We start from the raw sequence: 72089 nt of genomic DNA on the forward strand, positions 1-72089 counted from the left end.
GGCTGAGCACATCTAGTGAGGCAGGCAGGGTCTGGCTGCAGCCCACAGTCATCCCACCGGCTTCAAGGCCTGCTGGCAACTGAAAGTTCACTGACGCACCTGAGCCCTCCGCCTCTTCCTTCTTTGAACGACAGGTCCTGGTCTTCTGGGACAGGTGCTGTCGCATTTCCTCTGCACACCCAGTCTCATTCCTGAGAATGAGACTCCCCTCTGCTCCTGGTGGACTGAGCCCCTGGAACTTTGGGCCCGCTGCTAGATCCCAGGCCTTCTTTGATTTTCCCTGGCATTCATGGCAAGGTCACCTGTGCCCCCCTTCCACCGGGCACATGCCTGGACACCATTGTTGCGTTCGCCATCGCCCCGTGTGCCCTCAGTGGCACACGTTCACACCATCTGCTCTAGGCTACGCCTGTGCCACGCGTTGGTTCCACCTCGGATTGGTCCCTGGACCTGTTTCTACGTGTCCTGGAAAGCGGGATCAGCTTGAAGGAGCCCCAGGCCCTTGAGAATCACGGCAGGTCACCGCTCTTGGAGGGGAGGGAGGCAGAGGGCTCACGGGTCAGTGACTTCTCAGCTGACTCCACGCCTTGAGGCCCATGGGATGATTGTGGGCTGCAGCCAGGCCCTGCCTGCCTCAGTCGATGTGCTCAGTCCATGCATTCTCACTCGGAGGGGTCCAGAATCGGATCTGATGGGGGGTCACGAGATGACCCCAGCAGGCGCCCTGAAGATGAATCCGCCATCCCCCGGTGGAAATCGGCTCAAGGAGAGGTCCTGGAGACGGGACTCCCGGGGGTTTGATCCCGGGAGGCCGCCCGCGGCCGCCTATCCCACGCGGCCCCCCTAGTGGACCCCGGATGCAGCCGCTGCCAAGGCTGCAGCAGGAGAGCCCCTGGCGCCCAGCGGCCACCGTCGTTTAAAGGGGACGCAGCCTGACTGCAGGCAGCGGAGCGCGGGGCGGCCCAGCCAATGCGCATGCGCGAGTGGCGAAGGGGTGCGCTTGCGTCACAGTGGTTCCCACGGTTGTCAGGGAAACCACGCCCTGAGGCCTGGCAGACAGGAGCCCTCCGTGGCAGTGCTTGGGTGGCGGGGCTCCGAGGCTCCAGCCTGACCTCTTCACGGGGTCGACAGGACTGTCTCCGGACGCCAGGAGTCGTGGCAAAAAGGCTGACCAGGATGTGGAAAGCACAGGCGGAGTCCGGGGGAAGCAGCGCCGCATCCCAGCCTCAGGCCCGCCGGGACGCTGTTCGGGTGAGTCTCCCCAGAAGTCGAGCCCCCGTGATCTCGAGGACGGGTCGGCCTGCAGGCCTGTGGGCTGCTCTCTCTACCGAGGGTCGTTCTGCTCCAGAGCCGAGCCCCGTAGCCTCAGGGGCTGCCTGGGGGTGTTTGTTTCGGCGCCACTGCTGTATGACTGTCTGTGGGTGTATGTGTTTGTGTGTCTCCCGTTTTCGCTTCTCTGTCTGCCTGTCACACTGTGTGAGTTTCTTGCCCTCTCTCTGTCGGTTGGGGTGTGTGTGTGCGTGTGTGTGTGTGTGTGTGTGTGTTTGGAGGAACGTGCCCTATGCGCCAAAAACCGATTTCTTTCATGTCGGCCTGTCTTTGGTGAGCTTACCTCTGCGTCTGTACCTGAATCATGTGTCCGCTTGTCAATCGTTTTCCCGACGGTTCCACTTTGAGTTTGCCAAGGCTTGAACCACGTGCGGAGTTACGTTCCTTCCGCAGCCGTTGAAATCTCATCCCTATCCCCTGGGTTACGGGATCCCCATTATCCTCGGTAAGAAAGGCATCGCCAGCGCTGGCTCACCAACAGCTGGGCCCCGGTGTCGCAAGTGGATGTGAGTGATGCCTCCTTGGGGCCAGAGGGTTCCCAGAATGGCTGCAGACCACGGCTGACTGCAGGCAGCGTGGTGGCCGCGATCGAAGGTGACGAGGTTCGCAGGGATAGGCGACCAAGCAGAGCCCCAGCCGTTGCATCCTGCATCACCAGCAGCACCGCGAGGAGGCCCAGCCCTGGTGACGCTGCGGCCAGAGCATAAGTCCCATGACCCAGTCCCAGACGCCAGCCCATCGTCAGCTAATTTCAGGAACCGTGGGCCAGCTGAAGCCTGGGTCCCATGGTCAAAACAAAGGACAGAGGGTCCACAGGCAGGGCGGAGAGCCTGCAGTGTCGGCCTGTCTCCACCACCGCGGAGCTCGCAGGGTGCACCAGGCACATGGCAGTGATGAAGGCTTGCAGATGAGGCTGCGCGGGTCCGCTAAGTCTAGCCTGCCTTAGGGAGGAGATTCCAGCCCTTCCGCGGAGACTCCACGTGCACCGCCTCCTCATTGTCCTTGTCTAGGGCCGTGGCAAAGAACTTCGCTCCCATGGCACCACTCCAGGGGCGCAGGAACCTGGAATGAGCAGGTGGAGCAGGGCGAACACCGCTAAGAACCCAGCTAGAGAGGCACCCCAGGGCGGCACAAGAGGCCGCATTGAACGTGTCAATCATCTCATAGATTTTATGACTTTTTTTGATATCTCATAATATCTATAGTGTCTGTTATATCTTGTGATATAATTATTAGCACCACTTTATTGTGATTATTATGATTATTTTTATACCAACACATCTTCAATTATTAATATTCCTAGTTGCTAGAGAAAAATGAGAACAACTAGTTTTGAAAGCCTTACTTCTGCCAATGGAGGCACATTCCAGCAGTTCGCCAAAGGAATCCACTTTGCACCACTTTCACAAAAACGTTATTGCACAATTATACTATCCTACTCTTATATACTTTGTGTGTGTACTTGTGTGTATGTATGTCATATATGTTATATGTGTGTGTGTGTATATATATATATATAAAGTATGCCAGAGATGAACAAGTGTTAGAAAATTAAATGCACACATGTCATGCCAGTGCTATGTATAATGTAGTGTAGTACCTACAGATGTTCAACAGTGTGGGATGCAGACTGGAACAACACTACTAGTCTTAAATAATTCTTTCTAGGTTCAGTGTCTGGAAATAATGCTTTGGATCAAACGTGCAAGAAAATTAATGGGTTTTAAAGACTATTCTAAGTCAACTATAACATTTCATTTGGGGATTTCTGTCCCTTATAGTATCTAACTGATTTTGGATGGATTCCTTGAGGCCTGGTTTTTCTTTTCCTCTCTGCACATTGCTGCTCAGAGTGATAAATGAAGTTGTATTTTGAATAAAATAGCTAAGCATCCTTTTGTGTGCAATGAGCATGATGGTATTTAGACCTACAATTTCTCGGTATGGTGGTTACGGTTATGGTGGGGCTGGGGTATTTACCTGGAGCCTGGATGTCCACTGGGAAGTGACACCCCTGGGAATTTTTTGTGTCAGCTTGGCCTCTGATGTCTGCCTGGGGATTGGGTATCCACCTAAGGCCCGATGTTTACCTGGAGCCAGATGTGCACCTGAGGCCTGATGTCCATCTCTGACCTATGTTCACCTGGGTACTGATGAACACCTGAAGCATAAGTATTCACCTGGGGCCTGATATCCACCTGTAGTATGGGTGTCAACCTTGGGGCTGATGTTCAGGTGGCATCCACTGTATACTTGGGGCCTGGTGTATACATGGAGCCTGGGCATCCACCTGGGACTTGATGTTTAAATATGGTCTGGAGTTCTCTTAGGGCCTACTGTTCACCTGGGGCCCGGGCGTACACCTCGTGCCTGATGTCCCAGGTGGACACCTGGGTACCAGGTGATCTTCAGGGCCTAAGTGAAAACTCCAGTCTCTAAATGGACAACTAGGCCCCAGGCTGATGTTTACTGGGGTCAGATGGACCCAAGTCCCTGGGAACACCGAGGCCACAGGTGGACATCAGCTCCCAGGTTAATTCCAGGCCCAAGATGGACCTCAGGCCCCAGCTGGACACAAGTCCCTGGGTAGATGCATAGGCCCTGGGGAACATCAAGCCTTAGGTGAAGTTCTAGGCTACAGGTAGACATCTTGCTCCAGTTGGACATCTGGTCCCAGGTGGACATCAGTCTCCAGGTGGAAACAAAGTTCCAAGTTGGACATCAGGCACCAGGAGGATTTCAGGCCTCCAGCAAACACCAGCTCCCAGGCTGACATCAGGCTACAAATGAACACTGGGCATCTGATGTACATCAGGCCCCAAGTTGACACCAAGGGCCCAGATGGACATGTGGCCCCATATGAACACTAGTCCCCAGTCAGCTTGGGCCTGGGTCCACCTGGAGCCTGATGTTTAGCTAGATACTGGATATCCACCTGAGGCCTAGGTATCTATCCAGGGACTGAAGTCAAACTGGGGCCTGATATCCACCTGGGGACTAGGTATCCACCAGGGGTTGATGTCCACCTCAGGCCAGATGACCTTCTGGGGTCTGATGTTCACCTCAGGTCTGGATGTCCATCTGGGGCCTGGTGCTGATTTGGATTCCAGTGTCTACCTGGAACCTGGGGCCAGGTGTTCACTTGGAGCCTGGAGTTTTCCCCTGGGGCCTGGTAGCCACCTGGGCCCTGAGTGTCCACATAGGTTCTGATTTCTACTTTTGGCCTGAGTGTTCTTCTAGGGCCTGGGTGCCACCTGGGTCCTGATGTTCACCAGGAACCTAGGTGTCAACTTGGGGCTTGATGTTCACCTGGGGCCTGATGTCCACGTGAGACCTGATATTCACCAAGAGCCTGGGCATCCACCTGCGGCCTGATGTTCAGGTGACTAGGAATTCCCCTAAGGCTTGATGTCCACCTGGGGTATAGATAACCACCTGTAGCCTAGTGTCCACCTGGAGCCTAGGTGTCAACCTGGGGCATAATGGGCATAATGTCCTTTTGGGGACCTGCTGTCCACCTGCAGACTGGTGTCTGCCTAGGGCCTGGTATCCACCTGGGGTCTGGTGTCTGCCTGGGGCCTAGTGTTCCCCTGAAGACTAAGTATGAACCTTGGACCTGATATATGCCTGGGGACTATTTATCCACCTGGGGACTAGCATTCATCTGGGGCCTCATGTCCACCTAAGCCCTGGGAGTCAACCTGGTGCCTAATGGCCACCAGGGATCTATGTACTCACTTGGGGCCTGGTGCTCCCATAGGGCCTAGGTATACACTTGGGGAATGATGTCCAGATGGAGGTGGATGTCTTCCTTGGTGTTGGTGTTCACCTGGGGACAAGGGTGGCCCTGGGGACCGGTGTTCACCTGGAACCTCATGTGCACCTTGGGCCTGCTGTCTACCTAGGGCCTGATGTCCATGTTAAGGCTGGTTGTCCACTTGGGGCCTAATGTCCACCTAACACCCTGTGTTCACCTAGGGCCTGGGTGTCCACCTGGAGCCTGATGTTCAGCTGGAGACTATGCATCTACCTGAGATCTAGGTATCCACCCAGGGTGTGGTGTCAAACTGGGCCCTTATTTCCACCTGAGGACTATCTACCTGAGGCTTGATGTCCACCTGGATCCCCACCCGGGGCCTGGTGTTCATCTGGGGCCCAGTGCCCACCTGGAACCTGGGTATCAACTTGGGTCTTGGGTGTCCACTTGGAGAGTGATGTGCACCTGGGGCCTGAGTTTCCACCTAGGGCCTGATGACCACCTGAGGCCCAGGTGTCCACCTGGGGTCTGATGTCCACCTGAAGCCTAGGTAACCACCTAGGGCATGGTGTTACCTGTGCCTTGATTTCCACCCGAGCCTGGTGTACACCTGAGCCCTGGGTGTCCATCTGAGGCCTGATGTACACCTCAAGCCCAGTGTCCACTTGTGGCCTGATGTCAACTTGGAAGCTGATATCCACCTGGGGACGGATGTGCTCCTGGGGCCTGATATCCAACTGGGACCAGATGTTCACCTAAGACCTGGAGTTAATCTGGGACCTGACGGTCACCAGGGTCCCAGGTGTCTACCTAGGGCCTAGTGTCCAACTAGGGCCTGATGTCCACCTAGAGTCTAGTATCCACTTTGGCCCTGATGCTACCTGAGGCTTGGTGTCTACCTAGAACCTGAGTGCCCAATTGGGCCCTGATGCCCACCTGGGGCCTGGTGTCCTGTTAGGGCTTGATAGCTACCTAATGCCTGGATATCCTCCTGGAACCTGATGCTCACCTATAGGTTGGTGTCCATATGGGGCCTGGGTGTCCACCTGTGAGCCTGATGTACACCTTATGTACCAGAAAAATGGTTATACCTAGGGCCTGATATATACCTGGAACCTGTGTGTCCACTTGACCCCTGATGTCCACCTGGGGTCTGGTGTTTACCTGGGGCCTATATCCACCTGGGGTCTGAGTGTCCTCATAGGCCTGGATATTCTCCTGGAAACTGGTAGCAACCTGGGGCTTAGCTATACACCTGAGACCCGTGGTCTGTCAGGGGCCTATGTCCACCTTGGGCCTGGTTTTCATCTGAAGCCTCGTGTTCACCTGGGCCCTGGGTGTCAACCTGGGGGTTGATGTTCACCAAGGGCCTTTTTATCCACCTGAGACTTAATGTCCACCTGGGGCCTGAGTGTCAACCTAGAGCCTGATGTCCACCTCAGGCCTGATGTCTACTTGTGGCCTAAGTGTGCGTCTGGGGCCTGTTGTTTGCATGTGTCCAGGATATTCTTCTGGAGCATGGGTGACTACTTGGTCCCTGATGTCTCCCTGAGGCCTGGGGGGTCCACCTAGAGCTAGATACCCTGCATATCCTCCAGTGGCCTGATGTCCACCTATTACCTGGTGTCGATCTGGGGCCTGGAGATCAAACTGGTCCTGATGTACACCTTGAGTCCAGTGTCCACTTGAAGTCTGATGTTTGCCAGGTATCCAAAATTCACCTGGGATGTGATACCAACCTGACTCCTGGATTTTTATGTGGGGCCTCATTTCCATCAAGGGCCTTGGTGCTCACCTGAGCCTGTGTGTCTCTCAGGGACCTGATGTTTCTCGTGGGTCTAGATTTCCACCTGGGCCTTCTGTCCACATGGGACCTGATGTGCTCCTGAGGTTTGATGTTCAGCTGGGGACCAAGTATTCACCTGGGGACTTGTGTCCAGCTGAGGACGGATGTCCAGCTGATGACTGATGTCCAGCTGGGACCTTATGTTTACTTGACGTTTGGTGTCCACCTGAGGCTTAGGTGTCCCTCTAGGGCCTGAAGTAAACTTGGGGCCTGGTGTCTACCCGGGGCTGGATGTTCATCTGTGGACTATCTATCTGGGGACTGATGTCTCCCTGTGGCTTGTTGTTCATGCTGGGCATGAGGTCCATTTGGGGCACTGGTGTTGACCTGGGGCCGGATGTGGATCTGGGGCTTGAATCTAAGATCAACTTGATTTTTTTTTTTTTTTTTTTTTGTAAGTGACTTGGTCTTTACACTTGAAGATTCACACACCACATAATTTTTAAGGTTTAATTTTTGTTACAATATATTTTTGAATTTTGTCTCTGGGCCAAAACGTTCAGGTGTATGATAGGTGCCTCTCAATATGTAAATTCAAATTTTGTTTTATTTCAAGTAAGTGTGTGTGTGCCTGCATGTGTGTACATGTGTGCCTGTGTGTGTCTATGAAACTGTTATAGTCTTAAAATTAATTCTATTTCAACTTTTCGTATTTCCTCAAAGAAAAAAAATGAAGGAAATAAGTTACTCCAATTACACCTCTGCCAGATTCTCTTTACATACCTTATCTTCCACACCTATTCCTAATTCTTTTGATAACCTGGAACCTGGTGTCTGCCTAAGTCCTGGGAATATAACTGTGGCCTGATGTAAACCTATAAACAGATATTCACCTGGGGACAGATGTCCACTGGGGGCCTGAGTGTCCACATGGTGCCTGATGTCTACCTGGGGTCTGGTGTTCACCTGAGGCCTGATATCCACCAGGAGCCTAGGTATCCACCTGAGTCCTGGTTTCTATCTGGGGCCTGATGTCCACCTAGGTCTGGTATTCTCCTAAGGTGTACTGCCCACCTGGTCCTGGGTGTCAACTTGAGGACTGATGTAGAATTCAAGTTCAGAGTCCACCTGGGGCCTTATGTCAACCTTGAGCCTGAAGTTCACCTGGGGACTGATGTTCACCTTTGACCTAATGTCCACCTGGGGACTGGATATCCACCCACAGCCAAAAGTCCACCTGAGGCCAGAGGACCAACTGTGGCCAGATGTGCAACTGAGGCTTCAGTATTCCCTTGGGACCTGATGTTCAGCTGGGGCCTAAGGTTAACCTGGGCCACGATGTTCACCTGAAGCTTGATGTCCACCTGGGGCCTGGGTGGCCAGATGTGCAACTGGGGCCTGGGTATCCACCTGGGGCCTAAGTATCTTTCTCATGCCATCTGATATCCACCAGTTGGCCTCGTGTTCATCTGGAGAAGCGGGGTCAACCAGCAGCCTGATGTACACATAGATTCCAAAGTCCTCTTGGGGCCTGATGTACACCTGGGGCCTAGTATCCACTTGGTGCCTGGGTTTTCACTGTGGGCCTGATGTTCACCTAGATCCTAGGAATTTTTGCTGACTGGTATCCACCTGGGTCCTGATGTTCAGCTTGGGACTTGAGTACCTACCTGGGGCCTGATGCCCACTTGGGGCATAAGTATTCACCTGGTCTGGTGTTCACCTGGGGCCTGATGTACACCTGGGGCTTGATGTCAACCTTGAATCTAGGTGTTCATTTGGGGACTACTGTCCACGTGGTGCATGGTTGTCAACCTAGGACCTGATGCTCACCTGGAGTTCAGTGTCCACCTTGGGCCTGTTGTGCAACTGGGACCTGTGTGTCTATTGGCTATCTACTTAAACCTGATGTTTACCTAGGGCTAGATGTGCACCTGAGGCCTGATGTCCACCTGTGGTCTTATGCTCACCTGAGGACTGATGTACATCTGGAGCACAAGTATACCCATGGGGCCTTGTGTCCACCTGGAGTGTGTGTGTCAAACTCAGGGCCGATGTGCACCTGGAATCCAGTATCTAACTAGAGTCTAATGTATACATGGGGCTCTGGCAGTCACCTGGGACATGATGTTCAGATATGGTCTTGGGTTTACCTGGGGCCTGGTATCTACCTAGGGCCTGGGTGTACACCTGGAACCAGATACCCCAGGGGGGTACCTGGGTCCCAGATGGTCATTAGGTCCTAGCTGGAAACTCAGGCTCCAGATGCACATCAGGCTGCAAGTGGACACACAGGTCACACAGTGATACCCAGGTTCCAGGTGGACACTGGGCTCAGGAGGAACACAATGGCTTAGGTGGAGATCCAGGCCTGAGGTGGACATCAGGCTTCATATAGACATCTGGCCCCAGCTGGATACCTAGGCCCCAGTCTTTGGCCCTAGGTAGACCCAGCCATAGGTGACTAAGATCATCTAGAATCTAATGTCTGCCTGGACCCTGGGTGTCCACATAGGGCCACATGTCTGTATGGGGCCTGAGCATCCACTAGGGCCTGATGTTCACCAAAGGCCTAGATATCCACCTGAGGCCTGGTGTCCACCTGGGGCCTGATGTCCACCTAATACCTGGTGTTTAGCTGGGGCCTGGGTGACATCCGGGGATCTGATGTTCAGCTGAGGGCCAGATTTCAGCTGGTACCTGTGTGTCAACCCGATGCCTGATGCACACCTGGAGATGAGGTATACACCTAGGGTCTGCTGTTCACTCGGGACAGGTGTCCAGCTGTGGCCTGGTGGCCATATGGGTCCTAGTGTTTATCAAGTGCCTGGTGTCCACCTAGGACTGGGTTTCCACCTGGGGCCTGATGTTAATGGCAGTGGGGAGGCCTGTTGTGCACTTGAGATGTGGGGGGTCCACCAGGGGCCTGATGTCCACTTTGGGCCTTGCATTTACCTATGGCCTGGGCATCCACCTTGGGGCCAGGGTATATGTCTGTGGCCCGATGTCCACCTTGAGACAGATGTCTAACTGGGGACATACATTCACGTGGGGCCTGATATGGTTTGGGTGCATCCCTACCTAAATCTCATCTTGAATTGTAGCTCCCATAATTTTCATGTGTCATGGGAGGGACCCAATGGGAGGTAATTGAATCACGAGGGTGGATCTTTCCTGTGCTGTGTTCATGATTATGAATAGGTCTCATGAGATCTGATGGTTTTGTAAAGGGGACTTCCCCTAAACAAGCTCTCTTGCCTGTCACCATATAAGATGTGACTTTGCTCCTCATTCACCTTCAGCCATGATTGTGAGGCCTCCCCAGCCATGTGGAACTGTGAGTGCATTAAACCTCTTACCTTTATAAATTTCCCAGTCTCAGGCATGTCTTTGTTAGAAGCATGAAAACAGACTAACAGTAAATTGGTACCAAGAGTGAGGTGCTGCTGCAAAGATACCCAAAAATAGAAAAAGGACCTTGGAACTGGATAACAGGCAGAGGTTGGAATAGTGTGGAGGGCTCACAAGAGGACAGGAAGATGTGGGAATGTTTGGAACTTCCTAGAGACTTGTTGACTGGCAATGGCTTTGATCAAAATGCTGACAGGAACTTGTTGGGAACTGAAATAAAGGTGACTCTTGCTATGTTTTAGCAAAGAGGCTGGCAGCATTTTGCCCCTGCCCCAGAGATTTGTGAAACTTTGGGATTGAGAGAGGTGATTTAAGGCACCTAGTGGAAGAAATTTCTAAGCAGTAAAGCGTTCAAATGGTGGCTTGGGTACTGTTAAAAGCACTCAGTTTTATGTATTCACAAAGCTATGGTTTGTAATTGGAAATTATGTTTAAAAGGGAAGCAGAGCATGAAAGTTTGGAAAAATTTCCAGCCTGATGATGCAGGAGAAATGCAAAACACATTTTCTGAGGAGAAATTCAAGCTGGAAGTAGTAATTTGCATACGTAACCCTGAGCCAAATGTTAATTACCAATACAATGGGGAAAATGTCTTCAGGGCACATCAGAGGTCTTCACAGTAGTCCCTCGAATCAAAAGCCTGGAGACCTAGGAAGAACACATGGTTTCATGGGCCTGGCCCAGGACCTTGCTGCTTTGTGCACTCTCTAGACTTGGTGTCCCGCATCCCAGGCATGGCTAAAAGGAGCCAACGTAGATTTCAAGCCATTGCTTCAGAGGGTGCAAGCCCCAAGCCTTGGTGGCTTACATGTGTTGTTGGGCCTGCAAGTGCACAGAAATCAAGAACTGAGATTTGGGAACCTCCACCTAGATTTCAGAGGATGTACAGAAATGGCTGGATGTCCATGTAGAGGTGTGCTGCAGGAATGAAACTCTCATGGAGAATCTCTGCTAGGGTGGTGTAGAAGGAAAATGTGAGATGCGAGCCCCCACACAGAGTCCCCACTGGGGCACTGCTTAGTGGAGCTGTGAGAAGATGGCCACCATCCTCCAAACCCCAGAATGGTAGATCCACTGACAGCTTGCTCTGTGTGCCTAGAAAAGCCAGTCACTCAACACCAGCCCACGAAATCAGCCAGGAGGGGCAGCTGTGCCCTGCAAAGCCACAGGGGCAGAGCTGCTCAAGACCATGGGGACCCACCTCTTGCATGAGCATGTCCTGGATGTGAGACATGAAGTCAAAGAAAATCATTTTGGAGCTTTAAGACATGGGCAAGAACTTCATGTCTAAAATACCAAAAGCAATGGCAACAAAAACCAGAATGGAAGAGTGGGACCTAATTAAACTAAAGAGCTTCTGCACAGCAAAAGAAACTACCATCAGAGTCAACAGGCAACCTACAGAATGGGAGAAAATGTTTGCCATCTACTCATCTGACAAAGGGCTAATATCCAGAATCTACAAAGAACTCAAATAAATTTACAAGAAAAAACAAACAACCCCATCAAAAAGTGGGCAAAGGATATGAAGAGACACTTCTCAAAAGAAGACATTTATGCAGCCAACAGACATATGAAAAAATGCTCATCATCGCCGGCCAGCAGAGAAACGCGAATCAAAACTACAATGAGATACCATCTCACACCAGTTAGAATGGCGATCATTAAACATTCAGGAAACAACAGGTGCTGGAGAGGCTGTGGAGAAATAGGAACACTTTTACACTGTTGGTGGGACTGTAAACTAGTTCAACTGTTGTGGAAGACAGTGTGGTGATTCCTCAAGGATCTAGAACTAGAAATACCATTTGACTCAGCCATCCCATTATTGGGTATATACCCAAAGGATTATAAATCATGCTGCTATAAAAACACATGCACACGTATGTTCATTGTGACACTATTCACAATAGCAAAGACTTGGAATCAACCCAAATGTCCATCAATGATAGACCGGATTACGAAAAAGTGGTACATATACACTATGGAATACTATGCAGCCATAAAAAATTATGAGTTCATGTCCTTTGTAGGGACATGGATGAAGCTGGAAACCATCATTCTCAGCAAACTATCACAAGGCCAAAAAAAGCCAAACACGGCATGTTCTCACTCATAGATGGGAATTGAACAATGAGAACACTTGGACACAGGAAGGGGAACATCACACACTGGGACCTGTCTTGGGGTGGGGGAAGTGGGGAGGGATAGCATTAGGAGATACACCTAATGTAAATGATGAGTTAATGGGTGCAGCACACCAACATTGCACATGTATACATATGTAACCTTCATGTTGTGCACATGTACCCTAGAACTTAAAGTATTAAAAAAAAAAAAAAAAAGATTTGACTACCCTACAGGATTTTAGACTTGCATGGAGCCTGTAGCCCCTTGGTTTTGGCCAATTTCTCTCTTTTGGAACAGCTGTACCCCTACTGTATCTAGGAAGTAACTAACTTGCTTTTGGTTTCACAGGGTCATAGGTGGAAAGCACCTGCCTTATTTTAGACTATGGACTTGGACTTTTGAGTTAATGCTGAAATGAGATAAGACTTTGGAAAATGTTGAGAGGCATGATTTGTTTTGAAATGTAAGGACATGAGATTTGGGAGGGGCCGGGGATGAACGGTATGATTTGGCTGTGTCATCACCCAGTTCTCGTCTTAAACTTTAGCTCCTATAACTTCCCTGTGACATGGGAGGGACCCAGTGGGAGGTAATTGAATCATGGGGGCAGGTCTTTCTCATGCTGTTCTCGTGGTAGTGAATAAGTCTCATGAGAGCTGATGGTTTTTATAAAGTGGAGTTCCCCTTCACAAGCTCTTTTCCCTGCTGCCATGTAAGACATGACTCTGATCCTCATTTGCTTTCACCTGTGATTGTGAAGCCTTCTCAGCCATGTGGAACTGTGAGTCAATTAAGACTCTTTTAAAATATAAATTACCCAGTCTCAGGTATGTCTTTATTAGCAGTGTGAGAACAGACGAATACAAGGCCTGAGTGTACATCTGGCACCTCATGTCTACCTAGGGCCTTGTGTTCGCCTGAGGCCTGATATCCACCCGGGATCTGGGCATCCACATGTGGCCTGATGTCCATCTAAGACCTGGTATTCTCCTGGGGCTGGGACATTTGCCTGGAACATTATGTTCAGCCAGGGCCTGAAGTTCAGCCAGGACCTTTGCGTGGTGTTCACCGGGGACCTGGGTGTCAACCAGGGGCCTGATGTCCACCTGGAGTCCAGTTTCCACCTAAGGACTAATGTCCACCTGGAGCCTGAATGTTTACATAGGGCCTGGTGTCAGCTTGGGACTTAAGTATTTACCTATGGCCTGGGTGTCCATCTGGGGACCTGATGTCCACTTTGGCCCTAGGTATCCTCCCAGTGACTGATGTCCACATGGCTCCTGAGGACCATCTGAGGCCTGGTATTAACCTAGAGCCTCATATTCAGCTGGAGCCTCATGGCCACCTTGTGTGTATCAACCTGAGGGCTGATGTCCACCTGGAGTCCAGTGACTTCCTGGGCTGTGATGAACAAACCCATGGGGCCCTGGCATCCACCTGGGGCCTAATGTTCAGATAAGATCTGGAGTTCTCCTGGCCTGGTGTCCACCTGGGCCCCTGGTAGTCATCAGGTTCTAGGAAAAAGAAAAACTTAGGCCCCAAGTGCATATAAGCCTACAAGTAGAAACTCAAGCACCAGTTTGATACCCAGGTTCCAGAAGAACACTGGGCACAAGATGAACACCAGGCCTGGGGTGAACACTAAACCCCAGGTGTGTACATAGTCCTCAGGTGGACATCAGGCACTAGATTGACACACAGGCACCTGCTGGCCACCTGGGTGGACAACTTGGGGCCTGGCTATCAACTCGAGGCCTGATACACACTTTGAGCCCATTTTCCACCTGGGGCCTGATGTCTTCCCAGTGACTGGGATCCTCCTGAGGTCTGGTGTCCATCTGAAAACCATTTATCTGTGTGAACCCTGATGTCCACCAGGGGCTGGATGTCCCCCTGGGGCTAGATGTTCACCTAGGGCCTGGTGTCCACCTGGGGCCTGATATTCACCAGAGGCTTAGTTATCCACCTATGGCCATCTGGAGCCAGATGTCCACCTGAGGCTTGGTGTGCACCTCAGACCTGGTATCTGCCTGGGCTTGGGTGTTCATGTGGGGCCTGATGTCCACCTAAGACCATGTGTTCACCTGGAACCTGGGTGACCATCTGGGTTCTGATGTTCAGCTGGGGCCCAGAGTTCAGCTGGGGACTGGGTCAACCTTCTGCCTGATGCACACCTGGGGACTAGGTACCCACCTGGGCTCCGGTGTTCACTGGAGCATGATAGCTACCTGGGGCCTTGTATTTATCTAGGACCAATATGTCCAGTTGGGGTCTGAGTGTCCTCATGGGTCCTGGAGATTCCCTGGGGTCTGGTGTCTGCCTTAGGCCTAAGTGTACATCCATGGCCTGATGTCCACCTGGGGATGGATATTCAGTAGGGGCCTGAGTGTCCACCTGGTGCGTGATGTCTCCCTGGGGCCTGGTGTTCATCTGAGGCTTGATATCCACCTGGGGCCTGGACATTTGCCTGGAACCTGATGTATAGCTGGTGCCTGAAGTTCATCTATGCCTGGTGTCCCCCTGGGGACAGGTAGTCAACTGGGGCCTGAAGTCCTCCTAGAGTTCAGTGTTCACCTGGGGCTTAAAGTCCACCAAGGGCTTGGGAGTCCAAATAGGGCCTGGTGTCAGCTTGAGACTTGTATATGTAGCTGGGGCTTGTTTGTCCATTTGGAGCCTGATTTTTTACTTGTTTTTTTTTTTGTTAATCTGGGGTCTAGTGTCCACCTGGGGCCTAGGCATCCACCTGGGGACTGTTCTACAGCTGGAAACTGCTGACTACCTGTGGCCTGGTAATCACCTAAGGCTTTGTGTTGACTTAGGTACTTGGTGCCAAACTGTTGACTGCTGTTCACCTGGGGTATGGAGTCCACCTGGGGAATATTGTTCCCCTGGGGCCTGGATGCCAGTCTGGGGCTTGTTGTACACCTGTATCTTAGATCTCCAGATGGGGGTGTGTTTTCTGCTTGGCTGCAGCAGTCCACTTGGGGTTTGAGTGTCAACCTAAGGCCTGATGTCTATGTGGAACCTAGGGTTCACCTGAGACCTGATATCCACCTGTGGCCTCAATGTCCAAATGGGGCCTGATGCCCATCTGGACCCTGAGTGTCCACCTGTGGCATGGATGTCCACTGGTACCTGATGTCCACCAGGAGACTAATGTCCACCTAAGACCTGGTGTTCACCTGGAGTCTGATGTTCAGCTGAAGACTGGATTTCCACCTGGAGCCAAGGTATCCACCCAGGGACTGGTGTTGAACTGAGGCCTCTCGACCACCGGGGGACAAGGTATCCACACTAGGCTTGATGTCCACCTGTGACCAGATGTCCATCTTGATCCTGGGTGACCACATTAGGTCTGATGCCCAGCTGGGGACTAGGTGCCCACTAGGGGCTTCCTGTTAACCTGGGGACTGGTATCCATCTGGGTCCTAATGACCACTGGGTTGTATTATTCACCTAGGGCCTGGTGTCCACTTGGGGCCCGAGTGTAACCTTGGACCTGGGCACCCACCTAGGACTTGGGTGTCAAACTGGCGCCTTGGTGTGCAGTTAAGACATCATGTGAACCTGGCCCCTGAGTGTATACATGGGGCCAAATGACTACTGGGGGTCTGAATGTCAACCTAGAATCTGAGGTTTACTAGGGGCCTAGGTATCCACCTGGGTCCTGGTTTCTTCCTGGGGCCTAATGTTCACCTGAGCCTGGGTGTCAACCTGGGGCCTGATGTAAACCTCTAGTCCAGTGTCCACCTTGGGCTTGATGTCAACCTGGAGCCTGATGTCCACCTGAGGACTGATGTTCACCTTTGACCTGATGTCCACCTGCAGACTGTTTATCCACCCATGGCGTGATGTTCACCTGGGGCCAAATGTCCAACTGTGACCAGATGTGCACCTGGAACCTAGGCATCCACATGGGGCCTGATGTTCAGCTGGGCTGGGACCTGGAGTTCACCTGAGGCATGATGTCCACCTGAAGCTTGATGTTCATCAGGGGGCTGGGTGTCCACCTGGGGACTGATATCCACCTGGAGACTAGGTACCCACCTGGGATCTGGTGTTCACTCGAGATTGGTGTTCAGCTGTGGCCTAATGTCCACCTGGGTCATGGTGTCTACCTTGGACTAGGTGCTTACCTGGAAGCTGGAAGCTGGTGTTCACTGGGGGCCTAGTGTGCACCTGAAGGCTGGGGGGTGCACCTAGGGCCTGGTGTCTACCTGGTGGAGCCTAATATTCATCTGGAATCTGATATCTACCTGGGGCCTTACAGTTACCTGAGGTCTGGGCATCCAACTAGGGCTTGAGTGTCCTCTTGGGGGCGTTGAATTTTACTGGGGACTCCTGTCTGCCTTGGACCTGGGTGTACATCTGTTGCCTAATGTACACCTTGAGAGGGATGTCAACCTGAGGACAGATGTCCTCTGAGGGTCTCAGTGTCCACCTGGTGCCTGATGTCTACCTGGGGCCTTGTGTTCACCTGGGACCTGTTATCCACCTAGGGCCTGGGCATCCACGTGGAAACTGATGTTCAGCTGGAGACTGGATATCCACCTGGGGCTTAGGGATCTACCCAGAAACTGATGTCAAACTGGGGCCTGATGTTTACCTGGGGACTAAGTATCCATGTGAGGCTTGATGTTCATCTGCGGCCAGATGTCCATCTGATGCTTGATGTCCACCTTAGTCCTGGGTGTCTACTGGAGACCTCATGTCCAACTAGAGCTTAGGAACCCACTGGGAGCTTCGTGTAAACCTGGGGACTGGTATGCAGCTGGGTCCTAATGATCCCCTGGGTCATAATATTCACCTAGGGCCTGGTGTCCACTTGGGGCTTGAGTGTCAACCTTAGGTCTTGTGTCCATCTTTGACCTGGTGTCCACCTGGGACTTGAGTATCAACCTGAGGACTTGGTGTCCAGTTAAGGTGTCATGATCACCTGGGGACTGAATGTCAACCTGGGGTCTGATGTAAACCTCTAGTTCAGTATCCACCTGGGCCTGGTCTTCACCTGGGGTCTGCTGTTTACCTGGGCCTTGCTGTCAACCTGGGGCCTGATGTAAACCGCTAGTTCAGTATCTATCTGGGGCCAGATATCTTCCTAGAGACTTATATTCCCTTTTGACCTGATGTCCACCTGGGGACTTGCTATCCATCCGTAGTCTGATGTTCACCTGGGGACAGATGTTCAACTGTGGCCAGAAGTGCACCTGGAGTCTGGGCTTCCACCTGGAGCCTGATGCTTAGCTGGGGCTAGGGTCTACATGGAGAATGATGTCCACCTGAAGTTTGATGTTCACCTGGGGCCTGATACCCACCTGGTGCCCAAGTATTCTCATGTGCTTAATGTCCACCAGTTGGCCTGGTGTTCATCTGAGGGCTTGGTGTCAACCGGTGGCTTTACGTACACCTGGATTCTAGTGTCCTCCTGGGGCCTTATGCCTACCAGGAATCTGGTGCACCCCTGGGGCCCAGTATCCACCTGGAGTCTGGGTGTCCACCTGGAGCCTAATGTGGAGCTTGTGCTGAGTGTCAGCCTGAGGCCTGATGTCTACCTGTGGCACAGGTGTTTACCTGGGGCTTGTTGTTTACCTGGGGACTAATGTCAATCTTGAGCCTAGGTATCCACCTGGGGAAGAGTGTCCAGCTGCAGCCAGATGTCCACCTATGGCCTGCAACATGGTTATTATCCTAAGGCCTGTATTAGTCCACACTGTTATAAAAAACTACATGATACTTGGCAATTTGTGAGGAAAAGCAGTTTTAAATGACTGGCAGTTCTGCAGGCTTAATATGGAGCATGACTGGGAGGGCTTGGCAAACTTACAATCATGATGTAAGGCCAAGAGGAAGCAAGCCCTTTTTACCACGGGGGAGGAGGATGCAGAGAGAATGGGGAAGTGCTACACACTTTCAGATAACCAGATCTTGTAAGAACTCTACCACGAGAACAGCAAGTGAGAAGTCTGCCCCCATGATTCAATCACCTCCCACCAGGCCCCTCCTTCAACATGTGAGGATTACAATTCAACATGAGATTTGGGTGGAGACAGAGAGTCCAACTATATCAGGCCTGATGCCCACCTGGAGTCGTGTCTACCTGGGGCCTAATGTAGACATGAGGCCTGGGCATCCACCTAGGACCCCATGTTAAGATAGGGTCTGGAGTTCTTTTGGTGTCTAGTGTATACCTGGGGCCCAGATGTATATGTAGAGCCTGATGTTTCAGATGGAAACTTGGGCCCCAGGTGCTCATCAGATCCTAGGGGAAAACTCAGGCTTCAGGTGCACATCAGGCTCCAAGTGGACACGTAGGCCCCAGGTTGATACCAAGATTTCAGGTGGACTCTGGGTCCCAGAAAAACACCCCACCCTAGGTGGACATCTGAACCTGAGTAGACATCAGGCCCCAGATGGACATCCGGCCCCAGGTAGATTCCTAGGCCCCAGGTGAATACTCAGTCTCCAGCCCTAGGGGAATTCAGTCTTAGGTGACTGAGGACTGGTGTTCCTCTGAGGCCTCATGTATACCTGGACCCTGGGAGTGCACATGGAGCCAGATGTCTATAAAGGGCCTGAGTGTCCACTGGGGCCTGAGGTTCACCAGGAGCACAGACATTCACCTAGGACCTGGTGTCCACCTAAAACCTGGTGTTCACCTAGGGCCTGGGTGACCACCTGGGATCTGATGTTCAGCTGAGGCCCAGAGTTCAGCTGGTGCCTGTGTGTCATCCTGGTACCTGATGCACATGAGAGGACTAGGTGCCCACCTGAAGACGTGTTCATGTGGAACTGGTGTTCAGCTGTGGTTTGATGACCAACTGGGTCCTGATGTCCTCCTGGCATCTGCTGTCCACCTGGGACTGCATGCTTACCTAGGGCCCGGTGTTCCCCTGGGGCCTGGTGTGCACCTGAGACCTGGGGTCCTCTTGGGGCGTGATGTACACTTGTGCCTAGTATTCACTTGGGGCCTCATATCCATCTGGAACATCATGTCCACTTGGGGCCTTGTCGTTACCTAGAGACTGGGTGTCCTCCTGGTGCTTGAGTGTCCTCCAGGGGCCTGTAGTTCTCCTGGGGCCTGGGTGTACATCTCTGGCCTGATGTCCACCTTGGGATGGATGTCCGCCTGGGGACAGATGGTCACTTGTGGCCTGAGTATCCACCTAGGGTCTAATGTCTACCTGGGGCCTGGTGTTTCTCTGAGACCTTATATGCATCTGCGGCTTTGACATCCATTTGAGGCCTGATATCTACCTAAGACTTGGTGTTTAATTGGGGCATAGATTTCTTCCTGGAGCCTGATGTTCATCTGGAGCCTGAAGTTCACCTATGCTTGCTGTCTACCTGAGGTCTATGTGTCAACCTGGGGCCTGATGACCACCTTGAGTTGAGTGTTCACCTGGGGCCTGATGTCTACCTGGAGTCTGGGTGTCCACAAAGGGCCTGATGTTGACTTGGGACTGAAGTATTTACCTAGGGCCTGGGTTTCTACTTAGAGCCTGACTTCTACCTGGTTCATTGTGTCAACCTGGGGCCTGATGTCCACTTAGGGCCTAGGTAATGTCCTTATGACTAAAGCCCACATGGGGGCTGAAACCCTCTCAGACCTTGTGTTAACCTAGGGCCTAGTGTCCACCTGGGACCTGCCTGCAACCTGGTGACCCCCTGGGGTCAAGGTATCCACCTTGGGCCTGATGACCAACTGGGGCTTAAGGATCTACCTAGAGACTAGTGTCAACCTGGAACCTGATGTCCACTTGGGGTCTGGTGTACACCTTGGGCCTGATGTCCACCTGGGCACGGGTGTACACTTTGGGTCAAGTGTGCCCCTGAAGCCTGAGCGTCAAGCTGGGTCTTGATGCACACTTTTAGTCAAGTGTTTAACTGGGGCCTGATTTACACCTGTAGACTGGGTATCCACCTGGGGACTGATGCCCACTTGCAGCCAGATGTCCACCTGGCACCAAATGTCTACCTGGAGTCTGGGTGTCCACCTTGAACATGATGTATTCCAAGAGACTAGGCATGCACATTTGGCCTGGGGTCCCCCTGGTTCCTGATATCTACCTGAGGCTGGTATTGAACTGGGGCCTGTGTGTTCACTTGGAGCCCAATGTTCATTTGGAACCTGGTGTTCACTTCTGACGTGGGTATCCACCTGGATCCTGATGTTCATCTGGGGAGTGGATATAGACCTGGGACCTGATGGCCACCTATGGTATATGTAACCCAACCACCTGGGGCCTGGTGTTCACCTGGGGCCTGATATCCACCTGGTACCTGTGTGTCAATCTAGTGCCTGGTGTCCACTTGAGGACTAGGTAGACACCTGAGGCTTGGTGTTCACCTGGGGCCTGGTGTTCCTCTTGTACTCAGTGTCCACCTGGACCCTGCATATCACCCTATGGCCTAGGTGGCCACTTGGAGCTTTATGTGCACCTGGGGCTTGAGAGTTTCCTAGTATCTGATGACTACTGGGGCCCAGGTGTACGTTGGGCCCATCCACATGGGACATCAGGATCCAGGTGTACACCCAGGCTCCATGTGGACACCAGGACAGGAGAACTCCAGCCCTTATCTGAACATCGGGTCCTAGGTGGATGCCCAGGCCCCATGTGTACATCAAGCCCCAGGTATACACTGGACTCCAGGTGAACACCAGCACTCAGTTGGATACACACACTCAAGGTGGACACTAGGCCCCAGGTGGATTCCTACATACCAGGTGTACATCAGGTCTCAGGTGGACACCTGGACCCCAGGTGGATACCAGGCTCTAAATCAATACCAGGTCTCAGGTTGTCCTCAGGAACCATGTGGACATTAGTCATCAGGAGGTTACCTAGGCCCAAAGTGGACATCAGACCCCATGTCGACACAAGAACTGGTTGGAAGTCAGGCCCCAGGTAGATACCCAGGCCCTAGGTAAATACTTAGGTCCCAAGATAACAGCAGGCCCTGTGTGAACTCTCAGAACTCAGGTGGACATCAGGCCTCAGGTGTACATCTGAGTTCATCTGGAATCTGGTGTTACAGGCCCCATGTAAACACCAGGCCCTAGGTAGATACCCAATCCCTAGGTGGATATCAAAGCTCAGATTGACACAAAAACCCCAGTAGACATGATGTACCAATGAATATCCAGGCCCCAGGTAAATACCTAGGCCCCAAAATGACACCAGGGTCTATGTGGACACACAGGCCCCAGGTAGGAAACAGGCCCAAGGTGGACACTGGACTGGACATCAGGTCCTAGGTTGACAACCTTGCTTCAAGTTGACACCAGGCCGCAAGTGAACGGCTGGACACTAGTCCCCTGGTGAATACCTAGGCTCAAGGTTGACATCAGGCCCCGTGTGAACACAAGACCCCAGATAGACACTTATGCCCCTTATGCCCTAAGTGGACATCCAGCTTCAGGTGGTTCCCCAGTTCCAAGGTTAACATCAGGACCCAGATGGGCATCAGTTATCAAGTGGATTCCTAGTCCTCAGGTGAATATCAGGCCCTAGGTGGATACCTGGCCCCAGGTGGATACCAGGATCCTGGTAGACCTCAGGTCCCAAGAAGACACTAGAACCCAGGAGTACATTAGGCCACAGATTAACACCAAGGCACCAGATGAATACCAGGCCAACTTGTGGACATCAGGCCTGAGAAGTGTCCTTGGGTCCCAGATGGATATCAGGCCCCAGGTGAACATCCAGCACCCAGATGAACATCAAGCTTCAGGTAGACCTCATGCCCCAGGTGAACTCCAGGCTCCAGCTGAACATCAGGCCCCAGGTGGATGCCCAGGTTCCAGGTGCACATCTGACCACAGTTGGACATTCAACCCCAGGTGACCATCAGGCCACGATTGAATACATGGTTTCCAGGCGGATATCAGGTCAAAGGTGAACATCACTCCCCTAGTGGACATCAGGCCCAAGGTGGACACTGAACTAGAGGTTTACATCAGGCCACATATTGACACCTAGTCCCAGATGAACATCAGGCCCCAGGTGGATACCCAGGCTCCCAGTGAATTTCAGACACCAGGTTGACATTTAGGCCCCCATTGGTCATTTGGCCTCATGCAAACTCAGACCCCAGGTGCACATGATGTCTCAACTGGACACCAACCTCTAGTTTGATACCCAAGTCCCAGGTGGACACCAGGTCCAAGGCTGACACTCAAGCCCTAAGTGAACACCACACTCTAGGTGAATAATTCAACCCATGTGGTCATTAGGACCCAGCTGGATACCAGGCCCCAGGTTAACACAAGGCCCCCGGTGGGCATCTAGGCACCAGCTGAACATCACGCCCTATGTAAACACCTGGGTCTCAGGTGAACACTGTGCCCCAGGTGGACATCAGGCCCTAGGTGGATACGGGGCCACAGGTGGACTTCTAGCCCCTGGGAGACATCCAGCCCCAGGTGGACATACTGTTTCCATGGATAGACCATTCCCAGGTGGACATCAGCCTCAATAGGATGGCAGTCACCAGGTAGACATCAGGCCTCAAATGGACATCAAGTTCCCAGACGTACAGCAGGCCTCAGCTGAACCCCAGACTCATGTGGACATCAGAACACAGGTAGACACCATGCCTTAGGGAGATACCTAACTTCAAGTGGACATCAGACCCAAAGTGGACACCCAGTCCCCAGGTGGACAATCAGGGCCCAGGCACATATCAGGCCTTAAGTGGACACCCAGGCCCCAGGTTGATATCCAGCTCCCAGGTGATCACCAGGCCCCAGGAAGACACCAGGCCTTAGGTGAACAACAGGATGCAGTAGGTCATCAGGCCACAGCTAGATACAAGTCCCTGGTGAACATAAGGCCCCAGTGGGACATAGATCTAAAGCAGACATCAGGCCCCAGGTGGACATACAGACCCGAGGTAGAATTCACCCTGAGGGGAACATTTGGCCCCAGGTGCACATCAGGCCCCAGGTGAATACCCAGTCCCCAAGTGGACATCAGCCTGCAGGTCAACCACAGTCCCCAGGTGGCTACCCAGTCTGCAGGGTAACATTAGGCCCGTGTAGGATCCCAGGCCCCAAGTGGATTCCTAGGCCCCTGGTGAACATCAGGTACAGGTGTCCAAGAGGCCCTGGGGAAACATAACTGCGTACAGGTAAGGAGTTGACCTCTGGGGAGGGTGAGCAGTCAGCAGCCCAGTGGGGTCCTGAGTAGGTCTTCTGGAAGGAGGAGGCTGAGGGGATGGAACCTTAAAGAAGAAACCTCACTTCCTTGGTGACAGATCCTAATGGAACTTAGAAATCTGGTAACCAGGCCAGGTACGGTGGCTCACACCTGTAATCCCAGCACTTTGGGAGGCCGAGGTGGGCAGATCATGAGGTCAGGAGTTCGAGACCAGCCTGACCAACATGGTAAAACCCCCATCTCTACTAAAAATAAAAGAATAACTAGCCGGGTGTGGTGGTACAAGCCTCGTGCTTGTAATCCCAGCTACTCAGGAGATTGAGGCAGGAGAATTAATTGAACCCAGGAGGCGGAGGTTGCAGTGAGCCAAGATCGTGCCACTGCACTCCAGCCTGGGCAACAGAATGAGACTCTATCTAAAAAAAAAAAAAAAAGAAGAAGAAGAAGAATTATTCTGGTAACCAGGCACCCACATCCTAGGGTCAGCCCTGTAACCAGCTCACTTGGTGGGAGACGCTCATGAGAACAAGATGTTCCTGCGCTGCATCCCCACATCTCGAGGCTGCTGCTTCAGGAATGGCAGGAGTGAGACTTTCTTTTACGACGATGCCCATGTAGGCTCATCCCTCACCCCAGATGCCTCTGGCCATGTGGCAGAAGCCCCCCCAGTTACCTACCACAGGACAGGAGTCACCAGGTAGACAGCAGGTCCTAGATGGACACCAAGGCCCCCGATGGAGCTACCAGGCCAGGCCTCACCAGTGATCCCACCAGTGCCACATCTGCACATTGTCCTTGTCCAGCTGGAGCCTCTGGAGCTCATTGAGACACAGGCACATGGTGAAGTCACCTGCAGTCTGGAAGGCTTTCCAGGGTTGATGTTTTCAGGCTGAAATTCCTTTAAATTCGGTGGGGTTGTTTTCATGTTTAGAAATTCCGGGGGAAAGTGAGTGATATTGGTGACCTTTCTCCTTTTTCAGCTCCTGCTTCAGGTGCAGAAATACAGCTATTTCCAGTGCCAGCTGTTGAGCCAGTGCCAGCACCAGGGGAAGGACCCCTCCAGGGACAGTGCTTGAGCTAGAGGCAGCTCCAGAGCCCTCCTGCCCCTGGCATGGGATTGCCCAGGAGCAGCCCAGTGAGGAGCTGCCTGACTTCATAGCACCTGCTGTAGAGCCACCAGCCTCCGCTCTTGAGCTGAAAGTGTGGCTGGAGCTAGAGGTGACAGAGAGGGGGTGACCAGCATAGCCCCAGCCAGCAGCTCCCTCACTGCTTCCAGTCCGGGGCTCAGTAGAAACCATGGAGGCAGAGACCAGGGTGTGCAACCTGGGCTCCTCTGCCTCACTGGAGAGAGACTTGTCTCATTCAGCAGAGCAGCAGCCCAGCTGCTGAAGGGTCTGCTGCTACTGCTGCTGGGGGTATTTGCCTGCCTGTAGGAGAGCAGGAAAAGGAGTCTGTGAGCAGGGGTTCCAGCAGGTCCTCCTGCTCCCAGAGGCGGCCTCCTCCTCCACACATGGAGGTTTGCCCTCAGCTGGAGGTCTGGGTCATTTGCCTATAATGTGCTGCCCAGGATGGGCTCTTCTTGACAGGAGGACAGGGGGTGAGGAGGCCAGGGAGCCTCTCCAAAGGAAGCTTTTAAACTCAGCAGCTACACCCCAGAATCTCCATGCCTCCACCTGCCCAAGGATTTATCCATAGCGCAACTATGAATTTCAAGTTTCTACAATAACATTGAAATAAAGTTTGACTTTTTGAAACTTCCATGACTTCTTTCACTCCCTAATACTGTAGATGGTGTTTTTGAGGCGATGTTGAAAACCTCTACTAGTTGTGGGTTTTGTTGTGGTTCTTTGTGTGATTAAATTACCATTTGATCAAGTGATACTGAAAACCCTTCAGGTATGGCTTTTAGAAGACTTTGACCTACTTTTGCTTGTGTTGACTCTCCCTCCAGCTTTTTGGAAAGAGGGATCAAGTAGGTTCATTTCTCAGGCAGATCAATCACCTTTTGCCATCATAGTTTTAGCATCCGTTTCCAAAATTTGGTGTACAAGTTGATATGTTGGTGTTTTTAGCTAATCTGGGGTTAAAACAGAATGCCATAGATGAGGAAGCTTATAAACAAATGTATTTCTCTCAGTCCTGAAGATGAAGTGGTCAGCAGATTCCAGTCTGGTGTGGGCTTGCTTCTGGTTCATAGACAGCCATGTTTCTACTATGTCCTCACATGACACAAGGGGTGAGGGAGTTCTCTATGGTGCCTTTGATAAGGGCTACTTATCCCACTCCTGTGGTCCCTGCCTTCATGATCTAATCATCCCCCAAGGCCCTACCTCCAAATATTATCACATAGGGAATTAGATTTCAACACTTGAACTTGAGGGGGACAATAACATTTGGTTTATAGCATCAGGTAACCCAGAGCCTGGTGCACTCAAAGGAAATCCAAAATCTTCTATAAGTATTTGCTGGTCCCCTCTGGGCTTAGAGAAATCTTTAATTGCAGCTCTTGATTCAGCTTGGTCCAAGCTTAAATTCTGCATTTGCCTGCATAACTTGTCCATGGGACAGAGGGAAGTTTAGATGCAACTGACCATTTGAGTTTTAGGACAATTGATGGAGGAGGGCTTGGCATCTGGATGAGAAGTGGAGGGAGAATAGAGCAAAGGTGCAGAAAGAGAGTGAGCACAATGAGAAAGGGGAAGAGGGACATCTGGTCATAAGGGCCAACTGGAGGTCAGGGAAGGTAATTTTCCTTGGATTTTAAACCTGGACCACATATCACATCAGAATCACCTGAGGGAGACATTTTCAAAGCATATTCCTGGGTTTCTTCTCTTGGAAATTTTTATTTCTTAAATCTTGAGTTGTGCCAATTTATCTGTATTTATCATAAGAATTTTGGATAATTCTCACTTATCCAGAACTCCAGGTGATACCTCACAAGAGAGACTGCTACACCATGATGCATGGGCAAGACTGCAACTTTAAGAAGTGTGACTTTTATTGCTGCTGAATTATTTTATCTCATACCCAATTGAAAGTAAAGGCTATAAAGTGCTTAGGCTGAACACAAAGTCCTCTGCCATAGGGAACACCTTCAGCAGCCACACTAGGAGAGGGATGGGTGCTAATGGTGGAGTGGGTGGCTCTTCGCTTCTGACAGGGTGTCTGCTTATGTGTTAAACAAAATAGCACGGTATATATTTCATTAAGAAATCTGCTAAAAAATGAAATAAAATAAGTTCATGTTCTTAAGAGGCACAGTATTTGCTACGGCAGCAAGACCAAAAGGATTATCAAAAATGTGCATAGTAGTTACAAACATTTTTGCATAAATAAAACAATGTATCTACATATGACAATAACTCATGCAAAAAATATTTTTAACTGAGATTGAAATCATTTTATACACAACTAATATTATCACTGTATTTTTAGGTAATATATTGTTTATATATAGATGTTATAAATAATACTTATTTAAGTTATTCATCATTTATACAACAAATAATTCTTTGGAATCTACAAAATGCTGGTTTTGTTCTAGGCACTGAATGTAGAAATTAAAATATAATATTTGTTCTTAGCGTGTGGTAGGTTAAAAAATACAAAATAGGCCAGTCACAGTGGCTCACATCTGTCATCCCAGCAGTTTGGGAGGCTGAGACAGGTGGATTACCTGAGGTCAGGAGTTCGAGACCAGCCTGACCAACATGGTGAAACCCCATCTCTACTAAAAATACAAAATTAGCCAAGGGTGGTGACACATGCCTGTAATCCCAGCCACTCTGGAGGCAGAGGCAGGACAATCGCTTGAAACCAGGAGGTGGAGGTGGCAATGAGCCGAGATTGCACCATTGCACTCCAGCCTGGGCAATAAGAGTGAAACTCTGTCTAATATATACAGGTTGTACTGCTGCAAACAAGTTACTAATAAAAAACTTCAGGAAACCTAGTGTGATTATTTTTAATAGAAATGGATATTTTAATACAGGTCTCTTGTTTTTTCTTGTGGAAATAAATGACAAGACGGAATTTCTGAGTGTTTGGTGTCTGAATATTTCAGTAGAGCAGGTATGGTCAGTTTTTCAGAGACATTTTACCATCTTACTTGCCCATCGGCAACTCATAAGATATTATGTGGAACAACATCCTCTCCAACAACCTCTACTAGCAGTCTTTGTAAAGTTTGTCAATTAAATAGGTGTTTGTTTTTGTTTTTGTTTTCATTTTTTGAGACAGTCTCACCCTGTCACCCAAGCTATAGTGCTGTGTCGTGATCTTGGCTTACTGCAGTGTCTGCCTTCCAGGTTCAAGTGATTCTCTTGCCTTGGCCTCTGAAGCAGCTGGGACTACAGGTGTCCCCCACCACACCCAGCTAATTTTTATAATTTCAGTAAAGACGGGGTTTCATCATGTTGGCCAGGTTGTTCTCAAACTCCTGACCTCAGATGGTCCACCCGTCTCAGCCTCCCAAAGTGCTGGGATTACAGTCATGAGCCACCGCACTTGACTGGATTTTCTTTTCATTTTTTTCCTTTTTTAAAATACATACTTTAAGTTCTGGAATAAATGTGTAGAACATGCAGGTTCATTAGATAGGTACACATGTGTCATGGTGGTTTGCTGCAAAATGGGTGTAGGTTTTGCAGGTAATTGTTATATTATTAAAAGATAACAGAATACCTAGCTAAAAAAAATGCGAGGAGGCATTGATGGGCATATGTTTACCGAGTACATCTTGACTTCAGAATTAAAACTAATCCAATTTATGCCTCTGCAGTCCAATAAAATTTTTCCTTAAGAATCCCGAGATCAGACATTAATTTCAGCCACCACTCCAATATGGTTTTCCGCCTACTCACTGCAACGAAGCTGGTCATATCAAAACATAAGTGCTATCCATATTGTTAAATTATAAATTGAACTGTAACTCCTCGGCCTTTGTCTTAATTTATGTATCGGCAGCATTGCACACAGTTAATCTCCACCTCCTCTTCGTGAAACTTTTCTTGATAGAATTGCAGAACACTTAACCTACTTTCCCTCACCACGTTTTTGATAATTACCCCTAGTCCTTCTGTGCAAGTTTCATCTTCACTATTTTTTAAATGTTAGAGAACCATTAGCCTCAGGACTTTGACTTCTTATCTTTCTTATCTTTGCTTTTTTGTGTCATTCATTTCCTGATAGTTCATATTACACCTAAACTCTGGACACTACACCCAACACTCCCTGATTATCCACTTGGATGTCAGTTAGGAATCTCAAAATTAGTATGTCTATATGGAGCCACTGGTACTCCCCAAACTTTCTCTTCCCCATTCTGTTTAATGGTAATTCCCGTTTTATAGTTTCTCAGTTCAATATACTTGGTGTCCCCTTTTAATTCTGTCTCTGTAGCTCTGTCACTCTCTTTCTGTGTCTGATTCTCTCCCCCCTCTCCTCTCTCTCTTGCTCACTGTCACTTTTGCTCTCTCTCCGTTTCACACACACACAGACACACACAGACACACACACATATTTTCAGATCTGATGTGTATGGATTCCTGCCAGCTTTACCTTTAAAGTGTAGTAATTCCAGATGTTGTTTCCAAATTCACCTTCCCACCCCCACCACTTGGTAACTGTAGCGCTTCCCTTCCAGGGTCAAGGCTCTACTGCAGAGATTTCTTGGGGGAAATAATGAGAACTATTATACATTCTTAATTCAAGGATCCTTAAAATTATAGGATCGCCATATTTGATACTGATTTAAGTTTCTGTCATTGCCCTTTTTTCAATCCAGTCTCCACACAGCGACCACAGTATGCAAGTAGAAGTCTCAGCCGTTATCTCCACACTCCTTCTTTAATGTCCCTACTCCATTGCTTCTTTTCTCCTTTATAAGTGTTTCAGCTTAATGAAGCCGGGCAACTTTACATATTTTTCCATGAGATGGAGATCTCTTGGTGTAAGGTAAATGATCAGTAAATATTTTCAAATAACAGAATCCATGAATAATAGCTTTGTTTCTTTGAGAGTACATATACTTATAAAAGTCAAGAAAATAGATTGGTCAAGAGAATTCTGCTTGTTTTGATTTTGTTATCACTCGATTAGATTAGCTGTGTTACTATAAATGTCAGCGTGGAAAGCTATAAGCATTTCCAAGACTTTAAAATGAAAGGCATGAAATTTAAATATCTGCTCCTTTTATTCGAGCCACCAAAAAACACAACTTTTTAAATATATTTTACATATGTATAAAATCTAAATTAATTTTTCTCTCTTTATCCCTCAATACTTTTTAGTTATTAATGTCATTATTTTTTAATCCACTTCAATAACATTTTAAAATATATTTTCAACTTCATAAAGAATATCTTTGTGTTCCACTGAATAGCTTGCCAAATAATAAAACATTAGCAGTAAATTTCCCCATAAACATTATTTAATTTGTTTGGTTGAACATAGATTTCCTACTCTCAACTCATAATTTCATTCAAGTATAATATATCCTACTTGACCTTTGCGAGGTTTTCATACCCTGTATTTGTCATTGAAATTGGTTTTTGCTATTTGAACCACAAGTTTATAAATGTATTGCTGGTTAGACTGGTCTGTAGAATCCTTTGTTTTGATTCTGTGGTTTATTCATTAGAAAGTAGCTGTGCTACTGTAAATTTTGAGGTCAAAAGCTTAAAGCATTTTATATGTTTTAAAACAAAGTGCATGGCATTTAAATACCTATTCCTTAAAATTTGGAAGAAAGGTTAACACCATGTAAACCCAGAGCCTGTAGTTTCAGATTAGTAGCATGTAGACATTTTCAATTTCTTCTAAAGTTGGAAAAAATAAGCATTTTGTATTCATAGAATTCTTGATAACAGAATGTAAATACTTAACTTTCACTTAAAAGAAATTTGGTTACATTGGAAGGAAATTTGGCTAATATAAGTTAAATACATTTCTAATTAAAACAATAATTTAAGATAAATAATGCTCAAAGAACAGTGGTCATTACATTTATTCCAGTGAGAGGAAGTTTATCCTGATCTGGCTGTAATAATGTAGTAGGCAGAACTGCTGGCGTGGACACCCAAGCAAGGAAGAGAAGTTAGTGTCTCAAGGGGTCACACTAAGATGGAAAGGGGTCAGGGCCCAGACTTGATGTCACCTGGACTCAACCACCATGTCTCAGAAGAAGAAATGATCTTCCCCTCCTGGTGTTGAGCCAAACCAGGAGCTTGGCAGTGCTGCACACAGGATAGTCCTTGCTGGAGACACATGGAGACATGTTTGACAAGTTGCTGAGGTGCCTGCTGGGCCAGGCCCTTGTCATGAAATGAGTTTGCAACCTGAGGAAGCCTTTTTATTGGAAACCTGACAGGGATCCAATTTCCCCTTTGCCTTAACCTCACAGGAGCACAGTAGACAGGGAGGAGGTCATCCAGGTGGCTGCTCCTGCTTGGACCCCATTTCCCAGACCATTCCAGGCAGGGAGAGCCACTGAGCCGACTCCATGGGCTGCCCACATGGGGTCTGGACCCAGCCACCCTCCTGTGCCTGACAGGTAGCCCCTGGGCCATGACAGGACCCATTGTGTGGTGATCAGTGGCCCACCGCCTGCCCTTGTGGCAGGTGCAGTTCACAGGTGCTGCCCCAGGCCTGTCACAGTGGCCTTCCCAGCCTGGCACAGGAGACTAGGCACGAATGATCCTTTCCTGTGCCCATTCAGGCCATGTGAGTTTGGACACTCACTACAGAACTCCCTCCAGGCCCCTTGTCAACTGAATTGTGTGTGACTTGCTTAGTCCTCATGCCCAGGGTCAGGGGAGGGGTGCAGAGTCTGCACCCTAAATCCCCTAAGGTCTGAAGGCAGTCTCCCAGATGACCGCTGTCCTCTCCAGTGACATGGGCCTCCCACATGGCCTCAGCTCTCTCAGGTGACATCCTTCCATGGTGACTCTGGCTCTTGCAGGAGGTGTGCTACCACAGGGACATGAGCTGTCTAACTGCCATCCTCCTCCTCTGTATCTGCCGGATGAAGACACCTTCTGGGCACTGGATCAGCTGCTGGCCAAGGAGAGGCGCTCCCTGCGGGGTAGGTGGTCAGCTGCCCCCAGGGCCTCACACAGTCAGGCCATGGGACAGCCACCCTGGCTGGGCAATCCTGACTTCCAGGCAAGGCACCTTCCTTGTATCCCAGCTTGTTAGGAGCCTTCAGGACATCCCTGCTGAGGGTTCACAGGAGCCCAGAGTTGAACAGGGACCCTTTCACTTCAAGGCAGACACCTTTCATCCCCAACAGCAAAGGGCACTGTGGCCACCCCCTGGCCACCCCGTGTGTCCCAGAGCCATAGGTCTCCAGCACTGACTTCGTACAGGTGATTGTCACTTCCCCAAGAGTCCTCCTACCTTCCAGCTGGCCACACAGCCACACACCCAGCTGTCCTCCCAGCCCACATATGGGCCAATGAAGTTGAGATGGCAGTGTCTGCCCATCCCATGTCCCCCAGCCCCACCCCAAGTTCAGAAGATGACCACGTAGCCCCCCTGGCACCCACCCCGTTCCCTCCACTGGCCACTGCCTGCCTCTGCCCTGCCTCACAGCCTCGAAAGCAGGCCTACCCTCCTGGCACCTCTACCCAGGATGCTGCCGTGCAGTGCCTCCAGCTAGGGCCCACTTCCCTAGAGCTGAGGCCACATGGTAGGGTCGCCTGATGGAAGGGAGGAAGGCCTCAGGGTCCAGCGTCCCCTGCTACTGCCCAGTCCTTCCAGCTAACGGCTCCACACCTTGGGAGTGGGCTCTGATGCATGATGGTTCGGGGGCTTCTCAGTATTCTACAGCCCCAATACTGCCCAGCTCCAGAGGCTCCTATCCCACCAGGAGCATGTATTACACAAATCCTTCCCAAAGATCATGCGGCACCTGCTGAGTGGATGACACCCTCACCTCTTTCCCAGAGGCCCAGGGTCCCATGGGGCAGGGAAACAGGGGAAGATGGAGCTCCTTAAGGGGCTGACAAGAGGCTGAGTCCCAGCCAGGGCCTCAGTCAAGATGGGGATTCTCCATGGGTTTGGAGTTGGGTTTTCTTTACCTGCCCTGGAGGAGGAGGCAGAGGTCCTGGGACGGGGGCTGAGCTCCAGTTGAGCAGGGTTAAGGGAAGTGTGTACAACAGGCATCTGTGCATGGCGAAGATGTTGGGGAAGCACTGGCCACTGCCCAGTGTTCTGCCCCAGGAGAGCTCAGGGAGCCCTGAGCACCTATGCTCCTCCCTTCAGGACCAGGAAAGACCACACATTGAGGTTTGCTGAGTTGGCTCCTCTGGTGTTTCACTGATGGGGTAAGGAGGCACAGGGAGACCCCAGTCCAGGGACCCTCCTGTCCCACAGTTCCCAGCTCCCCCAAGAAGACCTGGCTCACCCCCAGCCCACAGGAAGCACAGGGAGGCTTCTGCATGGCACAGAAGCCAGGCCCTCCCCAAGAAGGGGCATCCCACGGCAGAGGCCAGGCCTCAGGCCCACTGCTATTTTCACATTATTCATTTTATAAGGTGATATGGTTTGACTGTGTTACCACCCAAATCTCATCTTGAACTGTAATTTCCATAATCCTCATGTCATGGGAGGGACCCAGTGAAAGGTAACTGAATCATGGGGAAGTTTTTCCATGCTGGTCTCATGATAGTGTGTTCTCATGAGATCTGATGGTTTTAAAAGCATCTGGCATTTCCCTTGCTTGAATGCCCCATTTACCCTGATGTGATTATTACACATTGCATGCCTGTGTCAAAATATCGCATGTGCCCCATAAATGTATACGCCTACTATGTACCCATAGAAATTAAAAATAAAAATAAATTTAAAATAAAAAGTGTGAGTTTTTAAAGATGAGGTTTGCTCTCCAGTGCTGGTACCTGCCAGGTGTGACCTTCACGTCGTCTTTCCACAAGGTCCAGGTTCCCATCTGCAGAGGCCGACAGTTTCCAGAGTGACCTTCCTCAGAAAACAGGATCTTGGAGGAGACAGTCAGAGGAGAGGGCCTTATCCTCCCCACTGCACAGCCCCTCGTGGGGATTGGAAAGTGAGGGTCTTTGACCACAAGTTGGCAGTCACCCTAAACTGTGGTGTGGGAGGAAGCATAGGGAATATAGGCTAGTGCTGGGACACTATTTCCTGATCCTGACTTGGAGAAGGTGTTAAAATCCCAACATTCCTGACTCCTCCTTTGTGGGAGCCCCTGCCCTGCAGCTCTCACAGGGTTGTTGGGAGGGTCACCTGTGGTGATGGGTTTGGAAGTGCTTTGTGAATGACACAGTGGGCCTTCTTATTCCTGTCACTGGCCTTTTGACTTTGAATACTAATTGCCTGTGGATCTCTAGGTCTCAAGGTCTAATCCTGGAAGGGTACAAGGTGTCTCTAGTGGAACATTCTATACCTCCTGGGAGGTCCCTCACTTCCACCTTCACCCGACATAGCCCCTGCTCCTATTCCCTCAGCCTGGAGAACTTGCCCCAGGAGCACAGGGTGGTACTGGACTGACCTCTTTAGAAAGGGTAATTATATCCTTTCAGCTCTCCCTCTTCCCTAGCTTGCCACATAGAATTCCAGGGATCCATGCAGCATATGTGCTGGAAATGAGAGGGAGAACTTCTAGGGCAGGGATCTGCCCTGGGTGGGGACAGAGAAGTATCTTGGAGTCTGGGTGTCAGAAGTGTGAGCCCAGCCCAGCTGTTTAGCCCCTGTCCCCATGCTGCTCAGTGCATGATGTTTCCTGCATAAGCTTCCTTTAGAGGGAAACTTCCAGAGTGACTGCAATAAGGTCTATGCTGTTGGGGGTGACAGAGCAGCCCTGTAGGCCCTCTGCTCTTACACTGGCAGGAGGTGGCCAAACAGAAGCAGGCAGAGGAAGCTTCTCCAAGCAGGCTTGGAAAGAAATTTCCACATATCATTCATGTTACTCTTGCCACTAGAAGAATAATTTTTACAGTGGAGTGGAAGAAAATGACTACACTGTGGGAGAGAATGGATCCATCCAGAAGAGCAAGGGGGGATGGGGAAATGTGCCCATTGCCAGAATTTTGTGTCTTTTAAGACACTTTCCAGAATTCTACTATTGAAGGATGCCCCTTTTGACAGTCAGTTACTGAGGAAGCAGTGGGACATTTTCAAAGCCTTTTATATTAAAACACACACACTCTCACACACACACACACACACACACACACAAGACAATGCTGTGGGTCTGTGTGCAGGGACCACGAAGAGCACAGCTGCCACTGTTCTGTGTCACAGATGCTACAGGAAGTGCCTTAACACACAGATGTGCTTCATGCAACCAGCTGAGGAACATCTCTAAAGCATTTTACAATCAAGACAATTCAGTGTCAAGGAGGTTGAATGCATTATCCAGGATCACACATATGCCCTGATGGAATCGGGGTTCAATACAGAATTATGTATAATGAATTATAGGGGTGTATTTTCAACAAGAGTAAAACTCCATCTCAAAAAAAAAAAACACAAAAAACAAAAAACAAAAAACTTCTACCTTCCAGTCGGGTGCAGTGGCTCATGCCTGTAATCTCAGCACTTTGGGAGGCCAAGTCAGGTGGACCACTTGAGGTCAGGAATTCAAGATGAGCCCGGCCAACATAGGGAAATCCTGCCTCTACTAAAGCTACAAAAATTAGCTTGGCGTGGTGGTGGATGCCTGTGATCCCAGCTACTGGGGAGGATGAGGTAGGAGAATTGCTTGAACCCGGGAGGTGGAGGTTGCAGCGAGCTGAGATCACGCCACTGCACTCCAGCCTGGGCAACACAGTGATCTCAAAACAAAACAAACAAACAAAAAAACTTCTACCTTCCAATCCCCAAATTTGTTGGGGGACCCAACAAAACAAACTCCCCCGCAACCCAAGCCACCATAATAACATGTGTCTGCTGATGCTCTTTAAACTTATACTGGGGTCATCTTTTGTTGCTGTTCAAAATATTTTTTCACCTCAGTTGATTCAGATGTTCTAATTCTTCTCAAGGGATTTGTTCCTTTTTGATCTTCAGTGTCACTGTGCCTCTGAAGAATTTAAATGAGTCTACTGAGGTTTCCATTTTCTGGCTTTTTTAAGCCCCTCATTGCTTATTCCTTGGTATCTGGAAAGCATTTTGTTTCACAGAAGGTGTTCAAAGACTCAGGAACTCAAAGGTGAAAATGTACATTTGGAACAGAATTAGAAACAAAGATTTACTAGAGACAAATACTGCCTCCATAGCTCAGGAGACCCAATATTGATTGTTAAGATGTGAATTCTCCTGAAATTAATCTACAGATTTAACATAATCCTTTTCTTTTTAACTGGAACCCTTCATGAATTTGTATGTCATCCTTGCAATGGGGCCACATTAATTTTCTCTGTATCATTTGAATTTTAGTATATGTGCTGCCAAAGCAAGCACTAACACAATCGTAATAAAAACCTAAGCAGATTTTTTTTTTAGAAATGGACAAGTTGATTCTAAAGTTTACATGGAAAAAGCAAAAGACAAATAATAACCAAATAAAAAGAAACAAACTTGAAGGACTCAGAATATCTGATTTCTATACAGCTACAGTAATGAAAATACTTAGTATTGGTGAAAGCATAGGTGTATCCATGAAGAAAAAAGAAGTCTAGAAATACACCCACACATGTGGTCAATTGCTATTTGATAAAAAGCCAGAGTAATCCAATGAAGAAAGGACAGTCTTTTCAATAAGGGAGCTCCTGAAGAATTGGTCATCCATATGCAAAAAAATAATAATCAACCTCTGGCCAGGAGTGGTAGCTCATGCCTGTAATCCCAGCACTTTAGGGGACCGGGACAGGAGGTCAGGAGTTAAAGACCAGCCTGGCCAACATGGTCAAATCCCATCCCTACTAAAAAAAAAAAAAAAAAAAAAAAAAAAAAAAAAAAAAAAAAAAAAAAAATTAGCCAAGTGTGGTGGCACACACCTGTACTCCCAGCTATCCAGGAGGCTTAGGCAGGAGAATTGCTTCAACCCAGAGGCAGAGGTTACAGTGAGCTGAGATCACACCACTGCACTCCAGCCTGGGTGACAGAGCGAGACTCCGTCTCAAACAATAATAATAATAATAAAAGCCTCAATCCATAACTTGCACCACACAAAAAATTAATATGAAATGCATCATAGATTTAAATGTTAAATCTCAGAGTAGGGGTGGATGCGGTGCCTCACGCCTGTAATCCCAGCACTCTGGGAGGCTGAAGTGGGAGGATCACTTGAGCCCAGGAGTTCGAGAGCAGCCTGGGAAATGTGGTGAAATCCTGTCACTACTAAAAATACAAAAATTAGGGCCAGGTGCAGTGGCTCACACCTAGAATCCCAGCACTTTGGAAGGCCAAGGCAGGTGGATCACCTGAGGTCAGGAGTTCGAGACCAGGTTGGCCAAGATGGTGAAACCCCGTCTCTACTAAAAATACAAAAATTAGCCAGGTGTAGTAGCATGCACCTGTAATCCCAGCTACTCAGGAGGCTGAGACAGGATAATCACTTGAATCCAGGAGGTGGAGGTTGCAGTGAGCCAAGATCTTGCCATTGCACTCCAGCCTGGGCAACAAGAGTGAAACTTCTTCTCAAAAATAAATAAATACATAAATAAATAAACAAACAAACAAAAATTAGCCAGATGTTGTGATGCACACCTGTAGTCCCAGCTACTTGGGGGTGCTGAGGCAGGAGGATCACCTGAGCCTTGGGAGGTTGAGGCTGTAGTGAGCCGTGATCACACCACTGAACTTCAGCCTGGGTGAGAGAGCGAGACTCTGTCTTGAAGGAAAAAAAAATTAAAATGTTTATTCTTCAAAAGACACTAGTAAGAAATTAAAAAGACAAGCTTGCTAGGCACTATGGCTAACACCTATAATCCCAGCACTCTGAGAGGCCAAGGAAGGTGGATCACTTGAGGTCAGGAATTCGAGACCAGCCTGGCCAACATGTCAAAGCCCTGTCTCTACTAAATATACAAAAATTAGCCAGGCTTGGTGGTACACACCTGTAGTCTCAGCTACTTGGAAGGCTGAGGCAGGAGAATCGATGGAAAGCGGGAGGTGGAGGTTGCAGTGAGGCGAGATCCTACTACTGCACTCCAGACTGGGTGACAGAGTGAGACTCCATCTCAAAAATAAATAAATAAATAAATAAATAAATAAATAATTAAAAATAAAAAGACAAGCCATGGTCTGGGAAAAAAAACATTTGCAAAACACATATCTGACAAAGGACTTGTATCTAAAATATACGAAGAATTCCTACAATTTAATAAGGAAACAAAACTTTTTTCATAGACAAAACATTTTGACAGACACTTATTAAAAAAGATACAGGCTAGGCATGGTGGCTCATGCGTATAATCCCAGCGCTTTGAGAGATCGAGTGCAGTGGATCACCTGAGGTCAGGAGTTCAAGACCAACCTGGCCAACATGGTGAAACCCCATCTCTACTAAAAATACAAAAATTTGTTGGGCGTAGTGGCAGGCACCTGAAATCCCAGCTACTCAGGGGGCTGAAGGAGGAGGATCACTTGAACCCATGAAGTGGAGGGTGCAGTGAGCTGAGATCATGCCATTGTACTCCAGCCTGGATGACATGGGTGACACCCTATCTTAAAAAAAGAAAAAAAAAAAAAAAGACCCAGACATGGTAAATAAGCACACGAATCATTAGGGAAATACAAGTTAAAGTCACAATGAACTACCACTATCCAACTATTAATTAGTCCACCCAAAAATAATAAAATAGGCCAGGCACAGTGGCTCACACCTGTAATCCCAGCACTTTGGGAGGCTGAGGTGGTTGGATCATCTGAGGTCAGGAGTTCAAGATCAGCTTGGTCAACATGGTGAAGCTCTGTCTCTATTGAATATACAAAAAATTAGCTGGGCGTGATGATGGGCACCTGTAATCCCAACTACTCCAGAGGCTAAGGTAGGAAAATCTCTTGAACCTAGAAGGCAGAGGTTGCAGTGAGCAGAGGTCACTCCATTGCACTCCAGCCTGGGCAACAAGAGTAAAATTCCATCTCAATAATAATAATAATAATAATTACAACATACTGAAAATATGATAATATTAAATGCTGAACCAGAATTCTCATACATTGATGACACGATTGCAAAGTGGTAGGATCATTTTGAAAAGCAGACGTCCAATTCACACCTGGGTATTCACCCAAGAGAAATGAAAATATGTCCACAGACCTGTTGATGAATGTTATTAGACTTCTATTCATAATCACCAAAATCTCAGCCAGGCACTGTGTCTCACAGCTATAATCCCAGTACTTTGGGAGGCCAAGGCAGGAGGATTGCTTGAGACCAGGAGTTTGAGACCAGCCTGGGGAACATAGTGAGACCCTATCACTACAAATAAAAAAAAAAAAATAGCCAGTGTGGGGGCCCATGCCTACAGTCCCAGCTATTCAGGAGGCTGAGGCGGGAGGATGGTTTGAGTCCAGGAGTTTGAGGCTGCAGTGAGCTGTGACTGCATCACTGCACTCCAGCATGGGTGACAGAGTGAGACTCTGTTTCAAAAAATTAAAATATAAAAATATAGTTTAAAAGTAATTACCATTATGTAGTACCAGTCAGCCATGTGTTGCCAGGCCCTACTCCTCCCTTCCATCAAATGAATACAGTCACAGCTGATGGCTTTAGACTCCGGAGTGAAAGGCTCATTTGGTTTAGAAAGAATTTCACAAGGGACCTCCTAATCCTTAATTAGCTGCTAAAGAAATGGTATAGAGCCAGCCCGGTGCAGTGGCTCACACCTGTAATCCCAACACTTTGGGAGGCCAAGGCAGGTGGATCACGAGGTCAGGAGTTCAAGACCAGCCTGGCCAATATGGTGCAATCCCATCTCTACTAAAAATACAAAAAATTAGCTAGGTGTGGTGGTGGGTGCCTGTAATCCCAGCTATTCAGGAGGCTGAGGCAGAGAACTGCTTAAACCTGGGAGGCGGAGGTTGCAGTGAGCCAAGATTGTGCCACTGGACTCCAGCCTGGGTGACAGAGCAAGACTCCATCTCAAAAAAGAAAAAAGAAAGAAGCAAAGAAATGGAACAGAGCCATAGAGAGGCACCTCGCTTCAACAAGAAAAGGCATCACTTTGCATACCTTTTCCTCAAAAGATATATTAAAAGAAAAAACAATCATCATTAAAAAAGCTTAATATTGCAAATGACCTTGACAAGCAGTTTCTGTCTCCTCATCTATTAAAAGCTAGCTGTTCTAGAAATTTCTCTACATTGCAAAAGCTTAACGTGACTTTCTACTAGCATAGAATTTAGATAAACTTCCAGGGTGGCCTCTGAAAGCCCTCTGATCTATGAAACCTATGAACCTACGGGATGTCCAAACTCTGCCCCTTCCTGAAACCTCCACTGTGGCAATGAGGGTCTGGGGAATAACAACTTCAAACAGGGCATTTCTGCATCCCAATGCCACAACTTTGGAGCAAGGCAAGCATGGTGGTTGCAATTTATAAGGGGAGGACTGCTCTGCCTCAGGTCACATGGTTAATACTCTTCAGATGGCCCAGACTCTATGTCTAGTGTTCTTTCCATGATCCTCCAACACACACCTCCCTGGGTGCGGGATGTGGGTAGTTTTCACTGTGATCTCTGACCACTCCACAGCGGGGCTCTGAGACATGGCTCTCTGTCAGGTGGGACCTGGGCTCATGGGACAAGTTGATCAGCTCCTCCCACAGGAAGATATTCCAAAGGGACCCAGAGCTTCCCAAGAATGCCTCCAACATCTACCTACAAGGAGCTCTGCAAAAATGGGCTTTGCTGGTAGAAAGAGATCAGAGCATTCAGATTATTCTCTTGCCTCTTGGATGGAGACCATCAGCATACCAAGGTCTCCCAAAGCCTTTGCAGTCATGAAACCTGTTTAAATGTGGTTTCCAAACACACTCAACTAGGAAACTCTCTTTCATGTAATCCCTACTTATATCCTACAGAACTAGCGTTTCTGCACCCTAGAACAATGCTATTAACTTCCTTGCACTTAGACGTTGATTTTTTAATGACTTAAGAAAACTTGTTTCCAAGAAAAAATAATACATGTAATATGCTAACATTTATGTAAAAACGGAGGCAGATATGTCTATCCATATTATTTGTAGATTTATAAACTATCTATGGAAGGATTGGAAAACTGGCCACTGCAGCTATTTCCAGAGAAAATCAGTCAGTGGCTGGGATAGGGAAATGAGAGACTTTTTCCTGTATATCCTTTCATACTATGGGAATGTGTCACAGGAGCAACCCATCAAGCGAAACTCCAATTAAAATAAAAGGTACTAAAAGTAACATATATTTAAAAATCAAAAACAGGCTGGGCGCGGTGGCTCAAGCCTGTAATCCCAGCTGTTTGGGAGGCCGAGGCAGGTGGATCATGAGGCCAGGAGTTCAAGACCAGCCTGATCAACATGGTGAAACCCCATCTCTACTAAAAATACAAAAATGAGCTGGGCATGGTGTCAGGCAACTGTAGTCCCAGCTACTCAGGAGGCTGAGGTAGGAGAATTGCTTGAACTCTGGTGGCAGAGGTTGCAGTGAGCCAGGATCGCACCACTGCACTCCAGCCTGGGCAACAGAGGGAGACTGTCTCAAAACAAACAAACAACAACAACAACAAAAAAAGCAAAAAGCAGAAACATTTACAAGTGCTTGTGCACACGTAAACACACCCCCCACAGCCATATTCCACACCAGAGATAAAATAACCACTGTTGGCCAGGCACGTGGCTCAGGCCCATAATCCCAGCACTTTGGGAGGCCAAGGCAGCAGATCACCTGAACTCAGGAGTTCAAGATAAGCCAGGGCAACATGGCAAAACCCTATCTCTCCTAGAAATACAAAAAATTAGCCAGGCATGGTGGCTCACAACTGTAATCCCAGCTACTTGGGAGGCTGAAGCATGAGAATCGCTTGAAGCAGGAAGGTGGAGTTTGCAGTCAGCCAAGATCACACTAGTGCACTCCAGCCTGGGTGATAGAATGAGACTCTGTCTCAAAAAAAGAAACAAAAATAAATCAATCAATTAATTAATAAAACAAAATAACCACTGTTAATATTTGGTGTTTGGGCCGGGAGCAGTAGCTCATGCCTGTAATCCCAGCACTTGAGCCCAGCCTGGGCAACATGGTGAAACCTCATCTCTACCAAAAAAGAACAAAAACAAAAAACAAAAAACAAAACTTAGCCAGGCTCATAACCCAGTCTCGAAATAAATAAATAGATAAAAATTTAAAAATAAAGTGAAATAAAATAAATATTTGGTGCTTGTACTTAGTCCCATTTCTCTATTTTTGCTTTTGCTGCCTATGCTTTAGGTGTCATATCTAAAAAAATCGTGTCAAATCTATGCCATTAAGCTTTTCCCCCTGTTTTCTAGGAGTCTTAGTGTCCAGTCTTATATTTAACTCATTTTGGGTTGGTCGTTGTGGATGGTGTAAGAAAAGGATACAATTTCATTCTTTTGCATGTGGAGATTGTTTTCCCAGGGCCATATGTTGAAGAGACCCTCTGTCCCCATTGTGTGTTCTCCCCATTGTGTGTTCTCAGCACCCTCAGGGAAGATCAGTTGACTGTATATGTGTGGGTTTATTTCTGGTATCTTTATTCTGTTCCATTGCTGTATATATCTGTATTTATGCTGGTAACATATGTTTTAATTACTATACTTTTGTAATACATTTTGTTTTTTGTTTTGCTTGTGTGTGTGTGCTTTTTTGTTTTTTGAGATGGAGTCTCACTCTGTGTAGTGGTGCAGTCTCAGCTCACTGAAACCTCTGCCTCCTGGGTTCAAGTGATTCTCCTGCCTCAGCCTCCAAAGTAGCTGGGATTACAGGTGCCCACCACCACGCCTGGCTAATTTTTGTATTTTTAGTAGAAATGGGGTTTTGTCATGTTGGCCAGGCTGATCTCAAACTCCTGACCTTAGGTAATCCACCCGCCTTGGCCTGCCAAAGTGCTGGGATTATAGGCATGAGCCACCACACCCAGGCTGTAACGTATTTTGAAATCAGGAAATGTGATGCTTCAAGCTTTGTTTTTTACTGTTGTTTTTTTCAGGCAGCCCCCAAGCCAGAGAGACTCCCAGCTGTGTTTTTCTTTCTCAAAGTCATTTCTGGCAGAGGCCAAAGTGGGAGGATTGCTTGAGCCCAGGAGTTCAAGAACAGCTTTGGTAAAAGAGCGAGACCCTGTCTCTACGAAAAAATTAAAAATTAGCCAGGTGTGGTGGCATGCACCTCTGGTTCCAGATGCTTGTGAGGCTGAGGTGGGAGAATCGCTAGAGCCCAGGACATCAAGGCTGCAGTGAGCTGTGATTACACTGTTGTACTCTAGCCTATGTGACACAGTAAGACTCTGTCTCAAATAATAATAATTGTTTTGGCTATTTTGGGATCCTTTGTGAGTCCATACGAATTTTAGAATTGTTTTTCCTATTCATGTAAAATAGCTGTTGAGATTTTGATAGGGATTGCATTGAATCTGTAGTTCACTTTGGGGAGTATGAACATTTACAAAATACTAACTCTCCCAATCCATGGATATGCGATGAAATTACTTCAACACAATAAAGGTCATATGTGAAAAGCCCACAGCTAACATCATACTCAACAGTGAAAAACTGAACACTTTTCCTCTAAGACTGGGAAGAAAACACAGATGCCCGCTCTTGCCACTTCTTTTCAACACAGTACTGGAAGTCCTACCCAGAGGAATTAGGCAAGAAAAACAAATAAAAGACATCCAGATCAGAAAAGAGGTAAACCAGATCATCTCTGTTTGCAGATCACACGATCTTACATAGGAAATCCTAAAGACGCCACACACAAAAATTGTTAGAACTAATACGTTCTGTAAAGTTACAGAACACACAATGAACATAAAATTGGTTGCATTTCTATACATTAACAATAAACTATCCACAAAGGAAATTAAGAAAACAATCCTAGCTCATGCCTGTAATCACATCACTTTAGGAGGCCGAGGCGGGAGGATCGCTTGAGCCCAGTTCAACACTAGCCTAGGCAACATGGTGAAACACCATCTCTATTAAAAATACAAAAATTAGTCGGGTGTGGTAGCGCCTGCCTGTAGTCCCAGCTACTGGAGAGGCTGAGATGGGAGGATCACTTAAGCCTGGGAGGTCGAGGCTGCAGGGAGCCATGATAACATCACTGCACTCCAGCCTGGGTGACAGAGCCCGACCCTATCTCAAAAAAGGAAAAAGGAAACAAAATGAAAACAATCCCATTAACAACATCACCAAAGAGAATAAAATACTTAGGAATAAACTTAACTAAGGAGGTAAAAGACAGGCATGCTGAAAACTATAAACACTGATGAAAGAAATTAAAGAAGGCACAAATAGATGTAAAGATGTGCTGGTGTTTGTACTGTGCACTTTTCAAATTGTTTGCACAGATGGTATCTTATTGAAGTCCGATGCCAAATCTGTGCAGTAGAAAGGGCAGGTGGAATACTCGCCAACACACGAGGCAACCAAGGCCCCAAGAGGACTTGATGAGAAGCTGGTAATTCAGCTGCTCAGTGACAAGGGGTCAGATCCTAGGTGTCCTGCATGGCTCTTGAGGTCTTTCTCAGATGTCAGATCTGCCACTGAACAAGCACCATGGGCACTCTGGTAGGCCCATGGGGGCTTACATCACCCTTCCAAGGGACCACCATTCCAGACAACCACTGATGAAAGATAATGCATACTTCAGGCTGGGAAGTATCTACCATGTATATCATGTAAACAGGATTATAAATACAATCACATACATGCACTTGATTGCATAATACTCTTCAGTGGCCTCAGGCTCAGATGCATGAGTAGAGTACTCAGGACCCATTCCACGTCAGCTCCTCTTCAGGTCCTTTGTGCCAATGTCCACCTCCCGCTCCATGCTCCACTGCACCCAGAAGCTTGTGGTTCCCCGTATGGGTCATACAACTGGGACACATGCCCTCCCTCTCAACTTAAAATGTACTTCTCACTACGCTAACATCTACTTATTCTGCATATCTTAGTTTAGGCATCACTTCCTCCAGGAAGTCTTCCTTGAATACACATACACATATGCATGGGATTCTTGATCTACTACCCTTTTATTGCTCCCTGTAACTGTGTATCACTTATTCATCCATCTGGTCCCTAGACTATGAGCTCCTTGAGGTCAGGGCATGAGCCTTTTGCCCCTTTGTATGAAACAACCGTCAGGCTGGGCACAGGGCAAATGCTCAGTGCATACCTAACAAATGACTGCAAGCACAAGGGAAGCCCAGTATGGTGTGGCTGCTTCAACAACGGTGTAGCTTCAGATTCTTGGTGAAGGGGGAATGATATTAGAGAACCAAGATGTCTGGGCAGTACTAAGAGGAAGGTATACTTCCCCTATTTGTGGAAAATACCTCAAGCAACTTCGGTGTGAGCTTCTGTCTGTTCTTCCCAGGGCCTCCTGACACAGATGACCAGCAGGCTGACCCAGGAGAGGCCACGGCCAAGCTAGGTGGGAAGGTTTAGCCAGTCCCATCTAAAGAACTAGAGGCTCAGAGAAGTGAGAGGATAGGCTGGGAGGCTCCCAGCAACTTAGCAGCAGGGTTGGTTGCAAACTCAGGCATCAGAATCCCAGTACAGCCTCCTTCTCTGGCACCAGACACCCCTTGGGACTTGCGCTGAGGCACAGGACAACACACGGCTGTGGACGTGACTAGCACTAAGCAGGAAGGACAGGAAAGAAGGACAGACAGAGGTCCTGAACATAAGTATATGCCAGGCAAGCAATGATCAGCACAGGCCTTAACAGAGACAGGTTTGTCTAGTGAACAAGAATCCAGAGACCCGTTCTCTTCTCCCTCCATGCTGGAAGTTGCCTGGTGTTTGTTGTTTTCCTGATGCTGACTCTGAATCAGGCATGGGCTGAAGGCTCTCAGGTACCTTATCTTCAAAACAACCTGCAAAGGGGCTATTGTGTCCTCATTTGTACTCATGTAGACAATGGAGCTCAGAGGGATTAAGTCACTAGCTCAAGGACATACAGCTAATAAATGGCAGTGTAAAAAAATTGAACTCAAAAGTGGGGCGCAGTGGCTCATGCATGTAATCCCAGCACTTTGGGAGGCTGAGGCAGGCAGATCATAAGGTCAGGAGATTGAGACCATCCTGGATAACACAGTGAAACTCCATCCCTACTAAAAATACAAAAAATTAGCCAGGCGTGGTGGCACATGCCTGTAATCCCAGCTACTCAGGAGGCTGAGGCAGGAGAATCGCTTGAACCCAGGAGGCAGAGGTTGCAGTGAGCCAAGATCGCACCACTGTACTCCAGCCTGGGCAATAGAGTGAGATTCCATGCAAAGAAAGAATAGTTGAACTCAAATTTTCTTCACTAACCACAGTGGTTCTGGGTCATCTGGCAACTTCAAGCTACAGTTTTCAGTGAATCTTCAAGTCTCAGTTTTGCTGCCTATAACTGAAGATAATTTTGCACTGATGTTTTCCAGTAGGAATGTGCATAAGGGGGAGGATATTAAAAAGGCCCAATGCATGATTCAATGAGAAGGTAGGTGACTTATGTGTTAAAAAACAGGCCAGGCACGGTGGCTCATGGCTATAATCCCAGCACTTTAGGAAGCAGGGGCAGGAGGACCGCTTGAACCCAAGAGTTTAAGACCAGTCCGGGCAACACAGGGAGACACCATCTCTACAAAAAAATAAAAATAAATTAGCCAAATGTGGTGGTGGGTGCCTGTAGTCCCAGCTACTCGGGAAGCTGAGGCAGGAGGGTCACTTGAACCCTGGAGGTCAACGCTGCTATCACGCCACTGCACTCTGGCCTGAGTGACACAGCAAGATATCCTATCTCAAAAAAAATTAATTAATTAATAAAATAATAAAACCCAAGGATTGGCTGCATGCAGTTGGCTCACATCTATCATCCTAGCACTTTGAGAGACCAAGGGAAGAGGATCACTTGAAGCCAGGAGTTCAAGACTAGTCTGGGAAACGTAGCAAGATCACCATCTCTCCAAAAAAAAGAAACATTTTATCTGGGTGTGGTGGTGTATGCCTGTAGTCCCAGCTGCTCAGGAGACTGACACAGGAGGATCACTTTAGCCCAGGAGTACAAGGCTGCAGTTAGTTATGATCACGCCATTGCTCTCCAGCCTGGATGACAGGGTGAAACCCTGTATCTAAAAAATAATAATAAAGTCAGCTGGGTGCGGTGGCTCATGCCTGTAATCCCAGCACTTGGGGAGGCCAAGGTGGGCTGATCATGTGGGGTCAGGAGTTTGAGACCAGCCTGGCCAACATGGAGAAACCCCGTCTCTACTAAAAATACAAAAATTAGCTGGGCATGGTGGCAGATGCCTGTAATCACATCTACTCAGGAAGCTGAGGGAGGAGAATCACTTGAACCCAGGAGGCGGAGGTTGCAGTGAGCTGAGATCATGCCACTGCACTCTGCCTGGGTGACACAGTTAGACTCCATCTCAAAAAAAAAAGATAGAAAAAAAAAGAAAAAGTAAAAAAAAAAAAATTCAGAATAGTGGTTATCTCTGAGGATCGAAGCAGAGCTGACTGGGAAAGGGCAGGAGGGAATTTTCTGGGGTAATGGTAATGTTCTAATCCTGCTAGGAATGTGGGTGACACACATGTATGCATTTGAAAAATTTATCAAATAGTAAACTTAAGATGTGTGCATTTCCCTAAATATAAATTTCACCTACAAAATTCCATTAGCTACGAAGTGCTACAAGATGCCCTACTGCCACTCAAGGTAGGACTTCAGAAATCAGACAGAATAGGAATGAGACCACTCCCTTTCCTCACCATTTGTATACGCTCCACCACACCATTCCCAAGTCACAGAACAAATAAGAACAGTGGTCCAGAGACTTGCCCAATTCTTGCAGCATCAGGCACCGAGTACCCGAGCACTGTTCTTCCTCTCCCAATCCAGATCCCAGGATAGAGTCTGAAACCAGTCAACATCTAGCATTAGTGCCGATACTACACTCTAAACTCCTGGAGTACCTGCAATTTTGCCTCAATATCTGTGATTGGAAGGCCATGCTCAGGGGGGTTTGGGAAATAAGGTAGGAGGAGCACGAGGAGAGGTGGAAGATCCTCCCATCATTTCCCTTTGGCCAACCTGATGTGCCTGATCGTCAGCACCTCCTAAAGCACAAAGAACTCCTGCCTAACTAAAGGCAGAACCTGCAGTACCCAGAGGAGTCACTCTGGGATGGAGAAGACTGTGTGAACCAGCCAACTTCCAGAACATGGCCTCCCTCTCAGCTATCCCCTCTTGAACTGGATGTGGGAGAAAGAGCCTGACTCAATTTCCCTTGAGCAGAGGCAAGTCTGAACGAAAGATGCATTGAAACACAGAAGCAAGCTGGGCACAGTGGCTCATGCCTGTAATCCCAGCACTTTGGGAGGCCGAGGTGGATGAATCATCTGAAGTCGGGAATTCCAGACCAGCCTGACCAACATGGAGAAACCCCGTCTCTACAAAAATTACAAAAAAACTTAGCCAGGCATGGTGGCACATGCCTGTAGTCCCAGCCACTTGGGAAGCTGAGGCAGGAAAATCCCTTGAACCCGGGAAGCGTAAGTTGCACTGAGCCGAGATAGCCCCACTGCCCTCCAGCCTGGGTGACAGGGTGAGACTCCATCTCAAAACAAACAAACAAAAAAACAGAAGTGGCTGGGTGAGGTGGCTCATGCCTGTAATCCCAGCACTTTGAGAGGCAGAGGCAGGAGGATTGCTTGAGCCCAGGAGTCTGAGACCAACCTGGACAACATAGTGAGCAGACCTGCCTCTACTGCAAAATTTTTTTTTAATTAACCAGGCATGGTGGCACGCACCTGTGGTCCCAGTTACACAAGAGGCTGAGGTAGGACGATCATTTGCACCCAGGAGGTCGAAGCTGCAGTGACCCATGATTGTACCACTACACTCCAGCCTGAGTGAGAGAGCAAGACTCTGCCTCAAAACAAAACAAAACAAAACAAAACACACAGAGGCACCTAGAACAGTACCTGGCTCATGAATGAATTCACGAAGCGAGTATTTAAAAAGAGCCACCAGCACTTAGTGCTTTCTTTCTTTTTTTTTTTTAAAGACAGTCTCACGCTGTTGCCCAGGTTGAAATGTAGTGGCACAATCTCCACTCACTGCAACCTCTGCCTCCTGGGTTCTCCTGCTTTAGCCTCCCAAGGAGATGGGATTACAGGCATGTGACACCATGCCGGGCTAATTTTTCTATTTTTAATAGAGACAGGGTTTCATCATGTTGGCCAGGCTGGCCTCAAACTCCTGACCTCAAGTGATCCGCCTGCCTCAGCCACCCAAAGTGCTGGGATTACAGGCAAGAGCCACCAGGCATGGCCTGGGGCAGTTATATTCAGTGAGAAAAGATGAAAGGCCCTGCTGGGGGTGACAGGGTGGAGACACCCCAGCTATAAATTTCAGGAGAAGGGAACAAACTTGTCTGGCCAAGTGGCTGCCCACCATTAATCTGTCCTGTCCCATTAGGTGTATTCTCAGAGTAGCAACAGATTCTTCCAAACAAATAGAGGTGGCCCACCTCCCTGCAGTACCTCCTTCCCCAGTGGCTCAGCTGGTTAGGCAGCGGTCTCCCTCCAGCTTCCAGAACTCACTCTTTCATTTGTTAATGTCACTGGCTAATGAAAAACAGAAAAGAAAACATTTGAGCCAGGTGCAGTGACTCACACTGGTAATCCCAGCACTTTGGGAGGCCGAAGTGGACCCAGCAGTTAGAGACCAACCTGGGAATCAGAGAAAGACCTGATTTCGATTTAAAAAAGAAAAGAAAAGAAAAGAAAAAAATACAACATTTGAGGACTGGAGCACAAAGGCAGAGTTAGCCCCTTGTTAATCAAGCTAAAGATCCAGTCTTTTTAGAGAAATACTCTCTGCCTCGGAACTATTTTTCTTACCAGAGGAAAGGTAAGGTAGAGAGAGTGAAGACTGAGAGAAAAGGCACAAAACTTGGAAAAAACATAAACTTCTACATGACTTAAGTTCAGGTCTGTACCTGGGGCTCCAGTCACTCCTGTCTGCTTGGCCAGGGTGCTCCCTCCTTGCACCTGATGAGTCCCAGGTCCATAAATCTAGAAGGACCCAAGGCAGCACAGCTGGACTTAAAAAGCTGACCATCATCCCTCTCTCCCCGCATTTTCTGCCTGAGCTAGCCAGCAATGCTTCCTATACCCTAATGCTTTTATGCAGCAGAAAATCAGCCATTAAAAAAAAAACATCTAGCCAGGCCTGGTGGCTCATTCCTGTAATCCCAGCACTTTCGGAGGCTGAGGCGGGCAGATCACCTGAGTCAGGAGTTCGAGACCAGCATGGGCAACACAGTGAAACCCCGTCTCTAATAAAAATACAAAAAATTTAGCCAGGCATGGTGGCGGGCACCTGTAATCCCAGCTACCAGGATGCTGAGGCAGGAGAATTGCATGAACCCAGGAGGTGAAGGTTGCGGTGAGCTGAGATCACGCCATTGCACTCCAGCCTGGGCAACAAGGGTGAAATACAATCTCAAAAACAAACAAACAAACACACAAACAAACATCTAGAGCAAAGACATCAGATTGACTCTTTGTGTCCATTTCTAGCATTTTGCTCTTTCCCACAAAATAACTGTGAGAATGGAACAACAACCTGCAATAGTCCACAACAGCTCTTTCCCTGCCCTTCTGGAAGCCAGTGCTGCAAGAAGCAAGAGGGCAAGCCGACCTAAACTTCCAATTCCTTTTGGGGAAAGCAGCTTCTCCTGCCTTTGCCACCCTCCAGGACTCTAAGGTAGCCCAAGAGCTGCCTATTCTCCTTTGATATGAACCTAGGGGCCCCAAGTTAGACCAGAAATCAGCAATTAGCAACACTATTCAAAGTAAAAGCATCCCCTTTGTCCCCCATGTGTATCCATCACTCAGCATCAAATAAGATTTCTCCATTGTGCTCCTCAAAGTGTCCGAATGGGTGGCTTTGTCCAAATCCCAGCTAAATGTTCAAATTCTTATCAGGACTAGTTAAAAACTTCAAAATCTGTCCTTGCCATGGTCACGGCTTTGAAAAACGAATACAAATATTATAACGAACAAAAATCCCCAGGTGCGGTGGTTCACATCTGTAATCCCAGCACTATGGGAGGCCAAGGCGGGCAGATCACCTGAGGTCAGGAGTTCGAGACCAGCCTGGCCAACAAGGTGAAACCCCGTCTCTACTAAAAATACAAAAATTAGCCAGGTACAGTGGCGGGCGCCTATAATCCCAGCTACTCCAGAGGCTGAGGCAGGAGAAGCACTTGAACCCAGGAGGTAGAGGTTGCAGTGAGCCAAGATTGCACCATTGCACTCCAGTCTGAGCAACAGAGCGAGATTATCAAAAAAAAAAAAAAAAAAAAAGAAAAAAAGAAAAAAGAAAAAAGAAAAGAAAGAAAAGAAAAGAATTTAAAATAAAATCTAAAAACCTCAAAATCATTCCAGGAGACCCAAGTCAAGGGTGATGACCCAGGGGGAAGTCCACAGTGTTGCACACCCCATAGAATACAGTGTCCACTGCATCCTGAGCTGTGCTATGAGGCGGCATTACCTACCGGGCAGAAGAGAATGGGAGCAACAGGTGACGTGTGCTGCATATTTCAACAGACACCAGCATTTACCACTGCTCACTGGGGCATTAGTGGTGGCCCGTGACTTAGCACAAGCCCTCCTTATTTCACCTCCAGGCCTAGAAACCCTGCCCTGCATCCCAATCCCTCTCTACAATATACTCTATGCTCACCCTTTGAAAGGGAGGCCCTGAGAATGTAGCCACTGATTCAAACCAGAAAAACTGAGGACACAGAACTGAAAAGAGTTTTTCTTCAAGCCCGTCTGAAAGACCTCTTCTCTCATGAGGATTTTGGCTTGGCTACTTGGCTCACTGCTCTCAGAGCCAGAAACCTATTTTCTTCACTCCTGCAAGTAAAAGGAGAGGAAATGGGTATATGTGATTTTGCAGTGAGCTCTTTTTTGTGCTTAAGAAAAATGGGGGTGAAGTGGGGAGAAGAGGGAACAGACAGCATGGACGTAGGTGAGAAGCGAAGGTTTAAAGCACTGGCGGCTGGGATGTGGTAATACCATCTCTGAATGGATGATACACAGTATTGGTAGCTCAGGTGCTTGCTTCTTGCTGCCCTGTTTTCTAATCCTTGGAAATTAAACAAGTGCTTCTTTTCTCTTTTCTTTCTTCTTCTTCTTCTTCTTTTTTCTTTTTGAGACAGAGTTTCACTCTTGTCACCCAGGCTGGAGTGCAATGGTGTGATCTCGGCTCTGCAACCTCCACCTCCTGGATTCAAGTGATTCTCCTGCCTCAGTCTCCCAAGTAGCTGGGATTACAGGCGACTGCCACCACGCCCAGGCTAATTTTTATATTTTTAGTAGAGGCAGGGTTTCATGACGTTAGCCAGGCTGGTCTTGAACTCCTGAGGGGTTTCAACATGTTAACCAGGCTGGTCTCGAACTCCTGAACTCAGGTGATCCACTCGCATCAGCCTCTCAAAGTGCTGGGATTACAGGCGAGAGCCACTGTACCCACCCAAACAAATGTTTATTATTTGTGGCTCCTTCTCCTCGGATGGAAGAGGATAATTTATGGACTAACACAGAGGAGTTCCTTGGTAAGAATGAAAATTAAGCGCTGAACAACTGGTGACTTGTCAACACACCATCAAACGGCCCTTGCAGCCTCACATAAATGCAGGCAAGAACCAGGCTGTTACAGGGAGCTGACACACCTGCCAGGGTTTAGTGCTCAGTCAGAGACCACTCACGGGTGCAGCGGTTTAGTTTCTCGAATGAGAAGCTATTTTATAAAGGCAAAAAGCTGCTGTTGTCTAACAAACAGCTAAGTCTGAAAAGCCTGGGGAGGTGGAATCCTGCCTGTTTCGCTAAAGGGATGAGACGCTACTTGTTTGTTTTCCCCAAGAAGTTAACGACCCCAAAGCTGCTAGGTCTCAACCCAAGACCACCACATTGCAGGATGTGAAAACCAGAATGTTGTCCGCTGCGGATCTGTAGTTAAAAAAATAATAAATAAAAAGCAGCCAGATTTGGTAAACTCTGGCCATTCTCCTGGGGTACCGTTCCTAAGCGCCCCGGTGGAGCCTAGACAGTGGCCCCTAGCCCAAAGTCTCTCTCTGCACAGCATCACTTTTGTAAGTAGCAAGTTCCTTCTGTGCTTTAGGAGCTGCGGAACAGATGCAGCCCGGAGCCCAGTCCTAGCAGCGACCAGGCACACCTTAGGGACTATAGCTGCAGTGTCCTAGCGGGAGGGAACGTCTCCGGGGTGTGTTGGCCCCCAGGACCGGCCGCCCGACCCCAGCCCCCGGGTCCTCAGAGCAGCGCCTAGCCTGTGTGGCAGAAGATGGGGCTGCGCTCGCCCTGAAGCGCGGAGCTCCGAGCTCACAGCTGGCGCGGGACGCCCCTCCCCTCCGGGCCCCGCACTCACCCACTACACTGATGCAGAAGCCGCGCGGGGGTCTCAGCGCCCGGCGCCGCCAGCCCTAGAAAGCCAGCCGCGCGTTCCAGAAGCAGCGCGTTCCAGGAGCAGCACGTTTTGGCGCGACGGAAGGCGCGGAACACCGTGCGCCCGCCCGGCTCCTGCGTGGCTCCCGCAGCCTTCTGCGCCTCCAGCCAGCGCAGCACTAGCGCCACCGAGCCAGGCACCAGCTGCACTGGCCGTGCCATGCTTTCGTGGGCGGCCTGGAGCCCGCAACCCAGGGCCTCCGCAAGTGCAGCGGCTGGGACGCGGGAGGATCAGCCGACTTCGCGTGGCGCTGGATGCAGGGGCAACGGAGCTCCAAGGGGCGGGGACGACTGAGCGTGGCTGGCCGGGGTGTGGTGGCCCCGCTTTGGCCTGCCGAGCGCTCTGGAAGGGTTTCCAGAGCCCAGCGTTTGGCTTAGTTCTCCACACCCAACCAACAACTCTGCTACCTGGCAACGCCCTGGACTTCCAGCCGCCTCGAGGTCCCGAGCTACCCTTCCCCCAGGGGCGCACTCTGGGGCTTTTCCAAGTCCTGGGGCCGAAGCTCCTTGGAGAGCTTGGCTGGCTGCATCCATCCGCCCTGTGAACTACAGGGCCAGGAGTTCCCAGGGCCGGGAGACTCGCCTTCGACCTGGCTTTGGGGCCATTCCAAGTGAGAGGCCAGGAGGAACAGCATGAGGTGTCAGCGGGGGCCGGGAGGGTGGGGGGGTAGGGGTGGGGGTTGAGCAGGAAACCTAGGTTTGAGTCTCAATTCTGCACCTAAGCTAGTTGTTTCAATTTTCGTATTTTGAGGTGGGGTCTTGCTGTGTTGCCCAGGCTGGAGTGCAGTGGCTATTCGCTGAGTTCTGGGCTCAAGCATCCTCTCGCCTCAGCCTCCCGAGTTGGGACTACGGGCGCCGGCAACAGCTCCTGGCCTGCTCCTAACGTGTTCACGCAAGTTGTTTCCCTTCTCTGGCCCTCAGAAATGTCCCACCATAATAAACTGAGGACCCTTTCATCTATGACTTTCTGAAGTTCTAGGATCTGATCCCGCCCCAGAGATATCCCATACTCTTGAGTGCTGAGGAAAAGGGAATGGAGAGGTGCCACCCTGATTGGTGAGGCACAGTGGTGATAGCGTAGGATTCTGCCCTAGGTTAGATGTGAACATTCTGAAAAGACGGACACTGTCCTGCCCCAGAAGCACCCAGGAGCAAAGGGAGAGCTTGTGATGTGTGGCGGCAGAATGTGACCCATGCCTCAAAGCAGTGAGGGCCAGTTCAGACTGAGGACCCAGACTGAGGCCCAGCGGGAGGACTCCTTGAGAAAAAAAATAATTTTTGAAAACACAACATGCTAAAAGAAGAGGAGGGGCCAGCGCAGTGGCTCACGCCTGTAATCCCAGCACTTTGGGAGGCCGAGGTGGGCGGATCATAAGGTCAGGAGTTCGAGACCAGCACGACCTACAAGGTGAAACTCCATCTCTACTAAAAATACAAAAATTACCGGGTGTGGTGGCATGCGCCTGTAATCCCAACTACTCAGGAGGCTGAGGCAGGAGAATTGTTTAAACCCGGGAGGCAGAGGTTGCAGTGAGCCAAGATCATGCCACTGCACTCCGGCCTGGACGACAGAGCAAGACTCCCTCTCAGAAAAAAAAAAAAAAAAAAAAAGAGAGAGAGAGAGAGAGAAGAAGAAGAAAGAAAGAAAGAAGAAGAAAAAGAAGAAAGAAGAGAAGAAAGAAGAAAGAAGGACACAGTACTCTGAGGGAATAGAGGTGCTTGGCAAAATCTAGGAGTCATTCCAGACTTCCCACTCCCTCGGCTCATCAGTCCTCAATAACAAGTGTAAAAATGGAGATAATTTATACCCTGCCCCCAGTAAACGTGCAATAAATGATAGAAAATAACAATAACATTTATTGAACACTATATGCTGGGGGCATTAATTTCACGACTCTGTGTCTACTTTTTTTTTGAGACTGTGTCACCCATGCTGTGTCACCCATGCTGGAGTGCAGTGGCGAGGCTCACTGCAGCCTGGTCCTACGGGCTCAAGTGTCCTACCACCTCAGCCTCCGGAGTACCTGGGACCACAGGTGCGCACCACCACACCCAGCTAATATTTGTATTTTTGGTAGAGAGGAGGTTTCACCATGTTGCAAAGGCTGGTCTTGAACTCCTGGGCTCAAGCGATCTGCCCACCTTGGCCTCCTAAAGTGTTGGGATTATAGGCATGAGCCACTGTGCCTGCCAACTCTGTGTTTACTATTAATATTATTATCCCTGGTTGTTTTGTTTTGTTTTTATAGATGAGGGCATTGCAGCTAGTTGGATTAAGAAGTGTTTTCCAGTCACAGGTGGTAAGAAATGTACTCAGACAACTGCCAAGTAAGGCTTCCCTGTGACAAATAAGTCTGGCTTCACTTTCAATGCAAATAATCCTGTGAACCTGAGACCACCGTCTCACATCTGAATTCTGATTCTGAGGTGCATGGATGGATGCAGCCCATAGGACAAATGCAGTGAACTCCTACGCCTGTATCCTCTCACGAGGGGTAAAGCTTCTCTTCTTCTGGGTTCTATCATGGCTGTCATCTTACTGGATCAAGGGTGGCCTTCCTGTGTCCCTGTGCTGGAGAATTGTGACTTTGAGCTCAATATCTGTAGCATCTAGTACAGCATCTTTCCCATCATAATAAGGTCGGTGACAATTTCCATTTACTCTCAGCTCACTTTGTGCCTAGAACTGTACTAAGGAATTTTACATATGTGAACTAATTTTATCCAAAAATTAGTCCTCTGAAATGGATAATGTTATTAAACCACTGCTTCCCCAAGAGAAATGAAAGCTTAGTGAGTTTAGGCAACTTGCCCATGAAGACAAAACTACTAGAGGGTGAGGAGGTGATCCCAGTGTCTTCTTGCCCACACACCCGATGAGGACAAGGCCATACCCTGACTTATTGGACCATGGCCTGGTGTGAGAGGTCCTGAGTGTGATTGTTTCTCCTAAGAATTTGAGTTGGAAATACACAGAAAGAATAAAGCCTTGTGAACAGGGGCTACAGCTGCAACGATGCTGCAAGGTAGAATCTAGCTATGAGGTTTCATGGCCTGAAATTATTAGGTAGAACTGTCTTAAGCATTGGAACCTTTTGTTCAGATGTATGAATTTTTTTTTTTTTTTTTTTTGAGACAAAGTCTCACTTCATCACCCAGGCTGGAGTGCAGTGGCACCATCTCTGCCCACCGTAACCTCAACGTCCTGGGTTCAAGCAATCCTCCCACCTCAGCCTCCCAAGTAGCTCGGACTACAGATGCACACTATAATGTCTAGGTAATTTTTTTGCATTTTTGTAGAGGTGAGGTTTTGCCGTGTTGCTCAGGCTAGTCTCAAACTGCTGAGCTCAAGCAATCTGCCTGCCTTGGCCTCCCAAAGTGCTAGGATTACAGGCATGAGCCACTATGCCCAGCTGAAATTCTTCTTATCATTTTACTTAAGCTAGTTCAATTAACAGTCCAATTAACAAAAGAAGGGGGAGAGAATTTAGGGAGAAAAATTTTAAACTACAGCCAAATACTTAGCCATTTTTTCCCTAAAGGGTCAGCTACTTCCTGAATATCCCCAAGCTCCTACAAAATGGATCATGTCTTAAAAATTGAATAGGAAGGTGTGGGCCTCTAACCTGAATGGTTTTGTGTTACATGGCATAACTAGAGAAACAGAAATTCTTTTTTTTTTTTTTTTTTTTTTTTGTGATGGAGTCTCACTCTGCCGCCCAGACTGGAGTGCAATGGTACAATCTTGGCTCAATTCAACCTCTGTCTTCCAGGTTCAAGCAATTATCCTGCCTCAGCCTCCCAAGTAGCTGGGATTACAGGCACCTACCACTACACCCAGCTAATTTTTGTATTTTTAGTAGAGATGGGGTTTCACCATGTTGGTCAGGCTGGTCTCGAACTCTCAACCTCAGGTGATCCGCCCGCCTCAGCCTCCAAAAGTGCTGGGATTACAGGTGTGAGCCACCGAGCCTGGCCGAGAAACAGAAGTTCTTAAGGGCTTTCCATCTTTGTGATCTCTGCAGATCAGACAAAGAAGCATTTAAAAAGAGTTAGAATCATTCTTCACTTAAAGAGGCACATGAGTAGTCAAGTCATATTGGAGCTAAAAAATTTCAAGATGGAATTATTTTTTATCTTATATTTGCAATGGTCTCTGTATGCCTGAGAAATACAGAGTATTCTTTTTTGTTGTTTTTTGAGACAGAGTCTCACCCTGTTGCCCAGGCTGGAGCGCAGTGACATGATCTTGGCTCACTGCAACCTCCGCCTCCTGGATTTAAGTGATTCTCCTACCTCAGCCTCCTGAGTAGCTGGGATTACAGGAACCCACCACTGTGCCTAATTTTTGTATTTTTTTTTTTTGAGACGGACTCTCACTCTGTCGCCCAGGCTGAAGTGCAGTGGCTGGATCTCAGCTCACTGCAAGCTCCGCCTCCTGGGTTCAAGTGATTCTCCTGCCTCAGCCTCCCGAGTAGCTGGGACAACAGGCGCCCACCACCTCGCCTGGCTAGTTTTTTGTATTTTTTAGTAGAGACGGGTTTCACTGTGTTAGCCAGGATGGTCTCGATCTCCTGACCTCGTGATCCGCCCGTCTCGGCCTCCCAAAGTGCTGGGATTACAGACTTGAGCCACCGCGCCCGGCAATTTTTGTATTTTTAATAGAGACTGGGTTTCACATGTTGCCCAGGTTGGTCTCGAACTTCTGACCTCAGGTAATCTGACCGCCTCTGCCTCCCAAAGTGCTAGGATTACAGGTGTGAGTCACTGCTCCTGGCTGAGTATTCTAAACACTATATAAAATCCAAACAGAGATTCTACTATGTAGTCATTAAAAAGTTCAAGGCCAGGACTGTGGCTCATGCCTGAATCCCAGCATTTTGGGAGGCCAAGGCAGATGGATCACCTGAGGCCAGGAGTTCAAGACCAGCCTGACCAACATGGTGAAACTGCATCTCTACTAAAAATTTAAAAATTAGCATGGTGTGGTGGCAGGCACCTCTAGTCCCAACTACTCGGGAGCCTGAGGCAGGAGAATCACTTGAATCTGGGAGACAGAGGTTGTAGTGAGCCAAAATCACACCACTGCATTCCATCCTGGGTGACAGAGTGAGACTCTGTCTCAAAAAAAACCCCAAAAAATTTGAAAGCTGGATGCTGTGGTAGTCCCAGCTACGCAGGAGGCTGAGGCAGGAGGATGGCTTGAACCCTGGAGTTCCACAATGAAGTGAATTATGATCGCATCAGTGAATAGCTGCTACACTCCTGCCGGGGCAACAAGACAAGACTCCCTCTCAAAAGAAATAAAAGTAAGGCCTGGTGCATGGCTCATGCCTATAATCCTAGCACTTTGGGAGGCTGAGGCAGGAGGAGCATTTGAGCTCAGGAGTTCAAGACCAGCCTGAATAATACAGCAAAACTCTATCTCTACTTATAAAATAAAAAATTTAAGTTTAAATTTTTTAAAAGTTATTTAAAAACATGTACAGGACATTAAGAGATTAGCTTTGGTCATTTTGAGAATGACTGTCCATGTTGAGTCTGACTGTCCAATTTATTCCCTCCAGAGTAATTTATAAAAATTGACTTCCCTCCTATTTCCACATGATCTCTCTCTTGCCCATCTTGTCAGGCCTGAAATCCCTGCCCAGACAGCTCCAGCCTAGGAAAGGAGATGTCTCCAAAGGCCACTTTTAAGGGTACATATGGCTGGGCACGGTGGCTCATGCCTGTAATCCCAACACTTTAGGAGGACGAGGTGGGTGGATCACAAGGTCAGGAGTTTAAGACCAGCCTGGCCAAGATGGTGAAACCCTGTCTCTACTAAAAAATACAGAAATTAGCCAGGTGTGATGGCAGGCACCTGTAGTCCCAGCTACTCAGGAGGCTGAGGCAGAGAATTGCTTGAACCCGGGTGGCAGAGGTTGCAGTGAGCCAAGATTGTGCCACTGCACTTCAGCCGGGGCACAGGTGAAACTCCATCTCCAAAAAAAAAAAAGGGTACATACATTGCCTCTCCCACTATCACATTGTTTGTGAAGATTTATTTAGCTCATCCAATTTGTTATCGATTCCAAAAGTACAGTGGGCTTTCATAGGACAGGACACAGATCTATAAAGAGTTTTGGGACAATAGTAAACACTTGGAGTCAACCTAAATGGCCATGAACAGTAGACTGGATAAAGAAAATGTGGTACATATACACCATGGAATACTACACAACCATAAAAAGGAACAAGATCATATTTGCAGCAACGCGAATGGAGCTGGAGGCCATTATCCTATGCAAACTAACACAGCAACAGAAAACCAAATACCGCATGTTCTGACTTACAAGTGGAAACTAGGCCAGGCATGGTGGCTCACGCCTGTAATGCCAGCACTTTGGGAGGCTGAGGTGGGTGGATCACTTGAGGTCAGCAGTTCAAGACCAGCCTGGCCAACATAGTGAAACCCCATATCTACTAAAAACACACACACACACACAAATAGCTGGGCATGGAGGCAAACTCCTGTAATTTTAGCTATGCAGGAGGCTGAGACAGGAGAATCCTTTGAACCCAGGAGGTGGAGGTTACAGTGAGCCAAGATTGCGCCACTCACTCCAGCCTGGGTGACAGAGCAAGACTCTGTCTCAAAATAAATTAAATAAATAAAAATAAAATAAAAATAAGTCGGCAATAAACATTGAGTACACATGGACACAACAAGAAAATGAACAATAGGCACAGAGGCTGACTTGAGGTTGGAGGGAGGAGGAGTGAGAGGACTGTAAACCCACCCATCAGCTACTATGCTTATTACCTGGGTGACGAGATCATCTGCACAGCAGACTCCTGGGACATGCAATTTACCTGTATAACAAACCCACACATGCACCCTTGAGCCTAATAAAAGGTTTTTGTTTTGTTTTGTTTTGTTTAAAGAAAAGGAGTGAGGCCAGGTGCAGTGGCACTGAGAGGGCAAAGCAGTGACTGCTTGATCCCAGGAGTTCGAGACCAGCCTGGCCAATGTGGCAAAATCCCATCTCTACTAAAATTACTAAAATTAGCCAAGCATGGTGGCACACGCCTGCAGTCCCAACTACTCTGGAGGCTGAGGTGGGAGAAACCTGAGCCCAGGAGGTAGAGGCTATAGTGAGCTGAGATTGCACCACTGCACTCCAGACTGGGCCAAGGGATTGAGATCCTGTCTCAAAAACAAAAAACAAACAAATAAAAGGGCCAGGCGCAGTGGCTCATGCCTGTAATCCCAACACTTCCGGGGGCCTAGGTGGGTGAATCATGAGGTCAGGAGTTCGAGAGCAGCCTGGCCAACATGGCGAAACCCCATCTCTACTAAAAATACAAAAAATTAGGTGTGGAGGCACGTTCCTGTAATCCCAGCTACTTGGGAGGCATTTTCGGCTTCAGAACCACTGAAGGGCTGGGCATAGTGGTTCATGCCTATAATCCCAGCACTTTGGGAGGCTCAAGCAGGAGGATTGCTTGAGCTCAGGAGTTCAAGACCAGGCTGGGCAACATAGCAAAACCTCATCTCTATAAAAAATACACAAAAAATTAGCTGGGTGTAGTGGCTCACACCAGTAGTCTCAGCTACTTGGGAGGCTGAGGTGGGAGGATTGCTTGAGTCCAGGAGGTTGAGGCTGCAGTGAGCCAAGATCAAGTCACTGCACTCCAGCCTGGGTGGCACAGTGAGACCCTATCTAAAAAAGAACCATTGGTCCTGGAGCAGTGGCTCTCGCCTTTAATCTCAACACTTCGGAAGACTGAGGCGGGCAGATCACCTGAGGTCGGGAGTTTGAGACCAGCTTGACCAACATGTAGAAATCCTGTGTCTACTAAAAATACAAAATTAGCCAGGCATGGTGGCTCATGCCTGTAATCCCAGCTACTTGTGAGGCTGAGGCAGAAGAATCACTTAAACCTGGGAGGTGGAGGTTGTGGTGAGCTGAGACTGTGCCATTGCACTCCACCCTGGACAACGAGATCTAAACTCCATCTCAAAAAAAGAAAAAGAAAAAAAAAAAGAATCCTTGAGGAAGATGAAGATGGCTTATCCAGGAGAAGAGGGAATGGGATGTGGCCAGTGCCTTACAATGAACTGAGGGAGTGACCCTAAGAGCACCCCATATGGAGGGAAACTTGCCTGAGCTTATGGAGACTAGACCCCAAGATGTCTCTGAGGCAGTGCAGTAAGGACCATTGCAGGGTCTTTCTGAGCCAACACAGAGCTTTGGAGCTTTGTGGTTGGTGGAGGTGGAGGAGTAGCCCTCCACATCAGTACCCCATGGCCGCAGGTACCAAGGTAACCATCATGAGCATCAGGGCGCCTTTCCCCATTTCCTGGGGCTGGGAGTCAGATTTTATTTGGTTTAGAAAACTCAACTTGAGGGCCGGGTGTGGTGACTCAGGCCTGTAATCACAGCACTTTGGGAGACCCAGGTGGGTAGACCATGAGGTCAGGAGATCAAGACCATCCTGGCTAACACGGTGAAACTCCGTCTCTACTAAAAAATGTAAAACTTAGCCAAGCATGGTGGCAGGTGCCTGTAATCCCAGTTACTTGGGAGGCTCAGGCAGGAGAATGGCATGAACCTGGGAGGTGGAGCTTGCAGTGAGCTGAAATTATGCCACTGCACTCCAGCCTGGGCAACAGAGCAAGACTCCGTCTCAAAAAAAAAAAAAAAGAAAAAAAGAAAAGAAAACTCAACCTGAGGCCAGGCGCAGTGACTCACACCTGTAATCCCAATACTTTGAGATGCTGAGGCAGGAGGATCACTTGGGCACAGAAGTTCAAGACCAACTTGGGCAACATAGTAGACCCCCATCTCTACAAAACTATTTTTAAAAGTTAGCCAGGCACGGTGGTGTGTGTCTGTAGTCTTAGCTACTCGGAGGCTGAAGTGGGAGAATCTCTTGAACGTGGGAAGTTGGGGCTTCAGTGAGCTGTGATCTCACCACTGCACTCCAGCCTGGTCCACAAAGTGAGGCCCTCTCTCAAAAATATAAATAAATAAATAAATAAATAAATAAATAAATAAATAAATAAATAAAAGAAAAGGAAAGAAAAAGAAAACTAAACCTGAAGGGAAACAAATTCATACCTGCTTTATTATAACCTCTACAGAAAATAAATTGGACCTCTTTACACTCATGTCTGCCTCGAACCTTCCTAAGTAAGGCAATCAGTGTTTTTCACACTCTGGACCCTAACCTGCCCTTTTAGCTTCATTTCCACTTCCATCAATGCTCTTTTCCTAGTTCACACCGAGGACCTCATGCTCCTGCCGCACAGTACACACCTTCCAAGAGCACATGCTCCCACCATCTTTGCTCACATTTCTTCTGCCTAGAAGGCCTTTGCCCCTTTCCACCAGGTATTATCCTACAAAACCCAGCTCATAAAATCTGTGACACATACAGAAAGATTTCATTTGCTGTCCCAGATGTTGTTAACCCTTTTAACTTTTAGCCCTTTTAGCTTGTCTGATAAGAGCTATAATATTTAGTTACCTGTCTCATCAGACAACCTGAGATTCCTTGAGGGCCCTGACACTGAGCCCAGTGTCGGGCACAAGGATTTGTTCAACCTGAGTCAAATCAAATTTAATTAGTACTTGATACAAAATAATACTGCTTTTGCTGCTTTCTCACTAGCCTGGTGTTACCATACACAAGAGCATGTCTGGTTTAGAGGGCGAATCACTTGGTTATCCAGTAGTCAATGGCCAGCATAGAGCCTCAAGGAACAGGTCTCCTCTCATACCCAGACATCTAGATGTCAGTAGTTTCTCTGGAGTCTGTTTATAGCACGTACGTACTCAGGATGATGTTTGGATTCACAACCTCATTTTTTTTTTCATACCAAAATTCATAGGCTAAAGTTCCCTTCCCTTAACTCAGCAAGTCTTGACACTGAAAGCTGATTTAGAAAGCATTTCCTATCTGGATTATCTTTATTAGGACCATTTCCTCTTCTGCAGCACCTTTCTGCCCCTTACCCAGGAAGCAAACAAACAAACCTGGAGACACTTCTTTCTAGTTCTCAAAAGGAAATGTGAGGCTTTGCTAAACAACTATGTTGACTCAAAGGAGGTGAGGGGCAGGGGATGTTGAAGAAAAGTAGACAAGACCGGGCGTGGTGGCTCATGTCTGTAATCCCAGCACTTTGGGAGGCCGAGGTGGGTGGATGAGGTCAAGAGATCGAGACCATTCTGGTGAAATGGCCAACATGGTGAAACTCCATCTCTACTAAAAAATACAAAAATTAGCTGGGCGTGGTGCCACGTGCCTGCAGTCCCAGCTCCTCAGGAGGCTGAGGCAGGAGAATCACTTAAACCCGGAAGGCGGAGCTTGCAGTGAGCCGAGATGGCACCACGGCACTCCAGCCTGGCGACAGAGTGAGACTCCGTTTCAAAAAATATAAAAGAGAGAAAAGGACATGAGGGCAGGGAATGTTAAAGAAAAAGCGATTTTTGACACTTGCTAAAGATGGTACCAGGAAGGCTTTATTCAGGTGGACCGTGGTGATAGGTATGGGGACTAGTGCAATGGGGTCTGGCAGTGGGGGAGGGAGGGGACTCAACTCCCCTCTTGTCCAACAAGGGAAGTTACTAAGAGGAAACATCAGGGGTAAACGGGATTCTTTTTTCTTTCTTTCTTTTTGAGACAGGGTCTCGCTCTGTCACCCAAGCTGGAGAGCAGTGGGTCTGTCTCGGCTCGCTGCAACCTCCGCTTCCTGAGTTCAAGTGATTCTCCTGCCTCAGTCTCCTGACTAGTTGGGATTACAGGTGCACACCATCAAGTTTGGCTAATTTTTGTGTTTTTTGATAGAGAAGGTATTTCTCCGTGTTGACCACACTGGTCTTGAACTCATGACTTCAAGTGATCTACCTGCCTCGCCCTCCCAAAGTGCTGGGATTACAGGTGTGAGCCACTGCACCTGGACTGTAAGTGAAATCCTTGTTAGAACAACTCGACAAAATTCTTGCTGAAAGCAGAACAGGGTGAGAAGATAGTGAGGGTGGTCAGATATCGAGGGTAGGGGATTTTCACTAAATTGACAAGATTCTTGCTTAAACTGGATTCCACAAGGACAGAGAGGGAAGTCCAGTGTGAGGCCTAGTCAGAAGGGACTCAGAGGAGTTCGACTAAAGTTTTGATCAACGGAGATTTTTTTAGGGAAGGACATTTAATACTTTTTAAAAAAATTTCTTCCATTTGGCTGGGCGCAGTGGCTCACACCTGTAATCCCAGCACTTGGGAGGCCGAGGTGGGTGGATTACCTGAAGTGAGGAGTTTGAGACCAGCCTGGCCAACATAGAGAAACCTCCTCTCTACTAAAAATACAAAAAAATTAGATGGGCGTGGTGGTAGACACCTGTAATCCCAGCTACTCGGGAGGCTGAGGCAGGAGAATTGCTTGAATTCTGGAGGTGGAGGCTGCAGAGAGCTGAGGTCATGCCACTGCATTCCAGCCTGGGTGACAGAGCAAGATTCTATCTCAAAAAAAAAAAAAAAAGAAAAAAAAGAAAAAAAGAAAAAAGTAATTCATTTGCTTTGTCTTTGCAATGGTCAGTGGCAAGAGTCCAAATACATATTTATATATTTATTGGAGAAAAAAAGATTCTTAGTTGGAACAGAGAAAAGTTGACTACTAGAAATCCTTTTCTTGCGGGGAGCAGGGGTAAGGTCTAGTTCCGTCACCCAGGCTGGAGTGCAGTGGTGCAATCTTGGCTCACTACAGCCTCGACCTCCGAGGCTGAAGTGATCCTCCCACCTCAGTCTCCCAAGTAGCTGGGATTACAGGCACACCACCAGCATGACTAGCTAATTTTTGTTTTTGGGTATTTTTTATAGAAGCAGGGTCTGTAGAAATCTTTTTTTTTTTCTTTTTGGAGACAGGGTCTCACTGTGTTGCCCAGGCTAGAGTGCAGTGGTATAATCTCGGCTCACTGCAACCTCTGCCTCCCAGGCTCAAGCCATCCTCCCACTGCAGCCTCACTAGTAGCTGGGACCACAGGCATGTGCCACCATGCCCGGCTGATTTTTGTATTTTTTGTAGAGCCAGGGGGGTCTCACTTTGTTGCCCAGGCTGGTCACAAACTCCTGAGCTCAAGTCATCTGCCCACCTCAGCCTCACAAAGTGCTGGGATTACAGGAACATCCTTTGATTCTGAGGTGAGGAGCCAGTTCACACTTCCCAGTACTCTGACTTTTCCCACCTTCTTAAAAGAACAAATACCCATGAAGCATTTAAAACATTCCATAATGTTTGAGGAGGGTTGATTGAGGATTGGAATAATGATCATTATGTTAACAGAAATTATTTCTGGGTGGTGAGATTACAAGCAATTTTCTTTATTTATCTGAGCTTTCCTGTACTTTCCAAAAATTCTACAACAAAGAAAGGCCTCAATAATTTTTGGTTTGAAAGGAGTTAAGGCTGCTGGCTCTCCTGCACTTGGGGCCATCAAAGCCAGTAAGTTTTCTAACCAAAATGAGGAGACCCCATCATCCTATCACCCCATTGGACTTCAGGTCAAAGGGCAGGTCTCAAAGCCTAAAACTATTACCTCCTTGAAAGAATGCTGGAGCCCCAGTCTGTCAAGAAGCCTTGCAACCAAGCACGCTGGCACAGGAGCAAGTTAGCAAAATTCTTATAATTTGAAACATGGAAAATCAGACTGACCCTTCTGGCTACCAAAAAAGAAAAAGAAAAAAAGAAAGAAGAAGAAGAAGAAAGTATGAAAGCCTAAGGCAAGATGACAAACCTAGTTTCAGGATTATAAAGGAGAAACCACTTCTCTTCACTTGTATTATAACAGAGGGTGTAAAGCTGGGCCTCATATCCCACTCTTTACATGCAAATCCCATCAAAAATGAGCTGGCTGCACTCCAGGTGCCCAGATCTCAAAGGAACTCTGTTTCCAATGAAGCCCCTGTCTTCCAGCCCCAACTTTCTCTTTTCTCTGCTTTCTTATGGGAGAAGGAGAGAAAGGATGCCTTGAATCTCTTTCCTTTTACCCTGAAATTGGTTGAAAAACAAACTGCTGCTTTCTCCCTTCTCACATTGCACCTAGTACCAATTATTGTTTTTTGAGACTGAGTTTCTCTCTTGCTGCCCAGGATGGAGTACAATGGTATGCTCTCGACTCACTGCAACCTCTGCCTCCTGGGTCAAGGCATTCTCCTGCCTCAGCCTCCCTAGTAGCTGGGAATACAGGTGCTCACAACCACGCCTGGCTAATTTTTTGTATTTTTAGTAGAGACAGAGTTTCACCATGTTGACCAGGCTGGTTTCAAACTCCTGACCTCAGGTGATCCACCTGCATTGGCCTCCCAAAGCACTGGCATTACAAGTGTGAGCCACTGCGCCCAGCCATATTACCAATTCTTTTTTTTTTTTTTTTTTTTTTTGAGAGGAAATCTCACTCTTTCACCCAGGCTGGAGTGCCGTGGTGCAATCTCAGCTCACTCCAACCTCCGCCTCCCAGGTTCAAGCTATTCTCCTGCTTCAGACTCCTGAGTAGCTGGGACTACAGGTGCGTGCCACAATGCCTGGCTAGTTTTTTGTATTTTTAATGGAGATGGGGTTTCACCGTGTTCGCTAGGATGATCTCGATCTCCTGACCTTGTGATCCACCTACCTCAGCCTCCCAAAGTGCTAGGATTACAGGTGTAAGCCATGGCACCAGGCCTCAAGACCAAAAACTTTTACATGATTCCCACTCTACTCTGGCTAAATGTCATAGAAAAAAACTGGGTCCACCCCCATCTCACAGTAAAGGCCAATTGGAAAGCCTAGACTTCCATCCTTGCCAGGTTGTAAAGATGTATCCCCAATTGTCCTCATGTGCCACCCAATTTATGCAGTGGTGATGGAGAAGGCACAGTGGGGAGCACCTCATCCTGGGCAGTGTCAGAGGAGACCACATGGGGAGCTTGGACTTCTAATGTTACCAGCTAGGGATAGAAATTCAAGCTCCCTATGGGGAAAACCCCACTCCATGCCCCACTGCCCCAGCTAGTGTCAGAGGCAGCCTAGTGGAGTGAGGACTTTGACCACAGCTCTACAATAGCAAGGCCACCCTCTGCAGTGTCAGTGGAGGCCACATGGAAAGCAGTAACAAGGAGCCCTTCTACTTCCCAGCCAAGGTGGTACCAGCAGAGGCCTAGTGGAGAGCCTGAACTTCTCTCCTCACCCAAAGGCACCAACTCCTCCCCACTTGTCTCTCCTTTCACTGTTAAGGATGCCTGAGTGGAAAACCTGGACTTCCAAGCTGATCTGGCAGTAAAAAGGTGGCAGCCATTTTCTCCCACTAGAGCAGTGTCAGGGATTTGAGTGGTATTGGCTTAAATACCAGATTTAAATAAAACCCAGAGTTTTATAATATCAAAATGTCCAGATTTCATTTACAGACCACTTGTCGTAGAAAAAACCAGGAAGATCTCAAAGTGAACAAGAACAGACTCTGGCTGGGTGAAGTGGCCCATGCCTATAATCCCAGCACTTTGGGAGGCCAAGGCATGCGGATCACTTGAGGCCAGCCTGACCAACATGGTGAATCCCTGTCACTACCAAAAAATACAAAACTTAGCATGGTAGCGCGTGCCTATAATCCCAGGTACTTGGGAGGCTGAGGCATGAGAATCACTTGAACCTGGGAGGTGGAGACTGCAGTGAGCTGAGGTCGTGCCACTGCCTCCAGCCTGGGCAATAGAACGAGACTCTGTCTCAAAAAAAAAAAAAAAAAGGAAAAAAAAAAGAAAAAAAGAAGGACAGACACAAACACAGGCATGACACAGATGTTAGAGTGATCTGACAAAGACTTATGTCAGAGGCATCTGAACCTGAGGAACTCCATCTTGAATAGAGGCTAAGTAAAATAAGGCTGAGACCTTCTGGGCAGCATTCCCAGGAGGCTAGGCATTCTAAGTCACAGGATGAAATAGGAGATTAGCACAAGATACAGGTCATGAAGACAGTGCTCATAAAACAGGTTGAGGTCAAGAAGCCAGCCGAAACCTGCCAAAACCAAGATGGCCATGAGGGTGACCTTGGGTCATCCTCACTCCTCATTATATGCTAATTATAATGTATTAGCATGCTGAAAGACACTCCCACCAGCACCATGACAGTTTACAGATGCCATGGCAATGTCAGGAAGCTACCACCCGGAAGGCAGCTCACCCAGGGAGGCTAAGGCCAGCACCGGCCACCACTGAGGGCCCTTCCCACCCCGAAGGTGGCAGCGATCACATTTCCCATCGCACCAAGAGACCCCTGTATTGAGCACAAACCTTTTCAACCTTCGAATCAATAAGGAATCACAACACGGACATTCCCTCAATCCAAATGGCCAGCCCACAAAACAGACACGCAATCCTCATACACATTTCCTGTGGGAAAGTCAGTCAGTCCCTGGGGCCTTGCGCCAGGGGTGGGGGAGCATCATGGGGAGATGCCCCAGCCTGGCTCCTCCCCCTACAACTCCTTTTCCCTCTGCCCCCCCCTCCCCACCCCCTCCTAGCTTCAGAGGCTCCTTCCTCAAATTCTTTCCCCTTGATGAAGTCATTCATTCCCAAACTGCAAAGCAAAGGCATGGGGGCTCAAGAGAAAATCCACACCGTGGCCCATGTTTTAGATTCTCATAAGTTTGAGAATAACCAAGGAAGAATCTTTGGCATCTGAATGTGGTCTGAAGGCATCTCAGCACAATGCCCGGCACTGGCCCGGAGTGGATCGTGGGTGTCTCGGACATCTTCGTAACTCTACACCAATTATTTTGAAATGCCTCTAGCAAAATAGAACCATATGAATAGCCACTTCTCTGTTAAAAGTAGGAAAAGACTCCAAGCTGCCCTCAAGGAACATCCTTCCCACAAGGAGTTTCTGCATCGAGCCTTTCAGGCACAGGCCTGGCCCCCGGGCCCAACTCCCTCATCCCTGCTTCATAAAGCAGCAAAGACGGTGGGGAATAAAGCAAGTGAAGGAGTCGGTCCTGCACAAAACGGGCTCCAGAGGCCACAGCCACTCTCCCAGTGGGGGAGCCAAGTCCAGAGACCTGGAAATCGCAGCGTTCCCAGGGAGGAGGGCAGAACAATGCCATTTCCCCCGAGTTTAGGGAGACAACACCCCACGTCCTCCGGCCTTAATAGAAGAGAGACTTCAAATAAATTAGAATGAATTCACCACACACAGAAAGTGGGCTAAGGGCTAAGACACCCGTTTACATGCCCAGAAAAAACACATTAAAGGAACACACAGATAAGCAAAGTTCTCCTGTTATCCACGAAATATTCAGAAACAAATCCAGCAAGCAATCTCTTTGCAATCAAAAGAGCAATTCAGAGGTGCAGATTAAAAATCAAGATACAACTGAACCCTTAATACACCAAGAACCAAGCTCCACGGAAGTGAAATCACATCACCACCTCCCAGCTGAAGGAAGCAGCCCTGGCCACTGACCAGCTGTTCACTCGTGGGTCAGTGAACGAAAGGCAATGCTGTCCAGAACAACGAGGAGATGTTAACCTGAAAAGGGCAAAATCGCAGAGACTGGAGGGACTTTCCAGGTAACCCGGCCCCCTCAGTGGACAGAGGACCCCCGTGGGGCCACAGAGCCCAGAGATCCAGTGTGTATGGGGCAAGCACTCGACTGCAACCCTGATGATGTCTGAACACCTTCTGCGTCTCTGCCCCATTAACAGGGAATCTGTGAATGCTAAGGAAATGTAATGCATTTCACAATACATTTAGATTTTTAGCAAATTAAAGATAAACAGCGAGAAACTTTGGGAATTAACCAAAATACAGTTCACTGAATGCCCAAACTCAAAGCTAGCCTCCAAGAGGTGATAAGCTGTGTGTGGTGGTTCATGCCTGTAAATCCCAGCAGTTGGGAAGGCTGAGGCAGGAGAATCACTTGAGCCTGGGGTTGAAAGTTGGGGTTGCAGTGAGCTGTCATTGCACTACTGCACCCAGCCTGGGAAACAGAGTGAGACTGTCCAAAAAAAAAAAAAAAATTAAAGGAGTTCAAATGAATTTGCCCATACTCTTTAAATTTTAATTTGGGTACATGGGATGATCTAGTTCTTTTTTCTCTTGCAATACATGAATAATCTAACAAATAATTAAATATAATCTAACAATTAAAGGGGAAAATTTATTTTCCCATTTCATTATTCCCTATTTCAGGGAAAAAGCTAAAAATCATTTTAAACCTTCCTTCCACAAAACAGTATACTCAGTCATCTCTATCTGCTTTATAATGTGGAATTCTGCTTCACATGTCTACAATACAGTTTTTGTTAAACAGCGTTTATGTAGACAGGTAAGAGAGAAACGCTTGGTCTATGTAGAAGCAACAGAAGAAACATTTTAACAGAAAAGGGAGAAGATGCCACCGTGTGGATCATCCGGAAATTCTGTCCTCATCTTGTCCACACACACAGAAAACACCCAAGCACGTGCCTAGTGTCCAACAGGAGCACAGAAAGGACAGGGATCCCTCCAGTTGTTTAATGACCAGCCCCACTTGTCACTGCCACATAACAAAATCCGCGTGGCAAGTTCAGCACGTTGCATTTATGATCCCATGGAAATCAGGCTGAAGAACTGAGGGATGTTTTGCCCATCTTTAAAATCCAAGTGTGGGTCTCATAGAAATAAACACATTATGGGTTCACTTAACTTTTCCAAATTTTTACTTGGAGAAACCTATAAAGTTCTTGTCAGTTACATTCTTAAGTTTTTCAATAATTTTTAAATGCAAAGGTCGCGCAAGACTTGTAAAGACGTACACACATACGGCCCGGGACAGTGGCTCACACCTGTAATCTCAGCACTTTGGGAGGCCGAGGTGAGCCAATCATGAGGTCAGGAGATCGAGACCATCCTGGCTAACACAGTGAAACCCCGTCTCTACTAAAACTACAAAAAATTAGCCAGGCATGGTGGTGGGCGCCTGTAGTCCCAGCTATCAGGGAGGCTGAGGCAGGAAAATGGCGTGAACCCAGGAGGCGGAGCTCGCAGTGAGCTGAGATCACGCCACTGCACTCCAGCCTGGGTGACAGAGGGAGACTGTCTTAAAAAAAAAAAAAAAAAGGTACACACATACATGCCACGTTCTTCTCTCAAAGAGACAGGCCCTTTTATAAGATTCCAGATGTAAATGTGGTTGTCACCCTGCTTTTGAGAGGATGGGCTGTTTTAAGCATGAACAGACTTTTCCTCCATGCACCGAGGATGCACCATGGGGGACAGCATTGCTGCCGCCTCCTCAGTCTCTGCTCAGGGCGGGGCAAGGGGAGCTCATCTATCTCCCGTGTACACCGTCAACAGGCCAGGTGCTCAGGAGGGAGCTTCCAGGACTCGCTGTAGGCATTAGTTAGCAGGGCAGGCAGTGTCTCGTGCTGGTGGGCATCCAGCAGTAAGGAGGTCTTGCACTTCACTACCTAGGCCCAGCCCCAGACAGAGGAGAAAGAGACACCTGTATCGTAACTAATGTGTATTTATAGATACACAGAAACTCTGCAGTGCAAGGTGCAGAACTAGAAAGAATCATGGAAATAAGAGGGAAGACATTTGGTTACGACTGGCAGAGCCACCTCAAGCCTCAACACTTCCTGCCGGAGCCCTCACTAACCAGACTCCTCCGGGGTCACTGCCGCTGCCTTGCCCAGCTCATGACAAGGCAGACGGTGACAGCGCCTCAGAACAACCTCCCACTACATCCTCACCAGCCCAGGGGGATGAGCTGCTCATGAGTGTCCCAAAGCCTGAATGCGGGAACCCAGAGCTGACTGAGCAGAAAGGGGGACAGCCACAATGGCCACGGGTG

At 48.3% G+C, this 72089-nt stretch overlaps 1 non-coding gene and 1 pseudogene across 1 annotated transcript; one reads left to right on the forward strand and one right to left on the reverse strand.

Moving 5' to 3' along the window:
- Positions 1–17674: 17674 nt before the first annotated feature.
- Positions 17675–25269, forward strand: LOC140708714 (uncharacterized; annotated as a pseudogene).
- Positions 25270–35906: 10637 nt separating this feature from the next.
- LOC119620413 (U6 spliceosomal RNA) lies at positions 35907–36013 on the reverse strand. Its single transcript, XR_005236940.2, has one exon. It is a non-coding gene; the product is annotated as a U6 spliceosomal RNA (small nuclear RNA).
- Between the last annotated feature and the right edge of the window lie 36076 nt (positions 36014–72089).

The sequence above is a fragment of the Chlorocebus sabaeus genome, chromosome 16, assembly GCF_047675955.1.
Source record: "Chlorocebus sabaeus isolate Y175 chromosome 16, mChlSab1.0.hap1, whole genome shotgun sequence".
Lineage (NCBI taxonomy): Eukaryota > Metazoa > Chordata > Mammalia > Primates > Cercopithecidae > Chlorocebus > Chlorocebus sabaeus.